This window comes from Ranitomeya variabilis, chromosome 4 (assembly GCF_051348905.1).
Source record: "Ranitomeya variabilis isolate aRanVar5 chromosome 4, aRanVar5.hap1, whole genome shotgun sequence".
Classification (NCBI taxonomy): domain Eukaryota; kingdom Metazoa; phylum Chordata; class Amphibia; order Anura; family Dendrobatidae; genus Ranitomeya; species Ranitomeya variabilis.
Genome location: NC_135235.1, coordinates 538145905 through 538206852, shown reverse-complemented (window position 1 = coordinate 538206852; position 60948 = coordinate 538145905). Strand labels below are relative to the sequence as shown.

General features: G+C 44.5%; 1 protein-coding gene across 1 annotated transcript; it reads left to right on the top strand.

Moving 5' to 3' along the window:
- The first annotated feature begins 10168 nt into the window (after positions 1-10168).
- P3H4 (prolyl 3-hydroxylase family member 4 (inactive)) lies at positions 10169-45497 on the top strand. Its single transcript, XM_077252474.1, has 7 exons — positions 10169-11063; positions 27372-27521; positions 29731-29902; positions 34808-34936; positions 35047-35192; positions 36443-36529; positions 44753-45497. The coding sequence occupies exons 1-7, from the start codon at positions 10596-10598 to the stop codon at positions 44900-44902; spliced, it is 1302 nt and encodes a 433-aa protein (XP_077108589.1). The 5' UTR covers positions 10169-10595; the 3' UTR covers positions 44903-45497.
- The last annotated feature ends 15451 nt before the right edge of the window (positions 45498-60948 follow it).

Genomic DNA, 60948 nt, shown 5'->3' with positions numbered 1-60948 from the left:
CTCGGTACCTAATGGCAGTCAGGCTACCTCTGGCGAGCACATGGAGGGCTGTGCGGCCCCCGAAAGAAATGCCACCCCACACCATTGCTGACCCACTGCCAAACCAAACCGGTCATGCTGAAGGATGTTGCAGGCAGCAGATCGCTCTCAACAGCATCTCCAGACTCATGTCTGTCACATGTGCTCAGTGTGAACCTGCACTCAGACCATCCTCATGGAGTGGGTTTCTAACAGTTTGTGCAGACACATGCACATTTGTGGCCTGCTGGAAGTCATTTTGCAGGGCTCTGGCAGTGCTTCTCCTGTTCCTCCTTGCACAAAGGCTGAGGTAGCGGTCCTGTTGCTGGGTTGTTGCCCTCCTACGGTCCCCTCCACGTCTCCTGGTGTACTGGCCTGTCTCCTGGTAGTGCCTCCAGTCTCTGGACACTTCGCTGACAAACACAGCAATCCTTCTTGCCACAGCTCGCATTGATGTGCCATCGTGGATGAGCTGCACTACCTGACCCACTTGTGTGGGTTGTAGAGTCCGTCTCATGCTACCACGAGTGTGAAAGCACAACCAACATTCAAAAGTGACCAAAACAGCAGCCAGAAAGCATTGGTTTTGAGATGTGGTCTGTGGTCCCCACCTGCAGAACCACTCCTTTATTGAGTGTGTCTTGATAATTGCCAACAATTTCCATCTGTTGACTATTCCATTTGCACAACAGCACGTTAAATTGATTGTCAAACAGTGTTGCTTCCTAAATGGACAGTTTGATTTCACAGTTTGATTTACTTGGAGTTATATTCTGTTGTTTAAGTGTTCCCTTTATTTTTTTGAGCAGTGTATATATATATATCTATATATATAATTGTCTAAGGGTTTTTCCGTCTGTCTGTCTGTCTGTCTGTCTGTCTGTCCTGGAAATCCCACGTCTCTGATTGGTCGAGGCCGCCAGGCCTCGACCAATCAGCAACGGGCACAGCATGGCGACGATGATGTCATAATGGAAATCCCGCGTCTGATTGGTCGAGGCCGCCAGGCCTCGACCAATCAGCGACGGGCACAGTATCAACGTAGATGTCATAATGGTTGCCATGGCGATGATGATGTCACAAAGGTTGCCTCGACCAATCAGCGACGGGCACAGTCTGCCGCGAATTCTGGAATCATCATTGTCCATATACTACGGGGACATGCATATTCTAGAATACCCGATGCATTACCCGAGGCCGCCAAGCCTCGACCAATCAGCAACGGGCACAGCATGGCGATGATGATGTCATAATGGAAATCCCGCGTCTCTGATTGGTCGAGGCTGCCAGGCCTCGACCAATCAGCGACGGGCACAGTATCGACGTAGATGTCATAATGGTTGACATGGCGACGATGATGTCAAAAAGGTTGCCTCGACCAATCAGCGACGGGCACAGTTGGAATCCTGTCCTTCTGTCTGTCACGGATATTCATTGGTCGCGGCCTCTGTTTGTCATGGAATCCAAGTCGCTGATTGGTCGTGGCAAAACGCCCACGAGCATTGCCACGACCAATCAGCGACGCGCACAGTCCAGAACAAAATGTCCGCTCCTTACTCTCTGCACTCACTGCCCGGCGCCCGCATACACCCCTCCGGTCACCGCTCTCACAGGGTTAATGCCGGCTATTAACCCTGTGTGACCAAGTTTTTTTCTATTGACGCAGCCTATGCAGCGTCAATAGTAAAAACATCTAATGTTAAAAATAATAAAAAAAATAAAAAATGATTATATACTCACCTACGCCGCCTTTCCCGCTCCTCGCGATGCAAGCGGCACGTTCCAGTGGCAAGGATGGTCTGGCATAAGGACCTGCCATGACGTCACGGTCATGTGACCGCGACGTCATCACAGGTCCTGCGCGACAAGTACCTGCCGTGACGTCACGGTCATGTGACCACGACATGGTCACATGACCGCGACGTCATCACACCCTGGGACCGGAAGCTGCCGCCTGCACCCCACACAGGCGACAGAGCTACAACACACCTGCGGAAGGTGAGTATATGTTTATTTTTTATTTTTTTAACCTGTGTCATACGTGGCTGGGCAATATACTACGTAGCTGGGCAATATACTACATGGGCTGTGCAATATACTACGTGGCTCTGTGCTGTATACTACGTCACTGGGCAATATACTACGTGGCTGGGCAATATACTACGTCACTGGGCAATATACTACGTCACTGGGCAATATACTACGTGGCTGGGCAATATACTATGTGGCTCTGTGCTGTATACTACGTCACTGGGCAATATACTGCGTCACTGGGCAATATACTACGTCACTGGGCAATATACTACGTCACTGGGCAATATACTACGTGGCTGGGCAATATACTACGTCACTGGGCAATATACTACGTGGCTGGGCAATATACTACGTCACTGGGCAATATACTACGTCACTGGGCAATATACTACATCACTGGGCAATATACTACGTGGCTGGGCAATATACTACGTCACTGGGCAATATACTACGTCACTGGGCAATATACTACGTGGCTGGGCAATATACTATGTGGCTCTGTGCTGTATACTACGTCACTGGGCAATATACTGCGTCACTGGGCGATATACTACGTCACTGGGCAATATACTACGTCACTGGGCAATATACTACGTGGCTGGGCAATATACTACGTGGCTCTGTGCTGTATACTACGTCACTGAGCAATATACTACGTCACTGGGCAATATACTACGTCGCTGGGCAATATACTACGTGGCTGGGCAATATACTACATGGACATACATATTCTAGAATACCCGATGCGTTAGAATCGGGCCACCATCTAGTATATATATATATATATATATATATATATACATATATATACACACACATACAGTGCCTACAAGTAGTATTCAACCCTCTGCAGATTTAGCAGGTTTACACATTTGGAATTAACTTGGCATTGTGACATTTGGACTGTAGATCAGCCTGGAAGTGTGAAATGCACTGCAGCAAAAAAGAATGTTATTTCTTTATTTTTTTTGAAAATTGTGAAAAGTCTTTTCAGAGGGTCATTTATTATTCAACCCCTCAACCCACCAGAATTCTGTTTGGTTCCCCTAAAGTATTAAGAAGTAGTTCAGGCACAAAGAACAATGAGCTTCACATGTTTGGATTAATTATCTCTTTTTCCAGCCTTTTCTGACTATTTAAGACCCTCCCCAAACTTGTGAACAGCACTCAAACATGGTCAACATGGGAAAGACAAAGGAGCATTCCAAGGCCATCAGAGACAAGATCGTGGAGGGTCACAAGGCTGGCAAGGGGTACAAAACCCTTTCCAAGGAGTTGGGCCTACCTGTCTCCACTGTTGGGAGCATCATCCGGAAGTGGAAGGCTTATGGAACTACTGTTAGCCTTCCACGGCCTGGACAGCCTTTGAAAGTTTCCTCCCGTGCCGAGGCCAGGCTTGTCCGAAGAGTCAAGGCTAACCCAAGGACAACAAGGAAGGAGCTCCGGGAAGATCTCATGGCAGTGGGGACATTGGTTTCAGTCAATACCATAAGTAACGTACTCCACCGCAATGGTCTCCGTTCCAGACGAGCCCGTAAGGTACCTTTACTTTCAAAGCGCCATGTCAAGGCTCGTCTACAGTTTGCTCATGATCACTTGGAGGACTCTGAGACTGACTGGTTCAAGGTTCTCTGGTCTGATCAGACCAAGATCGAGATCTTTGGTGCCAACCACACACGTGACGTTTGGAGACTGGATGGCACTGCATACGACCCCAAGAATCCCTACAGTCAAGCATGGTGGTGGCAGCATCATGCTGTGGGGCTGTTTCTCAGCCAAGGGGCCTGGCCATCTGGTCCGCATCCATGGGAAGATGGATAGCACGGCCTACCTGGAGATTTTGGCCAAGAACCTCTGCTCCTCCATCAAGGATCTTCAGATGGGTCGTCATTTCATCTTCCAACAAGACAACGACCCAAAGCACACAGCCAAGAAAACCAAGGCCTGGTTCAAGAGGCAAAAAATCAAGGTGTTGCAGTGGCCTAGTCATTCTCCTGATCTTAACACAATTGAAAACTTGTGCAAGGAGCTCAAGATTAAAGTCCACATGAGACACCCAAAGAACCTAGATAACTTGGAGAAGATCTGCATGGAGGAGTGGGCCAAGATAACTCCAGAGACCTGTGCCGGCCTGATCAGGTCTTAGAAAAGACAATTATTAGCTGTAATTGCAAACAAAGGTTATTCCACAAAATATTAAACCTAGGGGTTGAATAATAATTGACCCACACTTTTATGTTTAAAATTTATTAAAATTTAACTGAGCAACAAAACTTTTTGGTTTGTAAGATTTATGCATCTGTTAATAAATCCTGCTCTTGTTTGAAGTTTGAAGGCTCTAACTTATTTGCATCTTATTAAACCTGCTAAATCTGCAGGGGGTTGAATACTACTTTTAGGCACTGTATACTATGTGTATACATTTATTTTATCTATTCTATTTTAACCCGTCAGTGTGATTTTACATTACAGCGCCCTGAATTGCCAGATTTTCTAAAGAACTCTGGTACGTATTTCTTGCAAGTCACACGCATGGTCTGTGCGTAATCCGTTTTTTTCTCGCACCCATAGACTTGTATTGGCGAGTCTCGGGCGTAATACGGTGCAAATCGCAGCATGCTGCGATTTCTTTTGCACGTATAATACGGCCGAGAAAAAAATGGATGATGGGAGCTGCCCCATAGATTAACATTGGTCCGAGTGCTATGCGATTTTTTATCGCATAGCACTAGTCCGTATTCCTCTCTAGTGTGACTCCGGCCTTACAGGCACTTCCTAGACAGGATATGGTTGTAATGCGTTAATTTTACTATGTGCTTTACATTTACATCTTACTATCTTAGGCCCCAATTCATCATTGCCTTTGCGTCTGTTTTTTTGTCTAGTTTTGTACCTTTTTTTGGTTTACACCCTATTCATTATTCTATTTGCGCCTTTTTTACGTCTCTATTATATGTGATCGCCTGTTGTTTTGTTTTCTGCTTTGTTGCAGGAGTCTAGCTATTCCAGATGTTTTTGCCTAATTCATCAATTTCGACTTTATAAAAAGTCGCTAAATTTGGCACATCTCCACTCCTGTCTCCCCCTGTTGTATTTCTTAGTACAACAAAATTAGGTCCAATTTTTGTAACTTTTGGTGCAAAAAATGGCAAAAACAAATCAAAACAGGAAAAAAAGCCCAGTTGTGACTTTGCCCCAAATTTATGAATAGTGTGTGCCATTTTGATGAATTTGATGCCAAAAATACCAGTACCACAAGACAAAAGAAAAAATTGACTTAAAAAAAAACTGAAAATGATGAATCAGGGCCATAATATACACTATCCAGTGCACATAAGATACACATGGGGCTGTTCAAATATTTAATGGGATCTTCAGAGTATTTGCCACCATGAAGTTATTTGCACCCCAGGGGACATGGAAATGGCTTGTATCATGACTGAATAGTGAAGGAAAACACCTGGCACTGGAAGGGGTTACGTCTCGTCACATGTCCGTATTCTGGTAGCATATAAGGAAAAAAAAAGGTCAATTTCAACAGGGTGCAGTATCCAATTTTTATCCATTAGGGTATGTTTCCACGTTCAGGAAACGCTGCGTTTTTGACGCTGCGTTTTTCCGCAGCGTCAAAAACGCAGCGTCCAGATGTTACAGCATAGTGGAGGGGATTTCATGAAATCCAGACTCCACTATGCGTTAAAAAACGCATGCGTTTTTGCCGCGAAAACGCATGCATGGTGCGTTTTTTAAAAACGCAGCATGTTGCTACTATGAGCAAAACACGCAGGCACACCGCAGGTGACCTGCCAGTGACCTCAGGTGCAGTTTTGGTCAGGATTTTTTCCTGCATAAAATCCTGACCAAAGCCTGAAGCAAAACTGAACGTGGAAACATACCCTCAATGTTCACTTTTATCATGTGCAAAAAAAAAAAAATCAAAACTACTCCCACTAATTAAACAGTTAAAACCGATAGCACTTGGATGAGTCATGGATGGTATGGGAGTGCTGTCCATTTTTTTTAACAGACCCATTCATTTGTATGGCTAAGTTTATTCTGTCATTCGCATTAAAAAAATTATTTTTTTTGGAGGCGGGGGGGGGGGGGGGGGGGGGGGGTGTCGAGGGATTAGGGTTGGATGCAGACACTCATTCCCAAGAATAGGAAGGACATATGAACAGTCTCATAGGTTGTAAAAGGAAAATGTTCTATGCGTGAAAAACAGAAGTCTGAACGAGGCCTTATACGGATGGATGACCATCTGCACCAACATTCTCACTCCTCAATATTAAAATTGCAACACCGAGAAGGAGAAGTCGTGGAATTCTGGACATCACAGGATGCATAGACAAGTTAATGATATGCAAATGATGAAAAAACGGAAACAACATTTTCAAAAAATCTTGAATTAATTACAATTGAGTATGAGTGTCACACGCCTTGAACAAAATGGGTAATTCACAGTCGGTGGGCTGCGCTGCTGGAATGAAGGATCTTTGTCCAATGGATAAGCAAAGGTTCTTATTCAACACGTGTTTCAGCGCCGGACTGGTGCCTTTTTCAGGTCAAGAAACCAAGAATGCTATGGCGTATCATTATTATGTCTATCAACCATGTGATTTCCATAATTCAATGAATTTTCCTTCTTTATACTACAATTTCAGTGTTGAGCAGTGCAGTATTCAATAGTGTGAATTGTTTATGGTGGCCGTCTACGGTAGTGGTGCAGGCGAAGGCAAAGGGGAATTATAGAGGCCAGATATAGGGGTCAGATGGACCAAACACCCCAGGTTCTCAACCAATTAGAGCAGTGTTTCTTATCATTCTTAAGCCAAATATCTTAGTAAAAGGGGGTTGCCCGTTCTTCTGATGAAAGTCTGCAGACACCCCATGTGACTGCAGACTTCTGAATCTATACTGTATGCGCACCGTTCGCTGTCAGGATTCTTCAGTTTTGCTGGTGAGAGTAGGTGTTCCTTCTGGGTACATTCCGACTAGATGTGCTCACACAATTCACTTGTATTGAGTGGGGCCAAGCATGTCTAGTCGACACGTGACTGCATGTATGTACCGCTTCAAAAACACTTGGAAAATTCTTGCTATTCATTTCTATGGGAAATCCACTGTGCTGTTCATATGGAGTTTTTGGAGCATTTTCTTTTTTTCGGAAAAGGTTTTGAAAACAAAAAGCTGCATGTCACTTCTTTAAAGTAGCTTCTGATGCAGTCCACTCTAAAACAAGGCACTGTCCAATTAAACGGCTACGAAAAAAAGAAAACGCTTTGGGAGAAAGAAAAAAACTATTCCAGATATGAAAAATTTCTCAAAAAAACTCCCCAAAAAGGCGTTTCCAGATCTAGTTTCCACTTGAAAAACCTCATAATTTTTGACCCTCCTCAAAATATACCATTCAAAAATAACCTTAGAAGAAAATGATGGACTTGTCCATCACAGCTAATTAAAATCACAACTTCTGTGTTTCTACTAGAAAAACCAAAGCGGTCATCTGATGGTATGGGGGAACCTCTAGTTTGCTTCCAAAAGTTCTTATAAAAGCCGAGTAACCAGTGGTAGCCATATTCATTTTTACCTTTCCTAGAATTGAGGACTTACAGAATATTTTACAGCAAAGTCTCAAGGACTGGCATGGTCATTTTTGGAGGGTCATTTTCCTTACTTAGTTGCAAAAAAAGGAGTGGGTGGTCCTCGCATTTCACACTTTCCAGTGGAAATAGTATACAAGGATATCCTCAGGATCTCAAATCCACAGTTTTGTTCAGTCTATGGTTCGGTAATTTTTTGTAGCATATGCATAAGACAAGCAGAATAGCTGCCCACAGGCGGAAAGCAAATGAAATAATGAACCGTGATACATATTTATAAACCCATGAACCTCATAGTATTAGTTTAGTTTTCAACCAAACCATGTTCTCCTAATAGTTCCAGTTGGATGTTCAATATTCATGGAAATATATATGTTCTTCTGCACATCAGGATACGAAGTCCTCATTCCGTTATGAGCGCCCCGGCAGGCAGCGCTCACTCTGAAAAAATTGTTCTTGTGCTCTACACTAGCTTTCCGAGTGCAATGTTACATAACATCACGGATGTTGTACCATGCAAATCCCATTACCCTCTTAATTGTAGAACTGTTATTACATTTTTAGCCAGTAGCATACAACACATACACACTACATTTTTTCCCTTACATACATTTTTTTTAAATCACTCCCATTTTTTTGTAATTCTGCACTGTTGACGCTATCAAACTCTCAATGTTACCGGATTTTCTGAAAATGCATTCTGACTCCTTAGATAACAATTCTCCTATTATTTTATCATTCTGCAGCATATCAAAATGTTCTTTACTATGTTTTGAAATATTCCTGTCTGGGCAATAATTGGTATATGTAACCATGTGCCTGTTTAATGGTTATTGCCATAATTTTGAACAATATTATTTCTCAGCCAATGGTTTATTGAAATTTCTGTCATTTTAATTTTCGTTTCTTGTCATTTGATTGTATTGTACTCTTTATTTCAAAATATTGTAAGCAATAGCTCTGCTTTAGGTTCTTGTCTTAATGCAATTTTATTCATAGTTTTCTGAATTGGCTTTTGGAGATATTCAGTAGCCAATGTGGAAGATTACAGCTGGACATGGGTATAACACTTTTCCTATCATTGACTTTGTTGTATGAATAAATATATATGGTAATTAAATCCAGAAAATGTGTCTCTTTTTAATGAATATCAGTGTAAAAGGCAACTTTTTTTTATTATTTGTAATTAAAAGTAAAAAACTACCCTGAGAATTAGGTTTGAATGAAGTGCCACTGTGGAAAAAATGAACTGCTCTTCCCATTTTCTCAAATAAAAAATTGTGTAACTTGGTGCGCATCTGGTCCGTCCCCATAGAGGTACCCCGCAGCTGAATATAACAGTTGACCTCATAACTAAAATAATTTGGGGTTAAACTTAATGCAATACATTGCATTTGATTCCTGGATGATTGTCCCATCATTATTAAAGGGCTATTCTTAAGTTTGTAAGTTATTCCCAATCCACAGGATAGGGTATGGCGTTTCAATTGCTGGGGGTCTGACCACTAAGACACCGCCAACCTGGAGAACTGTGGCCCCTTTGTGAATGGAGCCGTTGTGGATCATACACACTGCTGCTCGACCCATTCTTGATGGTACTGCTGGAGATAGATAAACACAGAGCTCAGGTGGCTTTTGGTACGCCCATTAAGAATGAATGAAGTGGCTCCACTCAAAAGGAGTACTTCACAACCACAATTCTTTGAATCGGTGGAGGTCCTAGAGGTCAGATGTAGATATGGGATAGCTTCAAAACTTGATAAAACTCTTTTAAGTAAAAACACAGATGCTTAACATCCCTTGGTGATCTCAACAACTATATAAAGAGTTGTGACCCAAGGATCCTAAAATAAAATGGTCCTGTCACATTATATTGTTTAGCGTTTGTAAAATGTGTTTGCTACCCCTGTTTCTAAGTGCTGGTCGAGAGCTCCTCATAGAGGAGCGAGGACTTTTACACTTTAGATATCTTCTGGATCTGGAATATTGAGCGTCTAGCTGGAGTAATTAGTCGTACAAGGAAAAGTTGCATACTATCCTATAATAATACTATGAGGGTAGTGCACATGGTTGTATAAATACGTATTGCAGTGTATTAAGTAGTTTGAAGTCCACATATGGGCACGCTTGTCTAGTGTCTTGCTCCACATTATCTGAATCCGTGATGTAAAATTGTTGGATATAATAGTCTTAATAATAATCTTTATTTTTACATAGCGCTAACATATTCCGCAGCGCTTTACAGTTTGCACACATTATATGGGTAACAATCATTGATTTTTGTCACTTATGCAGAAACAGTACTTATCTATATTTTTATTCTGGTTTCTTGAGATGCTGGCACCGCAGAATGCATTTTTTTCTACAGTTTTTTTCTGCTACGTGGCAAAGTACCCTTAAGCGTAATGCTATTCTTCATTCATTCCGTTCTCTGTTTTGTACATTATGACTTGCTCTTTAAGACCCTGTGGATTCCAGTTTCCTCCTCCAGGAGGGCTGTAAGCATCTAGATCACATTACTCAGTGTGGACTCCTCTGTATTGCTACATTTGTTTCAGGAAGATGGTGGAAACTGTGAGTGGAGTAAAGGTTTTTAGAGATTTACTGAGGACTACTATGTGATCCACAAGATCCGATGCTGCCCAGTCAGATCCTGCAAGCAGCTCAGACTATCTGTATCCCTGTGCATGGCCTGGAAGGAGTTCCTCTGAGTGTCACAGCCAAGCTGGCAGTAAGCAGTCCTTGCAGCCCCCCTGCTAGCCTTCCCTTCTTCTGGCTGAGTCTTCCTTCACTTCTCTCATTCCTCTCATCCCCATCTTGTGGCTGGGCTCTGACTAAAGCTTGATGCTACATTCCAGGCTGTCTTCTAAACTTTTCTGAGAAGTTTACCTGTAGTTTCTAAACTTTTCATCCTCCCTGACCCTTCCTGCTGTTGCCGCCATGCAGCTGTTCCTCTTATGCACATTGGTCGTTTTGGTGTCCCCAAGTTATTCCCAGTATGAACAGTACAGTTTTCGAGGGTTTCCCCGTTCTGAGATTATGCCACTAAAGCCCACCTATGCCAAAGCCATGGAGCTGTATGAGGCGCAGTCCTGGAGGGAGGCTAGTCGTATGCTAGAGGCCAGCCTGAGGCTGCATAGACTTCTTCAGGACAGTGAAGCCTTCTGCGGTCAGAGCTGTAGTGAAGAATCCCAAATTCCTGGCCTGGAGGAACTGCAGGGAGAAGAGGAACATGGGGACTGGAAGCTAGAGCTGCAATTATTTGGAAGGGTCCTATCCCGAGCAGTGTGTCTGAGGAAATGTAAAGCCACCCTGCCAGTGTTCCAGCAGCCATATCCAGACAAGGAGACCCTGAAGGCCTTCCAGAGGCGAGACCCCTACCAGTACCTACATTATACCTACTTCAAGGTAAGACGTGAAAGCGATACCTTCACACTTTCTATTTTCCTGTATTTTTATAAGAATTGGCCTTGGGCATAAAGATTTTCATCCATTCGAACAAAACTCCCAATAATATTTCATTCAGGAGCACGAGAGAGATGGATGACATCTCTTTTGTGATCTGTAATATTTGTCATAGTCTCAAAATATTTTTGGCTACAGACGATATAAGTACGGACCAGCCAAAATGGATGAGACCGCCTCAGGCTATGTTCACAGAGTTTTTTTTGGAGCGGATTAATTCCAAAATTCTTCTAAAAAAACAACTTAAAACATGCTTGGAAAACTCTTCCTATTCATTTCTAATTGAAATAATAATAATCTTTATTTTTATATAGCGCTAACATATTCCACAGCGCTTTACAGTTTGTACACATTATCATCGCTGTCTAAATTCCCTATCAGTATGTCTTTGGAATGTGGGAGGAAATCCACGCAAACACGGGGAGAACATACAAACTCCTTGCAGATGTTGTCCTTGGTGGGGTTTGAACCCAGGACTCCAGCGCTGCAAGGCTGCAGTGCACTGCTAACCACTTTTTTCCCGAAAAGGTTTTGAAAAACACCTAGCAGAAAACTTTCTTGAAGCAGATACTGATATAATCCGCTCCAAAACAAGGTACTGTCCAGTCAAAAAGCTTAAAAAAATGCTTCAGGAAAAAACTTTTCCAAAATGCTTTAAAAACTACTTCGCAAAAATAAAAAAGTTTCCTGACGCGATTTATGCTTGAAAAACTCATCATTTTTGAACAGCTAAAGAAAAGGCGTTTAAAGGGAACCTGACAGCTCCCCAATTCCCTCCAAACCACCAGCTTTTCTTTATTCCTGTAGAAACACCCTGCCTAACAAGCCCTTTATAGTGTTTGACACATTAACAGATCTTTAGAAAAAATATTTCTACAATCCTTTTTTAATATGCAAATTAATCTTATGACTAGTCAATGGGAGCTTGTTTCGCCAGGCTAGTCGTCCCGCTCAGAAAACAAAAACAAAAACAAAAAAAGACCTAAAAAATACCTTTTATTAATATATTAAAAGTATCAAAGCCAAAACCAAAATTAACTATTATACTAAAAAACGGGAAAATTGAAAAGTTGGAGGGTCTAGGTAAATACCTATCAGTCACACACAAAATAGTAATCAATATACAAATAGGGTGTCAAAGGTTTTGAAACCCAAAAATTCAGCAAAAAAACAAAGAGAAAAGGACTAGGGAGGATAGATGGTGCCTTACCCTTAAACAAGTCCCTTCCTTGCAGCAGAGGTTGGCACCCTGGGAAGCGATATGGCGCCCCCGCTCAACATCGACTGACCCTTAATGACCCTCCAAAAGGTATCCCTATCAAAAAGCCACCACCAAACACCTATGAATATGAAGTGCTGTTAGTGCAAAACATTGATCCGTATGTGCTCTTTTTATGACCTATAGGGTCAGGATATAGCGGGGGGTCCACCTACAAGGATGTAAGGGAGTCAATCGGACGCTCTAATCAACAGTCGTCCCGCTCAGCATGTTATCACTAAGCTTCGCGGCTTCAGAGGTGCACGGCGTGTCCGGATGCAAAGACGCTTGATCTTCGTCTCCTCCATTGACGTTGGCCTTCTTTTCTGCCTCTGCACATGCGCAGTACACCTCTGAAGCCACGAAGCGTACACCCGGCTTCAGAAGCACAATAACCTGTGGGAAAGAAAGTTGCGTATAAGTGATTGATTTGCAGGGAGCTGGGGTTGACAATCATGTTATAATGCCCACAGGGGTGTGATAACATGCTGGGTGGGACGACTAGTCTGGAGAAATAAATGTCACATTGACTATTTATAAGATTAATTTACTAAAAATGGACTTTAGAACTACTTTTACTAAGGCTAGGTTCACATTGCGTTAAAGCAGCCCGTTCAACACATGGGTTAAACGGGCTGCGTTTACACAGGTGCCGAAATGCCATCGCACTAGCGCAGATAGAGCATCTGCTAGCTCTATCTGCGCCAGCGGTGACGGACCCGGAAAGAGATTATATTATATATATATATATATATATATATATATATATATATATATACACACACATATACATACACACACATTATATATATATACAGTATATATCTATATCTATCTATCTCTATTTCTATATATATCCATATACACTCACCGGCCACTTTATTAGGTACACCATGCTAGTAACGGGTTGGACCCCCTTTTGCCTTCAGAACTGCTTAAATTCTTCGTGGCATAGATTCAACAAGGTGCTGGAAGCATTCCTCAGAGATTTTGGTCCATATTGACATGATGGCATCACACAGTTGCCGCAGATTTGTCGGCTGCACATCCCAAAGATGCTCCATACAAGGCAGGATGGATCCATGCTTTCATGTTGTTTACGCCAAATTCTGACCCTACCATCCGAATGTCGCAGCAGAAATCGAGACTCATCAGACCAAGCAACGTTTTTCCAATCTTCTACTGTCCAATTTCGATGAGCTTGTACAAATTGTAGCCTCAGTTTCCTGTTCTTAGCTGAAAGGAGTGGTACCCGGTGTGGTCTTCTGCTGCTGTAGCCCATCTGCCTCAAAGTTCGACGCACTGTGCGTTCAGAGATGCTCTTAGGCCTACCTTGGTTGTAACGGGTGGCGATTTGAGTCACTGTTGCCTTTCTATCAGCTCGTACCAGTCTGCCCATTCTCCTCTGACCTCTGGCATCAACAAGGCATTTCCGCCCACAGAACTGCCGCTCACTGGATTTTTTTTCTTTTTCGGACCATTCTCTGTAAACCCTAGAGATGGTTGTGCGTGAAAATCCCAGTAGATCAGCAGTTTCTGAAATACTCAGACCAGCCCTTCTGGCACCAACAACCATGCCACGTTCAAAGGCACTCAAATCACCTTTCTTCCCCATACTGATGCTCGGTTTGAACTGCAGGAGATTGTCTTGACCATGTCTACATGCCTAAATGCACTGAGTTGCCGCCATGTGATTGGCTGATTAGAAATTAAGTGTTAACAAGAAGTTGGACAGGTGTACCTAATAAAGTGGCCAGTGAGTGTATATCTATCTCTATCTATCTATATGTACACATATATATGTACACATATACATATATATATATATATTATATATATACATACACACAGTATATAGCCACACACACACATGTATATATTACATAGTCTCCTTTATTATGTATATTGCCGTCCCTTATTATACAGTGCCCTCCTGTTATGTGCAGTACTGTCCCTTACATTTTGGATTTTATAGAGCCGTTTTTTATTACATACTGTCCTGTCTTGTTAGCTGTATAATGCAATGATGGCTGATAGAGCATGGGAAAGCTTCTTTTCTAAAGGAGCAGCTGATGGACTGGTTGTCTGGTCACCGGCTCCTCCATCAGTAGTCATTTTATATCTAACAAGAGAGGGGACTATGCAGTGGCGTAACTACAAAGTTATGGGCCCCGGTGCGAACTTCCAAATGGGGCCCCCCCCTACCCCCCCACAGTGGTATATACAGCAGAGCCCGCACAGTGGTATATACAGCAGAGCCCGCACAGTGGTATATACAGCACAGCCCGCACAGTGGTATATACAGCACAGCCCGCACAGTGGTATATACAGCAGAGCCCGCACAGTGGTATATACAGCACAGCCCGCAGTGGTATATCCAGCACAGCCCGCACAGTGGTATATCCAGCACAGCCCGCACAGTGGTATATCCAGCACAGCCCGCACAGTGGTATATACAGCAGAGCCCGCACAGTGGTATATACAGCAGAGCCCGCACAGTGGTATATACAGCACAGCCCGCACAGTGGTATATACAGCAGAGCCCGCACAGTAGTATATAGAGCACAGCCCACACAGTGGTATATACAACACAGCCCGCACAGTGGTATATACAGCACAGCCCGCACAGGGATATATACAGCAGAGCCCGCACAGGGGTATATACAGTAGAACCCGCACAGGGGTATATACAGCACAGCCCGCACAGGGATATATAGAGCACAGCCCACATCTCATCTCATCCCCCCCCCCCGATAATGGCCCCACAGTCCGGTTAAAAAGAAAAAAAAACTCTCCTCACCTTTCCTTTTGCCCGCGCTGCTCCCGGCGGCTGCAGTCTGCCCAGGACACTGCAGGTGCGCGATGATATGACGTCATCGCGCACCCGCAGTGTACTGTCAGAGGCAGAGCGGGGAATGATGGGAGAGGAAGCGTCAGGTGACGCTCTCTCCTCCCATCATTGCATTGAACTATACTGGTGTCATAGACGCCGGTATAGTTAAATGCGGCGGCGGCGCCATCGGCACTGGGGGGGGGTTCCTGGGGGAGGAACAGCGCAGCGGACCACTACTGGCATCGGCTCTTCTGGCATTTGCCAGAAGTGCCCGATGGCCAGCCCGGCCCTGCTCAGACCTGCCGGCCCGGGGCCCCTGACCTGCGGGGCCCGGTCGCAATGGCGACCGCTGCGACCGCGGTAGTTACGCCCCTGGGACTATGTAAAAAAAGAGGGCACTGTGAATAACAAAAATAGCAAGAATACACTATGTAAGAGACAGCACTGTACATAACAGCAGGGGAAGCTATATAATAAGGGAGGGCATCATATATAGCTAGAGAGGATGGTACATAATAAGGGACGATGTTATACATCACAAAAAAGGAAACTATAGTTAAGGATGGTGTTATACATAGTAAGTGAGTACACTGTACACTAAGGGACTGTGCTATACATAAGTGAGTACATTTTATACTAAGGGACTGTGTTAGACATAATAATCGATAATAACATCTTCCTCCACATCCCACTGCTCCTAAATCCATTATAAATCCCCCACACCCCTCATTGTCATTCTCCCCCCGCATCCCATTATTGCCCTTTCCCCCACCCCCATGATTGCCCTTTTCACCACCTCTATCATTGCTTTATCCCCACCACCTCATTATTGCAATCCCACCACCTCCATCATTGCCTCCTCCCCACCCCCCCATCATTGTCCTTTCCACTGCCACCATCATTGCCAGGTGGGGTCATCATTACCGATTCCACCACCTCCATAATTTAATTCCCCACCACCCCATCATTGTCCTTTCCACCGCCATCATCATTGTCTTTTCCCCCACCACCCCATCATTACCCATTCCACCATCCCCATCAATGCACTTTCCACCACCATCATTGCCTTCTCCCCCACCACCCCATCATTACTGATTCCACCACCTCCATCATTTCCTCCTCCCCCACCACCCCTATCATTGTCTTTTCCACCACCACCATCATTGTCTTTTCCCCACCACCCCATCATTGCCCATTACACTGCCTCCATCATATCCTCCTCCCCACCACCCCCATTATTGCCAATTCACCACCTCTATCATTAGCTGCTCCCCCACCACCACCCCCATTATTCCCCTTTCCACCACCCCATCATTGCTTTCTCCCCTACCACCCCTATCATTGCCCTCTCCGTCATCTAAATCATTGCCTTTTGCCCCATCACCCCCATCATTGCCCTCTCCGTCAGCCCAACCATTGCCTTCTGCCCCACCACCCCCATCATTGCCCTCTCCGTCAACCCAATCATTGCATGCTTTCTCCCCCACCACCCCATCATTGCCCTCCATCAACCCAATCATTGCCTTCCGCCCCATCACCCCCATCATTGCCCTCTCAGTCAACCCAATCATTGCCTTCTGCCCCATCATTGCCCTCTCCTCTACCTACGCATACACAGACACACACAGCACCATTCATCTCTCTGCATACACATACACACACACACACCTCACCTCTGTGCACGGTATCCTGAAGCCGCACCATCACCGGCAGTTTCCTGTCTTGCACAGCCGCGGTGCAGAATGATGATGTCAACACCGCTGCTGTGTGAGACAGGAAGAGCGGGCAGGAAGCAGGACAGAAAAGGATTGTTACCTGCCCGCCGCACATGAGGGCAATCTGGCCATGGGCCCCCGGAGCCTCGGGGCTGGATAAACTGGCTAGATTCCCCTAATTATTAGCTGCCCTGCAGGGGCTCTCTGGAGCCTCCAGCCCCGGTGCAGCCGCATCAGTTGAATAGGCGGTATGTCCACCCATGATTATTAGTGACTAGATGGAGGCCCGATGATATCGCATCAGAAGGGTGGTTTACCTCTTTATTGTGACCGGCTTCCTCGGCCTGTAGACACATCGAGCATCTGCCGCGGGATCAGCCAAATGATTCACTGCACCTGCGCGTAATTCATGCAGGTGCAGTAAATCAGACCGCTGCCATCTTTGTGCAGACAGATAGCAGCGGTCACATTAAAACTGCGCATGCGCTCCTCCTGTACAAAGATGGCGGCAGTCAGTGAATCATTCGGCTGGTCCTGGCGGCGGCGTGTTCGCAATGGTGTTCTGCTGGTGGTACCGCGCAAGAGACTGCGTACGGCGTATACAGCGCGTGTGTGTGTTGTAATGCTGCGGTAGCATCGTACGCAGTGAAAAGGCAGTGACCCACAAAGTTCCAATACAAAGTCTTTTTAATGTGTTTCCTCACAGAATTAAAGTCCAATTCACACACAAGTGCATATCATTTCAGTGCATATAACTTCAGTGTATATTATCAGCATTCAGTTCACACCAGTTCATAGCACTACATATCATATGGTTTTTAGTTTGCAGTCCCTAAACACGACAGACCTCTCCTTGTGCAGTATCTGTGGGGCAACTGCACACCATATTACAGTCTCCAAACACAGCTTCACATGTTGCAGACACTACACACGCCAGTCCTCTCTGACTAGTTCCCGTGGGTGTCCTGCATCGCTGTATCTCAGTCTCTCTACTCACACAGCAATACACAGCCCAGGATATCCTCCAGATAGCAGTGGGGCACCGTATCCACCTGCTTGCAATCGTTACACATGCCAGTCCTCTTTTGGGCACAGGACATCCACCTCCAGGGCACAGGATTGTCCACATCCGACTCCTTCGGGCACAGGACATCCACCTCCGGACACAGGCTGTCCACATCCGAGACCAGTACCATGGACGACTTGCATTGCTGTATACACTGTGGTTGCCAGGCTGTTCAGCTGCCCTGGGTGCTGGCTCCGCTGGCCTGGGCCTCCATGCTCTCAACCAGCGCTCTGCAGGCCTCTGCTCTGCACACCAGCACACACCAGACTGACACTGACATTGCACCTGACACCCCTTAATGCAGGGCTTTTAACAAACAAACCTGTGGCTTCCAGCCACATGGAAAATCCAGACCGGAAATCCGTGACTCCCATGCACACCTATGATCTTCATCCGTCTCCATGCATAACCTGTCGAGAACACACAGCGACCCCTACCTGTGACACAAGTCACTACATCACATTGCAATCACAGCTACACCTGCAACTGCCATGCACACCTATGGCCTTCATACGCCTCTGTGCACATTCTGGGGAGCACAAACAGTGCCCCCTAGCTGTAACAGGGGTCACTGCCTCACTGTGTGTGTGTTGTGTGTACGGCGTATACAGTGTGTGTGTGTGTGTGTGTGTGTGTGTGTGTGTGTGTGTGGTGCGTATGGCGTATACAGTGTGTGTGTGTGGTGCGACGGTGTTCTGCTGGTGGTACCGCGCAAGAGGCTGGTATCAGCAGCAGTTTCCATATCGAGACACCCATCACTTGGTTATCCCGATATGGAGGTCGGTGAACTTCCGCCGCTTGGAATTCTGGGATCCGGACACATCTGGATGGAACAGGACATTACAAGGTAAGTATATATTAAGATGTGCGAATATGCTCGGATAAAGTGTTATCCATACCTTTCAACCTTTGAAGAAGGCAAAGGGGGACAAAGGTTGCAGCGCGCCGCTGCAATTGTAGGCCACGCCCCTGACCACACCCATTTCACAACTAGTCACACCCATTTAGCACTACTGATCACACGGTTTCATAAACAATAATTATAAACAAAAAAATATGGCCACACAGTGCTCCATACTGTATAATGGCCACACATGATGCTGCGTACAGTATAATGGCCTCACATAATGCTCCGTACAGTATAATGGCCTCACATGATGCTGTGTACAGTATAATGGCCCTACATGATGCTGGATACAGTATAATGGCCCAACTTGATGCTGCGTACAGTATAATGGCACCACATGATGCTGGGTACAGTATAATGGCCCCACATGATGCTGCACACAGTATAATGGCCACACATAGTTACCCCACACCCATCATTGCCCTCACATCCCCATCATTGCCTTCTCCCCCACCCCATCATTGCCTTCTCCATCACCACACACACCTACAGACACACACACCTCTCACTGCGCACGGCGCTCCCTCGCAGCAGCCAGCAGTGTCCTCTCCCGCAGTGCTGAATGATGTCATCCAGCCACGCCGTGCCACTGACTGCTCACGTCACTGCAGCTCTGGTACGCCACTTATAAAGACTCCTCTCTGTGTCTCCTGTGCCAGTCAGTGTTGGAGCAAGGAGCAATATCTGCTCCGATCCTACACAGCTAGTGATCGCACTAGCAGTTTAAAGAAGTGGCGGTACATTTGGTCTGAGTCCATGTGGGAAAAGGATGATCCCGGCCGGGACAGTCCCGATTTTGGATCCGGGACACTTGGGAGTTATGGGGTTATCTGAGCATGCTTGGGTGCTAACCGAGTGTCTTCGGCATGCTCCAAAAATATGTCTGAGTCCCCTAACAAACAGGCACTCCCTGCATGTGTTGCGGCTGTTGAAAAGACATCTGCAGCTGCGGGGACGCAAACATAGTTTTCGAGCACGCCAAAGATACTCAGTTAGCATCCGAGCGCGTTCACCCATCACTAATAACCCATTTACTGTAGATCTGATGGGTCATACTGTTTCTACATGTCCGCCCAATTTCATACTGTGGCATATAGGAGTCCAGTAACCATATCACCCTGTAAAGCCTCTAAGGTGCCCTATTGTGGCACCGTACAAAACAGATGGCGCCTCTTCTATGACATCCATACACTTTAATAGGGCCTGTACAAAAGGTGTCATCCTGATGAAATAATTACTTGTGAAACTACAAGTACAATCATGCCCTAATGGGGCTTTTTCTATGAAATTCATGTAGAAATTCACTTTTTATCCAACAAATGTCTGGATGAAGGTAAATGCGGCAGACGTGCGAGTCTGATCTTGGAAGCATGTGCTCGTCATTGCCAGCAGCACATCTGATTTTGTGTTTTCGTGATCTCCCAGCTGAGGTCGGGGATTGCCACGTCTCCAGACATGCCCTGATTCTGTCTCAAGTCTTCACACTTCATATCCTAAAAGCCATGTGATTCCCAGATGATTACACCTGTGAGGTGCCACTTAGAAATCCATCTGGACAATATATCACTGATTAAAGAGACTTTTACCTGAATCATGCGATTTATTGTCCTCAGTTATCAGCCCTTTCAGGCTGGAAAAAGTATTTTACATCCAGAAAATAACTGTCCCCTCCCCCCCATCAGTATATATCAGGGCCCCTGTCCATCTTTAAGCTGTGTACTCAGGAAAGAAAGATTTAAAACAACATTTTAATAAAGTTAATGTGCCCAATATTAGTTGTACCTGTTGCTTTTAACTTCAGCCATAGTGTTATATTCTGTTACGTTGTGGCGGCCATTTTTATACAACAGGAAGTGAAGCCATATTGGTTGTTCACTTGGTCAGCTGTCACTTTGATAGCAAAACTATTTATTCCGCTTGGTCAGGAAAGCATATTGAAATGTGACAATCAGTATGGCAACACTTTCTGTTGTCACTTTTCCAAAAACAATTACTAAAAATTGGTGTCAGTACATAAAACAATCAGTAAATTTTGGCTTTCACTTTTGACTGAAAAGTCCTCCTACATGAAAGCAGGAGAGCTGTCCCCTTACAAGAAGGGTCAGGGGTGGGAACATGGGGGTATCTGTTGTGAATTTGGATTCTGGGCTCCCCCGGTGGCTACTGGTGGAATTGAACTGGTGTCTTCATCTTCTCTGTTCACCTGTTCCCATCAAGATGTGGGAGTCGCTATATAACCTTGCTGCTCTGTTAGTTGCTTGCCGGTCAACAATGTTATCAGAAGCCTCTCTGTGCTTGTTCCTGCTCCTAGACAACTACTAGATAAGTTGGACTCTTGTCCATGTTTGTTTTTGCATTTTGTTCCAGTTCACAGCTGTAGTTTCGTTACTGTGTCTGGAAAGCTCTTGTGAACGGGAATTGCCACTCTGGTGTTATGAGTTAATGCCAGAGTTTTAAAGTAATTTCTGGATGGTGTTTTTGATAGGGTTTTCAGCTGACCATGAAAGTGTCCTTTCTGTCTTCTGCTATGTAGTAAGTGGACCTCAAATTTGCTAAACCTATTTTCATACTACGTTTGTTATTTCATCTCAACTCACCGCCAATACATGTGGGGGGCCTCTGTCTCCTTTCGGGGTATTTCTCTAGAGGTGAGCTAGGACTAATATTTTCCTCTGCTAGCTTTATTTAGTCCTCCGGCTGGGCTGGGCATCTAGAATCAACGTAGGCATGCTACCCGGCCACTGCTAGTTGTGCGTTAGGTTTAGTTCATGGTCAGCTCAGTTCCCATCTTCCAAGAGCTAGTTCCTATATATGCTTATGCTATGTTCTCTTGCCATTGAGATCATGAGAGTTTGACCGGCCAACAAAGTGTTAATTGTTTGGGCTGAAGCAGGAGAAAAAGAAGTGTTGAAGGGAAATTTTTTTTTTTTTTTTTTTCCCCTCAGAGTTTTGCTGCCTAGCCCTTAATTGCTGTCTAGCTGCTTCTTACCTCCTCTTAACCCTTGAATGGCTCTGTGTCCACCTGTTTGTAATGGATCTTCAGAGTGTAACTGCAGGTTTGAATAATCTCGCCACGAAGGTACAAAATTTGCAAGATTTTGTTTGTCATGCACCTGTATCTGAGCCGAGAATTCCTTTGCCGGAATTTTTCTCGGGGAATAGATCCGGGTTTCAGAATTTTCGAAATAATTGCAAATTATTTTTGTCTCTGAAATCTCGCTCTGCCGGAGACCCTGCACAGCAGGTCAGGATTGTGATTTCCTTGCTCCGGGGCGACCCTCAAGACTGGGCTTTTTCATTGACACCAGGGGATCCTGCGTTGCTCAATGTGGATGCGTTTTTTCTGGCCTTGGGGTTGCTTTATGACGAACCTCATTTGGAGCTTCAGGCAGAAAAAACTTTGATGTCCCTATCTCAGGGGCAAGATGAAGCGGAAATTTACTGCCAAAGATTCCGTAAATGGTCTGTGCTTACTCAGTGGAATGAGTGCGCCCTGGCGGCGACTTTCAGAGAGGGTCTCTCTGATGCCATTAAGGATGTTATGGTGGGGTTCCCTGTGCCTGCGGGTCTGAATGAGTCCATGACAATGGCTATTCAGATCGATAGGCGTTTGCGGGAGCGCAAACCTGTGCACCATCTGGCGGTGTCCACTGAGAAGTCGCCAGAGAGTATGCAGTGTGATAGAATTCTGTCCCGAAGCGAGCGGCAGAATTTTAGACGGAAAAATGGGTTGTGTTTCTATTGTGGTGATTCTACTCATGTTATATCAGCATGCTCTAAGCGCACTAAAAAGCTTGGTAAATCTGTTTCCATTTGCACCTTACCGTCTAAATTTATTCTATCTGTGACCCTGATTTGCTCTTTGTCATCTATTACCACGGACGCCTATGTCGACTCTGGCGCCGCTTTGAGTCTTATGGATTGGTCCTTTGCCAAACGCTGTGGGTATGATTTAGAGCCTTTGGAGACTCCTATTCCTCTGAAGGGGATTGACTCCACCCCATTGGCTAATAATAAACCACAATACTGGACACAAGTAACTATGCGTATTAATCCGGATCACCAGGAGATTATTCGCTTTCTGGTGCTGTATAATCTACATGATGATTTGGTGCTAGGATTGCCTTGGCTGCAATCTCACAACCCAGTCCTCGACTGGAGAGCTATGTCTGTGTTGAGCTGGGGATGTAAGGGGGCTCATGGGGATGTACCTGTGGTTTCCATTTCATCATCCATTCTCTCTGAAATTCCTGAGTTCCTGTCTGACTATCGTGACGTCTTTGAAGAATCCAAGCTTGGTTCGTTACCTCCGCACCGAGAGTGCGATTGTGCCATAGATTTAATCCCGGGTAGTAAATACCCAAAGGGTCGTTTATTTAATCTGTCTGTGCCTGAACATGCTGCTATGCGAGAATATATAAAGGAGTCCTTGGAAAAGGGACATATTCGTCCATCGTCATCTCCCTTAGGAGCCGGTTTTTTCTTTGTGTCAAAAAAAGACGGCTCTTTGAGGCCGTGTATTGATTATCGGCTTTTGAATAAAATCACTGTTAAATATCAATACCCATTGCCGTTGCTGACTGATTTGTTTGCTCGCATAAAGGGGGCCAAGTGGTTCTCTAAGATTGACCTTCGTGGGGCGTATAATTTGGTGCGAATCAGGCAGGGGGATGAGTGGAAAACCGCATTTAATACGCCCGAGGGCCACTTTGAGTATTTAGTGATGCCTTTTGGTCTTTCTAATGCTCCGTCAGTTTTCCAATCCTTTATGCATGATATTTTTCGCGATTATTTGGATAAATTTATGATTGTGTATCTGGATGATATTTTGATTTTTTCGGATGACTGGGACTCTCATGTCCAGCAAGTCAGGAGGGTTTTTCAGGTTTTGCGGTCTAATTCTTTGTGTGTGAAGGGTTCTAAGTGTGTTTTTGGGGTACAGAGGATTTCCTTTTTGGGATATATTTTTTCCCCCTCTTCCATTGAAATGGATCCTGTCAAGGTTCAAGCTATTTGTGATTGGACGCAGCCCTCTTCTCTTAAGAGTCTTCAGAAATTTTTGGTCTTTGCTAACTTTTATCGTCGATTTATTGCTGGTTTTTCGGATATTGCTAAGCCATTGACCGATTTGACTAAGAAGGGTGCTGATGTTGCTGATTGGTCCCCTGATGCTGTGGAGGCCTTTCGGGAGCTTAAGCGCCGTTTTTCCTCTGCCCCTGTGTTGCGTCAGCCTGATGTTGCTCTACCTTTTCAGGTTGAGGTCGACGCTTCTGAGATCGGAGCTGGGGCAGTGTTGTCGCAGAAAAGTTCTGACTGCTCCGTGATGAGGCCTTGTGCCTTCTTTTCCCGTAAATTTTCGCCCGCTGAGCGGAATTATGATGTTGGGAATCGGGAGCTTTTGGCCATGAAGTGGGCTTTTGAGGAGTGGCGCCATTGGCTTGAGGGGGCCAGACATCAGGTGGTGGTATTGACTGACCACAAAAATTTGATTTATCTTGAGACCGCCAGGCGCCTGAATCCTAGACAGGCGCGCTGGTCATTATTTTTCTCTCGGTTTAATTTTGTGGTGTCATACCTACCGGGTTCTAAGAATGTTAAGGCGGATGCCCTTTCTAGGAGTTTTGAGCCTGACTCGCCTGGTAACTCTGAGCCCACAGGTATCCTTAAGGATGGAGTGGTATTGTCAGCCGTTTCTCCAGACCTGCGGCGGGCCTTGCAGGAGTTTCAGGCGGAGAGACCTGATCGTTGCCCACCTGATAAACTGTTTGTTCCTGATGATTGGACCAGTAGAGTCATCTCTGAGGTTCATTCTTCTGCGTTGGCAGGTCATCCTGGCATTTTTGGTACCAGGGATTTGGTGGCAAGGTCCTTCTGGTGGCCTTCCCTGTCACGAGATGTGCGAGGCTTTGTGCAGTCTTGTGACGTTTGTGCTCGGGCCAAGCCTTGTTGTTCTCGGGCTAGTGGATTATTGTTGCCCTTGCCTATTCCTAAGAGGCCTTGGACGCACATCTCGATGGATTTTATTTCAGATCTGCCTGTTTCTCAGAAGATGTCTGTCATCTGGGTGGTGTGTGACCGTTTTTCTAAGATGGTCCATTTGGTTCCTCTGCCCAAGTTACCTTCTTCTTCCGAGTTGGTTCCTCTGTTTTTTCAAAATGTTGTTCGTTTGCATGGTATTCCTGAGAATATCGTTTCTGACAGAGGGACCCAATTCGTGTCTAGATTTTGGCGGGCATTCTGTGCTAGGATGGGCATAGATTTATCTTTTTCGTCCGCTTTCCATCCTCAGACGAATGGCCAGACCGAGCGGATTAATCAGACCCTGGAGACATATCTGAGGTGTTTTGTGTCTGCTGACCAGGATGATTGGGTTGCTTTTTTGCCATTGGCGGAGTTCGCTCTCAATAATCGGGCCAGCTCTGCCACTTTGGTGTCCCCGTTTTTCTGTAATTCGGGGTTTCATCCTCGATTTTCCTCTGGTCAGGTGGAATCTTCGGATTGTCCTGGAGTGGATGCTGTGGTGGAGAGATTGCATCAGATCTGGGGGCAGGTGGTGGACAATTTGAGGTTGTCCCAGGAGAAGACTCAGCTTTTTGCCAACCGCCACCGTCGTGTTGGTCCTCGGCTTTCTGTTGGGGATTTGGTGTGGTTGTCTTCTCGTTTTGTCCCTATGAGGGTCTCTTCTCCTAAGTTTAAGCCTCGGTTTATCGGCCCGTATAAGATATTGGAGATTCTTAACCCTGTTTCCTTCCGTTTGGACCTCCCTGCATCCTTTTCTATTCATAACGTTTTTCATCGGTCATTATTGCGCAGGTATGAGGTACCGGTTGTGCCTTCCGTTGAGCCTCCTGCTCCGGTGTTGGTTGAGGGTGAGTTGGAGTACGTTGTGGAGAAAATCTTGGACTCTCGTGTTTCCAGACGGAGACTCCAGTATCTGGTCAAGTGGAAGGGATACGGCCAGGAGGATAATTCTTGGGTGAATGCATCTGATGTTCATGCCTCCGATCTGGTTCGTGCCTTTCATAGGGCCCATCCTGATCGCCCTGGTGGTTCTGGTGAGGGTTCGGTGCCCCCTCCTTGAGGGGGGGGTACTGTTGTGAATTTGGATTCTGGGCTCCCCCGGTGGCTACTGGTGGAATTGAACTGGTGTCTTCATCTTCTCTGTTCACCTGTTCCCATCAAGATGTGGGAGTCGCTATATAACCTTGCTGCTCTGTTAGTTGCTTGCCGGTCAACAATGTTATCAGAAGCCTCTCTGTGCTTGTTCCTGCTCCTAGACAACTACTAGATAAGTTGGACTCTTGTCCATGTTTGTTTTTGCATTTTGTTCCAGTTCACAGCTGTAGTTTCGTTACTGTGTCTGGAAAGCTCTTGTGAACGGGAATTGCCACTCTGGTGTTATGAGTTAATGCCAGAGTTTTAAAGTAATTTCTGGATGGTGTTTTTGATAGGGTTTTCAGCTGACCATGAAAGTGTCCTTTCTGTCTTCTGCTATGTAGTAAGTGGACCTCAAATTTGCTAAACCTATTTTCATACTACGTTTGTTATTTCATCTCAACTCACCGCCAATACATGTGGGGGGCCTCTGTCTCCTTTCGGGGTATTTCTCTAGAGGTGAGCTAGGACTAATATTTTCCTCTGCTAGCTTTATTTAGTCCTCCGGCTGGGCTGGGCATCTAGAATCAACGTAGGCATGCTACCCGGCCACTGCTAGTTGTGCGTTAGGTTTAGTTCATGGTCAGCTCAGTTCCCATCTTCCAAGAGCTAGTTCCTATATATGCTTATGCTATGTTCTCTTGCCATTGAGATCATGACAGGTATCATACTGCATATATGACGGACAGACAGGAAGGGAGAGCGGAGGACACACCAAGTAGGCCCGGTGCAAGGGAGATCGGAGGACACACCAGGTAGGTCCGATGCAAGAGAGAGTGGAGGACACACCAGGTAGGACTGGTGCAAGGGAGAGCGGATGACACACCCGGTAGTTCCGATGCAAGAGAGAGTGGAGGACACACCAGGTAGGTCCGGTGCAAGGGAGAGCGGATGACACCAGGTAGGTCCGGTGCAAAGGAGAGAAAAGGACACAGCAGGTAGGTCCGGTGCAAGGGAGAGCAAAGGACACAGCAGGTAGGTCCAGTGCAAGGGAGAGTAGAGGACACACCAGGTAGGTCCGGTGTAAGGGAGAGCGGAGGACACACCAGGTAGGTTTGGTGCATAGGTGCCTGCTGGAGGATCACAAGGTCACCAGTAGACCCAACTCTTCAGCCTTCAAAAATTGCCAAATATGGGACATTTTTTGTCCTAAATACCCATAAGGGTAATGGGTCAATTCTGTCATCATAGTATAAAAGCAGTGAAAGTTTTATGGAAGTTAAGACCATGTGTTACAAGGAAAGTTGCCCACCCCTCCCCCAACTTGCTATTTAGGACCTTCATAATAATGTATTTCATTCATAACATTTCTCCTAGATTAATGAACTGGAAAAAGCAGTATCCGCTGCCCACACCTTCCTACAGAAGAATCCCACTCATGAAATGACACTGAGATACATGAATTACTACAAGACCCTGCTGGAGGTTGAGGAGTTTCTTATAGATTTGGAGGCTGAGCCATATGAGGTAAGAGTTTCTCGAGACTCATCATTGATACGTTCCCATGATACACATCGTGGGGGACACATGCAGGGTTGACTATCTCCTAAACCAATGGAGTCTGTGAGCCTACCAATAAGGTTCCTAATTTAAAGAAGACCTATCACCAGGTCAAAACTGGACAGTTTTTGCTCTTATTTTTTTTCTTCTGCGAAGGAAAAATCTACTGACAGATTCTCACTTCTCTGTCTTTTCTGATCTCTTCGCAACTGATATATATTCACAGACCACATTAAAGTTGAGATGAACTTTGGTGTGACGATAAATTAGCTGAGAAGAGATCAGACACGGAAGATAAGTGTCATAAACTCTCCATCAAAATAAGCTCACTAAGAAATTCTCAGATAACTCGTTCTGTATCCATAGTAAGAAAAAAAGGGAACAGCACAACACTAGTACTTATCTTCGGGTGCAAGGCCCCAGGTAACCAGTCCAACGATTACACCAGATTCACATAGACTCAAAAAAGAGGCAGCACTCCATACTCAAAGTGAAAAATGTGGTAGGTTTAATCGACCCACATAGCCGGGCGACGTTTCAGCTCAATCTGAGCCTTTATCAAGCAGTGAGTAACCATACCTGTTACTTATTTATACATGCTTCAACAAGTGTTACATTGAATCCAATCATAATTTGCATTTCATAATTATCTATAAAATTTTCACATTATTCATTTTATATTGGTGTACAGTGCTTACTAGTAAAGTGCTTTGTGCTCTAGTGCTATAAGAATCAAAGTTCCAACAACTCTTCAGGTAGTCCAACTTATTTAAACGCTGTCATACTGATAATCGGTCCCTTATTGATAATTGTCTTTTATTAGTTTTTATTAATACCATCACAGTTATGCACTCACCCACAGCTGAAAGTAGGCTCATGGAGGACACTGTATTTGAAAGTCGGCGTTCCCCAATGCACACTGCGCATGTCTAAGGTGCATCATCATGCCAGGAAGTCACACAGACCAATAGAACGCTCCGTGTGGCAATTTTCACACGGCGCATGCGCAGTAGCGTCCGTGATCGCCATATTGGTTGTGGCTCCCTCTCTATTCACAGCGCTGTTTTCCAGCTCTGCGCAGTGATAAATATCAAGTTTTCCAAGTAATAGTGCGCTCCTTACGGCGATTAACACATGGCGCATGCGCAATAGCGCTTATAATCACCACATTAGTAATGGCTCTCTATCTATTAGTAGCCTTTTATTTTATTTCTCATATAGCAGCGCTACCAATAAAGAGGCTTCTTATTTATAACCTCATAGACCTTGCCGTGCGGCCACAAATAGTTTGATTTAACACTCTTCTATTGGTTATTTTAAAGTTAATAGATCGGATCTGTTACTAAATCCATGGGCAGGTATAAAATTATTTTACTAGTTTTTTTAGCGATTCATTTATGCTGAGAAAAATGATATTATAGTGTATCTTGGCCACACGGAAGACCATATTCGCCACTGCGCTACTGCGCATGCGCCGTGTGAAAATTGCCACACGGAGCGTTCTATTGGTCTGTGTGACTTCCTGGCATGATGATGCACCTTAGACATGCGCAGTGTGCATTGGGGAACGCCGACTTTCAAATACAGTGTCCTCCATGAGCCTACTTTCAGCTGTGGGTGAGTGCATAACTGTGATGGTATTAATAAAAACTAATAAAAGACAATTATCAATAAGGGACCGATTATCAGTATGACAGCGTTTAAATAAGTTGGACTACCTGAAGAGTTGTTGGAACTTTGATTCTTATAGCACTAGAGCACAAAGCACTTTACTAGTAAGCACTGTACACCAATATAAAATGAATAATGTGAAAATTTTATAGATAATTATGAAATGCAAATTATGATTGGATTCAATGTAACACTTGTTGAAGCATGTATAAATAAGTAACAGGTATGGTTACTCACTGCTTGATAAAGGCTCAGATAGAGCTGAAACGTCGCCCGGCTATGTGGGTCGATTAAACCTACCACATTTTTCACTTTGAGTATGGAGTGCTGCCTCTTTTTTGAGTCTATGTCGTTCTGTATCCAGCAATATGTAGGAAAAGAAAGAGACTGTAAAAGCAACTTTAAAAAAAAACAACGAATTACAATAATAATGTTTAGTAAAAAAAAAAAAAAAGTTGTCTGTTATGGTGTACTTATTTCCAATAGAACATCTCACTCTCCATAGGGAGTGTTTGTCAAGGCAGTAAAGTCCTACAATGCTGGAGACTTCCGACGCAGTATTGAGGACATGGAGCAGGCCTTGCCCTTGTACTACAAGGCGTACAACAGCTGTCTCACCGGTTGTGAGGGTGTCTATGAGATGAGGGAGTTCAAAGACTTCTACCCAGCTGTTGCAGGTAAGAAAGTGCCAATATTTTTTTTAAAAAAATTGTAAGTGATGGAGCTGTGAAATTTTTTTTAAAGTTGATTCACGCTGACAGATCAAAAATATAGCATCAGAGATCGGCCGGCTTCCTTATTGCAGCTGTGTATGTTTCACTCTAAAATTCTGGGGAAAATCCTACTTTGACCACTATAAAGATATATCAGCTCCTGTTTCAATTACTGTTCAGATAAAGGTAGTCCACTTTTGCACAAGGGCCCACCTGAGGATTCACCTGCTCCCCGGTGGGTCAGTACTAGCTTGCGGACAATCATTTATCTGTGTATCAGGGGCGGACATATCACTGGTCCAACTGCACCAGGGCCCGGAGGTGGAGTGGGGCCTATAGCGGAAGACCACACAGCCGCTATGGGGCCACTTCGTCAATGTTACAGGCGGGAGTGAGAGGGGCTCGGTGTCAAGCAGCATCGGGCCCCAATCACGCTTGCTTGTAATCATTGTGATACTGAGAGCAGGGGAGAGAGCGCTGCACACAATGCAGGAATTGAAAAGGGGGCGTGTCATGCAGTGTGTGCAGCCGCTGTCCAATGAACGCTTTCCCTGCCAGACTGGTGAGAGCGCTCACTGACTGCTGGCTCTGGCTTCCTGCATGGGGCGTCCACATGGTAAGTACTCATCTGTAGTCAGGGGGCCGGGCCGCACAGCACACTAGAGACAATAGTGGAAGAAGAGCAGGACTCTGCTCCCTCCACTGTTCTATAACCCAGAAGCATCTCCTCACAAAAAAAGAGGTCAGGGGAGGACGGCTCACAGCATGACAGCAGCACAGAGCTGGTTTCTGCAGCCCTCACCAGCTGATCTCTGAACTATTTGTCCGACCTCCTCCACGGCTCCTCTGAACACCTGATATCATATATTAATATGTGTGTCTATATTTATGTGTCTTTGTCTGTGTTTATGCATGTATGTTAGTGTGTGCGTATCGTGGAATAAATATTTGATACACTGCCGATTTTGCAAGTTTTCCCACCTACAAAGAGTGGAGAGGTCTGTAATTTCTATCGTATGTACACTTCAACTGTGAGAGAAAAAATCTAAAAATAAAAACCAGAAAGTCACATTGTATAATTTTTAAATAATTAAATAGCATTTTATTGCATGAAATAAGTGTTTGAATTCTGTCTCTCACAAATCTGCTAGTTTTTCTTTAAGAAACCCTCTTACTCTGCACTCATTACCTCAATTAATTGCACCTGTTTTAACTCGTTACCTGTATAAAAGACACCTGTCCACACATTAAATCAATCACACTCCAACTTCTCCACCATGGCCAATACCAAAGAGCTGTCTAAGGACACCAGGGACAAATTTGAAGATCTGCACAAAGCTGCGATGGGCTACAGGACAATAGGCAAGCCGCTTGGTGAGAAGGCAACAACTGTCGGCACAATTATTAGAAAATGGAAAAAACACAAGATAACTGTCAATTTTCCTCGGTCTGGGGCTTCATGCAAGGTCTCACCTCATAGGGCAAGGATGATTCTGAGAAATATCAGGAATCAGCCCAGAACAACACTGAAGGATCTTGTCAATGACCTGAAGAGAGCTGGGAGCACAATCTCAAACATTACTGTTAGTAACACACTACGCCATCATGGATTAAAATCCTGCATAGCACGCAATAACCACCTGGATGATCCAGAGGAGGCTTGGGAGAAGGTCATGTGGTTAGATGAGGCTAAAATAGAACTTTTTGGTATCATCTCCACTTGATGTGTTTGGATGAAGAAGATGTATGAGTACAACCCCAAGAACACTGTCTCAACCGTGAAGCATGGTGGGGGAAACATCATACTTTGGGGGTGATTTCCTGCAAAGGGGAAAGGGCAACTGCATTGTATTGAAGGGAGGACAGATGGGGTCATGTATCGTGAGATTTTGGCCAACAACATCCTTCCCTCAGTAAGAGCATTGAAGATGGGTCGTCGCTGGGTCTTCCAGCATGATAATGACCACACAAGTCAGTGCAACTAAGGAGTGGCTCCATAAGAAGCATTTCAAGGTTCTAGAAGAGCCTATCCAGTCTCCAGACTTAAACCCAAAAGAAAATCTTTGGAGGGAGCTGAAACTTACTGTTGCTCAGCGACAGCCCCGAAACCTGAAAGATCTGGAGAAGATTTGTATGGTGGACTGGGCCACAATCCCTTCTGCAGTGTGTGCAGACTTAGTCAAGAACTACAGGAAACGTCTGACCTCTGTAGTGGCAAACAAAACTTTCTGCACCAAATATTAAGTTCTGTTTTTCTATTGTATTAAATACTTAGTAAAAATCATACAATGATTTTCTGGTTTTTTTTTTTAGATTCTCTTAAAGTTAAAGTGTACCTATGATAATAATTACAGACCTCTCCATTCTTTGTAGGAGGGAAAATTTGCTAAATCGTCAGTGTATCAAGTAGTGTATTATTTTCCCCACTATATGTGTGTGTGTGTGTGTGTGTGTGTGTGTATCTATATGTGCATCTGTGTAGATACGTGTGTGTGTTTGTATGTACAGTATGTGTGTATGTATGGTATATGTGTATGTATATGTGTTTGTGTATGTATGTACGGTATATGTATATGTGTGTGAAAATATTTGTTTTGGTTCATGTAAGATACTGCTGTTGTAAAGAATTGTAGAATCAACCTGGCTCTTTAAAGGGTTATTCACCAAATAATCAAGTTATCCCTGATCGATCAGATCATGGATAGCTTGCTGATCACTCGGGATTTGACCACTGGGCCTCCCAGAGATTCCGAGAACAGGGGTCTGCAGTTTTGTCCTGAATGTAGCAGAGTTGTGCACATGGCCTCTGCTCTATTCATTATCTATAGAGCTGCTGAGAGCTGCGCGCGGCTATTTCCATCAGTTCCATAGACAGTGAATAAAGCAGATACCAGACACATAATGTAATATAATATACGTATACATGGTCGGGCTCTGCCGGTTCCAGCAGTTGTCACGGAGCCACAAGTATGCCTGCGGTGAAACCATCAGAACAGATTACTAATGGATATATATATACAGAGAGAGAGAGATTTCCATCTCTGTGAAACAATATATATATATATATATATACATATATATATATACATATATACCGTATATACTCGAGTATAAGCCGACCCGAGTATAAGCCGACCCCCCTAATTTTGCCACAAAAAACTGGGAAAACTTATTGACTCGAGTATAAGCCTAGGGGGAAAAATGCAGCAGGTACCGGTGAATTTCAAAATTAAAAATAGATGCTCCATACCGTTCATTATGGCCCCATAGATGCTCCACATAAAGCTGTGCCACATATAATGCTCTGCACCGTTCATTATGGCCCCATAGATGCTCCACATAAAGCTGTGCCATATATACAATGCTCTGCACCGTTGCCCCATAGCTGTGCCACATATATAATGCTCTGCACCATTGCCCCATAGCTGTGCCATATAGTGCTCTGCACCGTTGCCCCATAGCTGTGCCATATATATAATGCTCTGCACCATTGCCCCATAGCTGTGCCATATAGTGCTCTGCCCCATTGCTGTGCCATATAGTGCTCTGCCCCATAGCTGTGCCATATAGTGCTCTGCCCCATAGCTGTGCCATATAGTGCTCTGCCCCATAGCTGTGCCATATAGTGCTCTGCCCCATAGCTGTGCCATATAGTGCTCTGCCCCATAGCTGTGCCATATAGTGCTCTGCCCCATAGCTGTGCCATATAGTGCTCTGCCCCATAGCTGTGCCATATAGTGCTCTGCCCCATAGCTGTGCCATATAGTGCTCTGCCCCATAGCTGTGCCATATAGTGCTCTGCCCCATAGCTGTGCCATATAGTGCTCTGCCCCATAGCTGTGCCATATAGTGCTCTGCCCCATAGCTGTACCATACAGTGCTCTGCCCCATAGCTGTACCATACAGTGCTCTGCACCGTCCATTATTGCCCCATAGCTGTGCTGCTGCTGCAATAAAAAAAAATAAAACACATACTCACCTGTCTTGCAGCTCCTCGGCGCCATCTTCCCGGCGTCTCCCTGCACTGACTGATCAGGCAGAGGGCGGCGCGCACACTATATGCGTCATCGCGCCCTCTGCCTGAACAGTCAGAGCGGAGAGAGAGACGCCGGGAAGATGGCGCGACGCCCGGCGTGTGGAACGCGGACAGGTGAATATGCGATACTTACCTGCTCCCGGCGTCCCGCTCCTTCCCCCTGCCTGTCTTCGGTGCCGCAGCCTCTTCCTCTGTCAGCGGTCACCGGCACCGCTGATTAGAGAAATGAATTATGCGGCTCCGCCCCTATGGGGGGTGGAGCAGCCTATTCATTTCTCTAATGAGCGGTCCCACGTGACCGCTCAGGGGAAGAGGCTGCTGCACCCGGAGACCGTGTAACAGGCAGGGGGAGCGCCAGGATCGCCGGGACTAGGTAAGTATATGACAGTGCTCACCCGCCGACCCCACCACCGATCATGACTCGAGTATAAGCCGAGGGGGCACTTTCAGCCCAAAAATTTGGGCTGAAAATCTCGGCTTATACTCGAGTATATACGGTATATATATATATATATATATATATATATATATATATATATATATATATATATAAAACAATTTTTTAGATGTGTGGGGGTCTCAATTACAACTTTTGCTGTGGTGCCCTGTGAACTCTATGCCTGCCCTTGCATGCAGGGTGGTGATAATGAGGGCAGTCTGGCCTGTTGCTCATAGCCCGAGGCTCTGGGGGTCCCATTGCAGACTGTCCCCATCATAATCAGCATGTCGGGCAGGGAGGGGGGGCCCAGTCACATTTCTTGCACAGGGGCCCCAAGCTGTCAGTGTCCGCCCTTGCTGTGTATACATAATCCTCTATGTTTCTCTCCTTTCAGATCATCTCGCCGATGTCCTAGAGTGTAAGGTGGATTGCGAGACTAACCTGACTCCTAACGTCGGGGGCTACTTTGTTCATAAGTTTGTTGCGACCATGTATCATTATCTGCAGTTTGCATACTACAAACGTAAGTCTTTAATTTTCATATCACAATTGTATTGGATATGTATCATATATAATATCAATACAAAATATATTATTAATGAAAAAAAACAACATCTAACATTTGTGATCCAGTGAATGATGTGAAGAACGCGGTTCAGTGTGTGTCCAGCTATATGCTCTTTGACCCATCGGATACGGTGATGCAGCAGAACCTGGCTTACTACAAGTTTTACAAGGAGAAGTGGGACCTTGAGGTCCCAGATTTCAACCCTAGAGAGGTAATGTTAAACTACAAAACTAACCTTAGCCTTCTTGAAGGCCCCCTATACTTACTCTTGAAGAGCATTTCTCACTAGGTGAACAGTGGGCATTTTTGTTCTTATTTTATTCCCACGGTATGGAGTGGGCTGATGAGATAAGCCTGTACCATTCCCCACAGATGGAGGCTGTGTTATAGAGCCGTCATCTGCCTCTAACAGCCGCAGTTGGAACAAAGCTCTGCCTGCTGCTATCAACCTGTTAATCGGCATTTGTGGCACAAGGGCGCTCTGTACCATGTGCCCATTGGCCCACCTGTGACACAACCACAGGGTCCTGATGGGTTGCCATAGCAGCCAGGTGTCTGCTGAAGACCTCCATGCCTGTCAAGTTGGTGCTCCTATGAAGATGAGCCTTTGACTGGCGTTCATAGGGGACTGCAATTTATACTACATAGTGAAAGTATAATATAGTATAAGAGATCGGCCGATCGCAAGTTCAAGCCCCCTCAGAGGACAAGATACAGTACAGCACATTCATAAAATGCCGATATATCAAAATATAAAGTCAATTAACTCAGTTGGTACAAACCATAAATGGAAAAAAAAACTGCTCTGTAGAATTGCATTTTTCATTCATTACACCTCCGCAAAACTTGCAATAAAGAGTTCTGTACCACTTTTCAGTAAATATTCTACATGATGCTGATGCCATTTATTAAAGAGGTAATTTGAAGTACTATAGTTTTTTGAGGGGGCAGGTAGAGTTCACTATATTTGGGTTTATCCAGGAAAATTATTTTTTTTTTTTTTTACTATGGGCAAAAAAGACTCCTCCTGCCAACGATTCAGCTGCTCCACATCAACAGAGCAGTTTTTTCTCTTCCGAATTACTCTGTTGACAATTGGCTCCCTACAGTCAGGCAGCGGGGAGCCGGCTGTCAAACAGCATGACAACAGCAGTCACATGCTGCCTACAGAGCAGAGGAAAGAGAAGCTGCTGCTCTGTCGACATGACATCAGCAGAGGCTGCAGAGTCACCAGCATGAGCGGTCTGTTACTGCTTTGTGCCAACAGGCAGGAAGGTAGAAACTATATGCCTGTTAGTACCCATAGTAAAAATAAAATAGAAAAGATAGTCACGGATAACCCCTTTTAGGGGGCACTTTGAATGTTATTATAGGGATGTAGTCTATACTGGTTAGTGGGGTCAAATTAAGTACTATATATACGCCCATCTGACTTACTTTTCTTCTATTGTCTCATTTCAGGAAGCTCTGAGGTATCATAACCAGACCACCCGACACAAGGAGCTGTTACAGTTTGCCCGAGATTTCCTGCACCGAGATGACGATGAGGTAAAAATGAAGTAACCTTACAGCCCATAGTTACTAATGAGCTTCTGTATACACTTATTGTAGGGAATGGTCTTATCAAGACATTTAAAGGGAAGCAGTCCATGTAAAGAATATGACCAGGGTCCTGCAAAGGGGAAAATACTCTTACAGATTGCACTATGTTTTGTTTTTTAAAAGGGGAGTCCCAATAAGGAGACATCCACTATCTATCATCCCCAACATGGACAGGAGGTGCCTCTATTCTGCCCAGCTTCTTCTCTAGTACACCCTTTGTTAGTACTGACAGCAGGATCATACAGGATTTTGGTGGTCATCTAAAATAAAAAATAAAAACTATTAAAAAGTACTTGCTTTGTGCTCAGTAAATCCAATAACAGGCAGTAGTACAGTTTTAAAGGGTACAGATGTTGTCGTCCCAATGGGTACGCCGATACCCAAGAGGCCTAAAGGTTACTGTACTGCATCATAGCTTAGTAGTCATAAAATAATGTGTGCGAACTGAGGAGCCCTGAAATGTTTATTGTGTTTCTCTTGTCAGAAGTTTTGATTGCTCGGGGTGCTGATGTTGAGACTCCCACTAAGGCCACGTTCACACGTTCAGTATTTGGTCAGTTTTTTTGGGCCAAATCCAGGAGTGGGAGATAAATACAGATGTGGTGACGTGTTTCTATTATACTTTTCCTCGGATTGTTCCACTTCTGGTTGTGGCTTACAGATACTGAGGTAAAATACTGACTGAACATGTGAACATGGCATTTCCCTCTCTCTGGGCTGAGGGGGGAAAACCTGTTTAGTGCCACAAGGCATCTTGATAAGTATCATAAATGCTGCATTTTTTCTCAATTAGTTTTTTTGCTTATACAGAAAATCTGCGATTAACAGTTCAAATAAAATGGATGTGATTTCATTAAAATGTGTGTCTACTGTGCATTTTAAGACGGTACTTTTTCCCACTTGGTTTTTATGGGGAGCCTGAGAAAATGCATGTGGGTTTTTTAAGAGCAGAATCCCAGCTTATCTGAACTAAAAAAAATAAAACTCATTAAAATCTGCACCAAAAATGTATAATAAAAAGTAGTAAAACACACATTTATTAGGACACATTGCTATTGTGTACAGTAGAAAAAAAATGCAGCGGAAGAAAAAAAAAAAAAAAAAAGGCAACTGTTTTGCATGTGGGAATATGACCTTAAACGTTTTGCACAGCATCTCCAGAACTTCGATCTCTACCATAAAAATAGGCAGGGTTGAATCTTTATAAATTACAGAGGGATGAACATATGAATGAGGCGCTGAGCTCTTCACAGGTACAATATCCACAGATGGCAGATAATATTCTGTTGGGCCCAACTCTTCTGGTATCTGAGGAAATACTGCAGTTGCCCCCATGAACCGGACTTTGATTGCTCCTTATTGTTATGATCTAGAAGTAAGCCATTGATTGCCACAGTGACTGGTATTTATTGTGATGAGTCATGGGCAGATATGAAAAAAGCCACCTCCTGTAGTACCAGACCCAAACAGTATGAACCCGTGAAGTACTGAGCCACTTTGCACACCAATGACTTTTTTTTTTTTTTTTTTTTAAAGTCTGACTGCTGTTAGTTTATGAGGTAATAACTCTGGAACACTTCAACGGATCCCACGGATTCTGTGTGTTAGGGGTCAAGTTCACGCCTCTGCACAGGGGGAATCTCAGGCCATCTCCTCTGCGGTCTCCCAATCCTCTCCAGCCACAGTGGAGCCTGCTCAGCGGAGACGTCGGTCCCAGCGTCTGGCTCAGCCTGATACTGTGCGGATGGTTTCTGCTGCCTTCCCAGGCTCAGCCATTGTAGCCAGTACTGGTCAGCGGCGAGCAGACGTCTCTGGGACGAAGTCCTGCTTTTTCCCTTCAGAGCATGCCCAGGGTAAGACCTCTCATTGGAGGTCAGGGGTCACATGCTCAGGTACTGCTGCAGCTCCCATTGGTCCTCTAGGAAGGTCCTGAAGTTGCTCTGGTATTGTAGCAGCTTCCATTGGTCCTCTAGGAAGGTCCTGAAGCTGCTGCAGCTATAAAAGGTTTGCATGGCCGCACAACCATGCGCTAGTATCACTTCATGTTATGAGCTTGTTAATTGTGGTCGCGCCTGTATTATTGTATTCAGGGACCCGGCTAAAATAAGCCCCTAGAATACCGGCACCTCCGGTGAGGAGTTTTTGTGTGCTTCTCTGTGTGCGTGACCACTGACTGCCATCAGCTCAGCAGTTAGCTGTGTTCCCCTGTAACGCTAACAGGGCACAGTGTGTTCTTTTCTGTGTGACTCAGTGAAGTAACTGAGTTCGCTTATACTGTCATATAGTGCCGTCATTTTCTAGCAGCAGGTAGTCTCCTGCACGGTGGACCCCAGGCTGCGAACGCACCAATTATAACATCCATATTAACTCGGTGCGTTCCGCCAGTCCTCACACTGTGATTTTTTTTTTTTCATGACAATGGTAGCACTTCTTTGATATGACTTGCATTTATTTGTGAAAATGTCGGAAATTTGGAGAAAATGTCACAATTTTCAAACTATTAATTCTTATGCCCTTAAATCACAGAGATATGTCACACAAAATAGTTAATAAATAATATTTCCCACATGTCTACTTTAGATCAGCACAATTTTTGAGACACAATTTTTTTTTAGGAAGTTAGAAGTGTTAACAGTTGACCAGAAATTTCTCATTTTTCCAACGAAATGTACAAAACCATTTTTATTTTTATTTTTTTAACCCTTTCGCGACATGCGCCGTACATGTACTGCGCATGTCGGGTCCCCTGCTTTGATGTGCGCTCCGGCGGTGAGCGCACATCAAAGTCGCGACATGTCAGCTGTTTTGTACAGCTGACATGTGCGCGCAATAGCGGCGGGTGAAATCGCTATTCACCCGCCGCTATTAATCTGTTAAATGCCGCTGTCAAATGCAGACAGCGGCATTTAACTACCGCATCCGGCCGGGCGGCCGGAAATGACGTCATCGCCGACCCCCGTCACATGATCGGGGGTCGGCGATGCTTCAGGAAGGTAACCATAGAGGTCCTTGAGACCTCTATGGTTACTGATCGCCGGTAGCTGTGAGCGCCCCCCTGTGGTCGGCGCTCACAGCACACCTGCATTTCAGCTACATAACAGCGATCTGATGATCGCTGTTATGTAGCAGAGCCGATCGGGCTGTGCCTGCTTCTAGCCTCCCTTGGAGGCTATTGAAGCATGGCAAAAGTGAAAAAAAAAAGTTTTTAAAAATGTGAAAAAAAATATTAAAAATATAAAAGTTTAAATCACCCCCCTTTCGCCCCATCCTAAATAAAACAATTAAAAAAACCCCAAACCTACACATATTTGGTATCGCCGCGTTCAGAATCGCCCGATCTATCAATTAAAAAAAAGCATTAACCTGATCGCTAAACAGCGTAGCGAGAAAAAAATCCGAAACGCCAGAATTACGTTTTTTTGGTCGCCGCGACATTGCGTTAAAATGCAATAACGGGCGATCAAAAGAACGTATCTGCACCGAAATGGTATCATTAAAAACATCAGCTCGGCACGCAAAAAATAAGCCCTCACCCGACCCCAGATCACGAAAATTGGAGACGCTACGGGTATGGGAAAATTGCACTTTTTTTTTTTTTTTTTTTTTAAGCAAAGTTTGGAATTTTTTTTCACCACTTGGATAAAAAATAACCTAGACATGTTAGGTGTCTATGAACTCGTAATGACCTAGAGAATCATAATGGCAGGTCAGTTTTAGCATTTAGTGAACCTAGCAAAAAAGCCAAACAAAAAACAAGTGTGGGATTGCACTTTTTTTGCAATTTCACCGCACTTGGAATTTTTTTCCCGTTTTCTAGTACATGACATGGTAAAACCAATGATGTCGTTCAAAAGTACAACTCGTCCCGCAAAAAATAAGCCCTCACATGGCCATATTGACGGAAAAATAAAAAAGTTATGGCTCTGGGAAGGAGGGGAGCGAAAAACGAAAACACAAAAACGAAAAAGGGCCGCGACTTGAAGGGGTTAAGGACCACATTATATTTGAAGTGATGTTGGGGGGCCTACATGACAGAAAATACCCAAAATTAACACCATTCTAAATACTGCACCCCTCAAAGTCCTCCACATTAAATAAATTTATTAACCCTTCAGGTGCTTCACAGGAATTAATGCAATGTGGAAGGGAAAAATTAACATTTTACCTGTTTTTAACAAAAATTTTAATTTAGCCCCAATTTTTTTATTTTCACAAGGGTAACAAGAGAAACTGAACCTCCAAATTTGTAGTGCAATTTCTCCGGAGTACGCTAATACTACATATGTGGGGGAAAACTACTGTTTAGGCGCACGGCAAAGCTTGGAAGGGAAGCAACATCATTTGACTTTTTGAACCCAAAATTGCCTGGATCGAGAGCGTTCTGAGATCCCCTGTTAATGCCTAAACCGTGAAAAAAAAAAACACAATTACCCCATTTTGGAAACTAGACCCCTTAAGTAATTTATTTAGATGTGTGGTGAGCACTTTGAACCCCCAGGTGCTTAACAGAACTTTAGAACGTAGAGCCATGCAAATAATATTAAAAAAAGACACACATTTTCCCCACAAATGTTCTTTTAACCCCAGTTTTTTTTATTTTCACAAGGACAACAGGAAAAAATACGTCAACCATTTTTTTGAGGTACAGTGCAAATCTCAGATGGGAAGAGGCGCCATATTGGAGTCTAGATTTTGCTGTAATGGATGTGCCAGGACAGCAGAACCCCCCATAAGTGACCCCATTTTACATTCTACACCTCTCGATGAATTCATCTAGGGATACAGTGATCGTATTGACACCATGGGTGTGTCACATAATTTTATACCATTGGACAGTGAGGAAAAAATAATTACATCTTTACCACAAAAAAAATTATTTTAGCCCCAGATTTTACATTTTCACACAGGGAAATGAGTAAAAGTGGCCCGAAAATTTGTCCTGCAATTTCTGGTGAATGTGGAAATACCTCATATGTGGCTGTACAGTACTACTTAGCCATACGGTGAGACTTGGAAGGGACGGAGCACGATTTGCTTCCTGGAGCGCAGATTTTCCTAGAACAGTTTGCAGAATCCATATACAGAGCCCCAAAGTGCTAAAAGTGCATAAAACCTCCATCAAGTGACTCCATTTTGGAAATTATACACATGCCAAACATGTGGACGCTAAATGTGGTTTAGGCACACTGTGGGGCTCAGAAGGGAGGGGGTATTTGGATTTGGGAGCGCAGAATTCGCTGTATTTCTTTTGGGGCGAGGAACCATAGCACCTTTCCAGAGTCTTTGTACTACCAGTAACGTGGAAGTGCCCTATATTTCCATTGACAGATGACGGACCTGAGTGGGGACTTCCTTTTTTTTGTGGACTGAGTTGAAGCTTTTGTTGCGAATATTTTAAATAACATTTTGGATCACATTTATCCTGCCCTCCATGCCGAGTATATACATTGAGGTTTACATCTATATCTTCATATGACGTGATTCAGATGAAACCTCCAGGGAGGCACTTACTACAATGAGGCAGCAGAGTTACTCTGGACTCTGTCTGGCCTCTGTTTAGCGTTGTCCTTTTCAGAAGTGCACAAAACTGTGGCTGACCACACTTTTATGCTCTCCTAAAAAGACAGACACCGCTGGATCATAAACCTGACGGTGTCCACAGTGCCTCCATCTGCCTCATTATAGGGAATTTTCCTCAGGGGGCTCCATCTGAATCCCGTATTTCAGAGGTTTAAACAGAAACCCTGGTGTAAGCGCTCAGCGCAGAGCACAGGATAAATGTGAGCTGAGCCTTAATGCAATGCTTGTGAGACAAAATGAAAAAATTAACAGCAGGTGAGGAATTGGTTCTATTTGTCTTTTTTTCGCCATTGCATGTGAAATATAAGTAATTAGACAACTGCATTCTTCAGGTCGGTGCGATTACAGCGATACCAGATTTATATAGTTTTTTCTGTTTGGCTGCTGTCACACACTAAAAAACGCTTTGTTTTTGATAGCTATGAGGGCTTATTTTTTGTGGGACGAGTTGACATTCTTATTAGCACCATTTTTGGGCACATGACATTTTTTTAATGCTTTCTATTCCGATTTTTTGGTGGTAGAATGGACAAAACACAGCAATCCTGCAGTTTTTTTTTCTGGCGGGGGTGGGGTCTTCGGGTCAGTACCACATTTATGTTTTGGCGCTTTTACACAATAAAAACTTTTATAGAAAAAAATTATTATTTTTGCATCGCTTTATTCTGAGAGCTATAACTTTCTTATTTTCTGTGGATGGAGCTGTATGGTGGCTTGTTTTTTGCGGGACAATATGTCGATTTCAGCGGTACATGTTTATTTACATTCGTCTTTTTTATCACATTTTTATTTCACTTTTTTTCCAGCAGTATGATGAAGAACCATAGTTTGCCACTTTTTTTTTTTATGGCGTTCAGTTAATGTTTTAACTAGTGTGACAGTTTTATAGATTGGGTCCTTCTGGATGCAGCAATACCAAATATGTGTACATTTATTTTTTTTACATAATATGTATTTATTGGTGTAATTTTTTTTATTTTATAATTTTTTTTACTTTTTTTTTTTTTTTAAACTTTTTTATTTAGTCTCTCTATGGGACTTTTGCCTTTTTTCACTTTGATCACAAGTAAAATGCATTGCAATGCACTAGCATTCCAAAATAGGAGGACATGCGGAGCAAATTGGTTAAAACACAAATTTTATTGATGGACCTGCATTGTAATGCATTATACCTGTACAGAAAGCTTCTTAGACCATGCTATGAGTATGGTCTAAGCAGCTTTCAGCTCCTTGGTGACCCGAGGGTCGTCATGTCAACCCTGGGTCACCATAGAAATTATCTGGGCTGATGATGTCGCGGGGGGCGCTGATCTGAAGGCAGAGGGTGGAGCTGCTTCCTAAATGTTGTGATCGTGCTCTGTATTAAACAGCCAGGGGCGGTGCTGGCACAATCCCTGGCTGTTAGTGCAGGAGCTCGGCCACTAGCGGCGCCAAGCTCCTGCTTTGATCAGGTGGGAGGTGATGATATTTCAGAACCTCTTGCACTATCATGCTGTGATCGGTCAGTCAGAGTGACTGACCGTTCAGAGTGATCTCAGTGTGGGGGAAAGACGGAATGGGCCTCTGCACCTCTTCCTGTGCCACTCAGCTGTCATGAAACAGCCAATCACATTCCATAAAAAGTGTGCCAAAAACAGCTGGATAAAACTGGAAATAACCTGCTCTTGACTCCACAGCTTACTAAATGACCTGTTTATCTTGGCTTGGAAACAAGGAAATCATTACAAGGTATAAAAAACAACAACAACCCCAAAATGTCACATTGATTAAATAGGGTCTGTGTTGCCATGAGACCTCCCCTACTTTTATTTTCAGGGGTAGGGTGCTACCAATAACTAACATTAAAACCAAAATGCCCACCCAGAGATAAACACCGCAGCAAACACATTAACAAGAATTAAAGGAGTGGGACGATGCTCCTCTTCGCTGAGCCCGCCAAATTCCCCACAGCCAATGAGGATCTTGTTAACAGGCAGATTTTCTTTCACATGACCCTGTAAAGAAACCTAAAACAGAATCATATTAAACCATATAACCCCTTAAAGGGAGAGTAAAAAGAGGGGGAGGGGAAAGAGGGAGCTGAATACCACACAGAACAGAGGGACAGAAACCACTGGAATAACAAAAAAAAGGGGAGGGCAGCACATCATTCATTTAATGGATCAAGGTCGTTCACAGCTTAAAACGTTTTATTTTTTATTGTTTTGAATTTTTTTTTATCTAAGGCAGCCGCTCAGCAATGGAAACTCGTGCCATGACCCAGGAAGTGAACCCCTCCCCACTAAGTAATGACACCCAATTCTTTGCCAACAACAGATAATGCAGTTCTATATCTTCTTACTTACCTGTTTAATAGCACAAGTTTTAGATCACTATGTTATGTTTTATTACACCTTACTGTCTATAACTATAATCTCCTTCCCATAAATTGTTAAAAAAAAATCCCCCCAAAAGGAATATTGTTGATAATGCAGTTCCTACCCTTTGGTTCCTTTCCTCAGGAAACAAGGGCTGTGTGGGCAAATGCCACGTTGGCCACCCCATAGACAGGCCATATTGCTGCATTATTGTGTCTATGTTTAATTGCAGGTTGAAATTGGAACATTGCAAGACACAGAACCGCCCCCTTCCGATGCAGAATTTGAAGGAGAAGGGGATTATGAAGAAGGGATTTATGCCGAGTGGTGGACACAGCCGAAATCTAAAGGGGACCTGGCAGACAAACAAGAGGAGATGTAGGCAACGATCAATAGTGGATCATGAGAGGGATCGTATAAGGTTAGAAAAACTTTGCTACTGTCTTCTAGAGACTGTCATTCTTTTGGGAAGAAATTCAATACCAGACACCTCCAGTGCACAAGAGTGGCGCTATTTCTAGAAGTCAGTAGCTATGTCTACCTCTCTTATAATTCATTGATGGACCACCACACCGTACAATTTGGGACCAGTGCTAATAAAAAAAATTGGACTATTGCCAAATATAGGAAGATTCCATTCCAGTCATTATATGAGTCAGTCTAAGTCGATGACAAGATTATATTCATCATGCCCAGGACCTGGCTGCACATGTCGGCATTTCCACATAATGCCAGATATGGATACATCCGACAGCACTGTGTGACAATGAAAGGTCTTCAAGTATTAAATGAATATGGAAAAGGAAACGGAAACCAGCTGGAATGTGACTGGTTTGTGCCCCGATGTCTGTAAGGGGATGGATTTGTATGGAGACCTCTTACCCTGTGCTTTCATCAAGATTTAAAGGGGTCCTACAGTGTTATTTAAATAAGGCTTTATCATTGTACAATAAAATTGTCTGCAACTTTCTAATGTACTTTCGACCTCATTCTTTATTGCATTTTCACCTTTCTTTTGTTTGGTTTTGGTATTTTCATTTACGCCTCATTCTTTTAATTTGTGCCTTTTTGAAAAGCCATTTTATTTTCGCTAAAAAAAGTGTTTTTTGCAGTGTGAGCGCAGACGCTGGCTGATGAGACCACTTCTCCCATCAGCAGCTCCTGCCATCACTGTTATCAGTGACAGCAGACATAGCCTGATGGGAAGAGTAGTCTCATCAGCCCACGCCTGCTGACTCGCAGTAAGCATTTTACCATAGGTATCAGCTGCAGGTCACAGCTGCAGGGTCATGCTGACATCTGACAGCATGACCCCGCAGCGCTTTAACCGACAGTCTTACCGGCAGTAACGTTACCGCCGATAAGAACCACTGCACCGGTGTTTCCCATGCTGCCACACATATGACAGAGTGGGAAACACCATAGAAAGCCAGTAAAACCGCAAAAAAAAACTCAGCAAATCTGCAAACATTTTTATACCTGAGTTTTTGCGGTGGATTTGAATGACTCAGTTGAAGTTAATGGGTGAAAAATGCTACAAATCCGCACAAAGAATTGACAGTGCAGATAAAAATGCAATGCAAATGCTCAAGGAAAACAACTGATCATGTGCACAACCCTTCAGGATTGTCATTGAATTAGCTTGCATAAGGATTCCATAGCATTTTTGGTCCATTTCTGAGTGGAAAAACCGCCACAAAAACGCATTAAAAATGCACCGTGTGCACACAGTACCATCCTATGCATGCACCGGTGTGATGATAGAGCATTGGTCTGCCCGAGCCTCGGTCTGCCCGAGCCTCGCTGGATGAGTTATCAGGATCCTGGATTGGGTGAATATAGGAGTTGTTTTTTTTTTTTGTTTTTTTCTTCTTTCATATGAAAACTTTGAAAACTTGTGGGGACAACATAAACAATGAGGAATCCATACATTATAGGGACTACTGAGGGGGCCTTCATAAAATGTGCAACCCATTATAGAGTTTGGGGGCTAATTTGGAGTCCATTATACAGTGTAGGAGCTACTGTGGGAAAGTATGCAGTTTTGGGGCAAATGCAGTGGCCATTATACAGTCATGGCCAAAAGTTTTGAGAATGACACCAAAATTATATTTTCACATGGTCTGCTGCCCTCTGGTTTTTATTAGTTTATTAGTGTTTGTCTGATGTTTATATCACATACAGAAATATAATTGCAATCATATTATGAGTACCAATAGGTTATATTGACAGTTAGAATGAGTTAATGCAGCAAGTCAATATTTGCAGTGTTGACCCTTCTTCTTCAAGACCTCTGCAATTCTCCCTGGCATGCTCTCAATCAACTTCTGGAATAAATCCTGACTGATAGCAGTCCATTCTTGCATAATCAATGCTTGCATTTTGCCAGAATTTGTTGGTTTTTGTTTGTCCACCCATCTCTTGATGATTGACCACAAGTTCTCATTGGGATTAAGATCTGGGGAGTTTCCAGGCCATGGACCCAAAATCTCTATGTTTTGTTCCATGAGCCATTTAGTTATCACCTTTGCTTTATGGCAAGGTGCTCCATCATGCTGGAAAAGGCATTGTTGGGCGCCAAACTGCTCTTGGACGGTTGGGAGAAGTTGCTCTTGGAGGACATTCTGGTACCATTCTTTATTCATGGCTGTGTTTTTAGGCAAGACTGTGAGTGAGCCGATTCCCTTGGCTGAGAAGCAACCCCACACATGAATGGTTTCAGGATGCTTTGCAGTTGGCATGAGACAAGACTGGTGGTAGCGCTCACCTCTTCTTCTCCGAATAAGCTGTTTTCCAGATGTTCCAAACAATCGAAAAGGGGATTCATCAGAGAAAATGACTTTGCCCCAGTCCTCAGCAGTCCACTCGCTGTACCTTTTGCAGAATATCAGTCGGTCCCTGATGTTTTTTTCTGGAGAGAAGTGGCTTCTTTGCTGCCCTCCTTGAAACCAGGCTTTGCTCAAAGTGTCTCCGCCTCACAGTGCGTGCAGAAGCACTCACACCAGCCTGCTGCCATTCCTGAGCAAGCTCGGCACTGCTGGTAGTCCGATCCCGCAGCTGAAACAGTTCTAAGATACCGTCCTGGCGCTTGCTGGTCTTTCTTGGGCGCCCTGGAGCCTTTTTGACAACAATGGAAGCTCTCTCCTTGAAGTTCTTGATGATGCGATAGATTGTTGACTGAGGTGCAATCTTTGTAGCTGCGATACTCTTCCCTGTTAGGCCATTTTTGTGCAGTGCAATGATGGCTGCACGTGTTTCTTTAGAGATAACCATGGTTAACTGAAGAGAAACAATGATACCAAGCACCAGCCTCCTTTTAAAGTGTCCAGTGATGTCATTCTTACTTAATCATGACTGATTGATCGCCAGCCCTGTCCTCATCAACACCCACACCTGTGTTAATGGATCAATCACTAAAATGATGTTAGCTGCTCCTTTTAAGGCAGGACTGCAATGATGTTGAAATGTGTTTTGGGGGTTAAAGTTCATTTTCTGGGCAAATACTGACTTTGCAAGTACAGTAATTGCTGTTAAGCTGATCACTCTGACATTCAGGAGTATATGCAAATTGCCATTAGAAAAAATGAAGCAGTAGACTTTGGAAAAATTAATATTTGTCTCATTCTCAAAATTTTTGTCCATGACTGTACAGTGTGAGGGCTAATAATGAGACTACAACTAGGGTCTAGCGTCCTCCCAGATAGTAGATGAATACCGCATAATCAAGCGGTGGAGTACTCCAAACATAACACTGATCAAGGAAAAATGGAGTAGCCACAAACCACCAATAAATTAAAAACCATTTATTATTAACAATACACAAAACATTAATACCATCAGTATATAAATATGTCAAGATAAGGAGGAATAATGATGGAGAGCAAAGGATAGATCCAGAAAATAGAGTATCTATATAGTGAAGTTCAAAGTATCATGTGTACTAGAGGGTACATTGGCCATAAGTGTAAAGTGGAACATGAAAAATAGGTCACGTATAATATTGTTTACCCCTGATGAGGGAGGATCAACACTAGCCCACCACAGCCCTGACGTGCATTTCGTGTCTCGTTTTTTAATGGCTTCCTATAAATGTCGGATAGGACGTGCTGGTGGCTATTATACAGTGTGAGGGTTTCTGTGGGGATCATTATACTGTGTTCTAGGGGAGCAGTGGGGACATCATGCCATGTATAGAGGATCTGTTGGGGTATCATACTGTGTATGGTGGAGCTGTGAGGACATGGTATCGTATAGGGTAGCTATGAGCCCACCATACTGGGTATAGGGGAGTTGTACATTGGGGACTCAGTGGACATTTTTAAATGTTAAATGGGCACTTATGATGCATTATTGTTATAAAGGCACTCAAGAGTATTGTGGCCATCAAAGGGGCAAGAAGATGGTTTTCTAGGATATTTGCACAGGGCATTAATATTTTCTTGGAGGCAATTTTACAATTTAGAGAGAACAAAGGAAGCATTATTACTATTTAAAGGCGCACAGTGATGGGCAGTATTATGTAGGGCATTAAAGAGGAGCACTGTTATTTTGCCAAACAGCAGGTGCAGTAATATGGACACATACGGCAGCAGCGGCTCAGTATTGGGGTATCAGGTGCAGTAATAGGGACACATAGGGCAGCAGCGGCTCAATATTGGGGTATCAGGGGCAGTAATAGGGACACATACGGCAGCAGCGGCTCAGTATTGGGGTATCAGGGGCAGCAATAGGGACACATACGGCAGCAGCGGCTCAGTATTGGGGTATCAGGGGCAGTAATAGGGACACATACGGCAGCAGTGGCTCAGTATTGGGGTATCAGGGGCAGTAATAGGGACACATACAGCAGCAGCGGCTCAGTATTGGGTATCGGGCAGTAATAGGGACACATACGGCAGCAGCGGCTCAGTATTGGGGTATCAGCGGCAGTAATAGGGACACATACGGCAGCAGCGGCTCAGTATTGGGTATCAGGGGCAGTAATAGGGACACATACTGCAGCAGCGGCTCAGTGTTGGGGTATCAGGGGCAGTAATAGGGACACATACAGCAGCAGCGGCTCAGTATTGGGTATCAGGTGCAGTAATAGGGACACATACAGCAGCAGCGGCTCAGTATTGGGTATCAGGGGCAGTAATAGGGACACATACTGCAGCAGCGGCTTAGTATTGGGGTATCAGGTGCAGTAATAGGGACACATACGGCAGCAGCGGCTCAGTATTGGGGTATCAGGGGCAGTAATAGGGACACATACTGCAGCAGTGGCTCAGTATTGGGGTATCAGGGGCAGTAATAGGGACACATACTGCAGCAGCGGCTCAGTATTGGGTATCAGGGGCAGTAATAGGGACACATACGGAAGCAGTGGCTCAGTATTGGGGTATCAGGGGCAGTAATAGGGACACATACGGTAGCAGCGGCTCAGTATTGGGGTATCAGGTGCAGTAATAGGGACACATACTGCAGCAGCGGCTCAGTATTGGGTATCAGGGGCAGTAATAGGGACACATACGGCAGCAGCGGCTCAGTATTGGGGTATCAGGTGCAGTAATAGGGACACATACGGCAGCAGCGGCTCAGTATTGGGATATCAGCGGCAGTAATAGGGACACATACGGCAGCAGCGGCTCAGTATTGGGGTATCAGCGGCAGTAATAGGGACACATATGGCAGCAGCGGCTCAGTATTGGGGTATCAGGTGCAGTAATAGGGTCACATACGGCAGCCGAGGCTCAGTATTGGGGTATCAGGTGCAGTAATAGGGACACATACGGCAGTAGCGGCTCAGTATTGGGGTATCAGCAGGATGAGGAGTTTGTGCAGGTTGGGAATAGATGGTGATGGGGCTGGAAATGTAAGAAGTGAAATGTGTCTTTGTTGTATTCTCTGCAGACGAGTCCTGGCTGGAAGAAGTCGTCATGTCGTCTGGGCCAGATGGAAAAGACGGGTGAACGATTCCATCAGAAAGAACGTCAGCGGTAAGTCACTAAGTAATTGTGCTGTAATCAGTTTACGTTTTGCAGCACTGATCTCTACCACTGTATGTCACCATATAGCGGTAATATCAGAGTTACCGGTCAGGGGCCCACTCAGATGTTCCCCCCCACCCCCACCCCCCCCCCCTAGCTGAACCCCTAGCTACGCCTCTGATGGAACTCGTTCCTGTCACAGATATTTCGGCAACAACCTTACCTTTAAGAACCTTATGTGATACAGACTTTTGGAGCACATATTCGTGTTCAGCATATCAAAATCTATAAAATACAATAACATTTTCCCAGGAGACAAGAACTTCCCTGAAATTTGTTGCGCAGTGTACGGTTTCAGAAAAAGTCCATAAATGAGTTTTTAGAATTATAACAGAATATTATAATGTTTCGTATCATTCCTCAAAAACTTTACGTGGTAGATATTTTCATGCTGATGTCAGAAATGACTTCAGATTTTTCCTATCAGGAACACAAAACTGTCCGAGGGACAAAGCCTTTGTAACGCAGTGTTACCATTGATAGACTGCAGGGAGGACTTTTAACAATTAAATTGCAAAGTTGCTTGTTTTTATAAACTCTCTACAATTTTAAACCATTTATCACGTTCAACTAACCCCATTGAAGGAACAATAACGTGTATGGGGGAATTAAAATCTATGGTGAATATTAGACTAATGACAACAGAAGACACCGACATGGATAGGTTCAGCCAGCAGTGTGTATGGGGGAGCCAGCCGACTGGTGGTGTGTATGGGAGAGTCAGGATAGATGGCGGTCCACCAAACGATTGGCTGAAGCAGCATTCCGCCGACAGCGGTCTAATGTGTATGACCAGCTTTAAAGGCAAATTCCTGTCTTATTTGTGGCATATCCTGTAATGTCTGATGATGAGGGTCCCACCACTAGGACTCTTGTTCATGGTGATAACCAGGTTTCTCCATGTATAGTGAGGACGGAGTGATGGCCATGCTGCGACACTCACCAAGCATTCTGTAATAGACACAGAGGACGCATGATTCGCCATATACACAGGACCATGTGCTGTCGAGAACAATGATTTTTGTGTAGCAAAACAGCTGAATTCACCCAATGAACACGAGTTTTGCTCGTACGTCGGGAGATCAGTCTGTTTACACCCAAAGATTATCGTGAAAAGAGCGCTTTCAAGAGTGTTCATTCATGATAATTTTTCATTGTAAATGCTCATTAACCCTCCAAGTAAACCTCCCCTTTTTTATCATCATATTCTTAAGTTCAACATTCTGTGTTGGTAAATGCCTTAAAGTGGCCCCTTTCAGACAATGTTCTGCCCCAGCTACAGTTTGATACAAAATAAACCGCGCTTTACTCACCTTCCTCAGGTCCATCGATGAATTGTCACTGCTGCTACTGGTGTCTGGCATTGTCTTTCACAACCAATCAGTGAGCTCAGTAGCTCTGCCCATGTAAACAGAATGCCCCCTTTAGAGCTGCTAATCTCACTGATTTGCTGGCGTACTGTGGACTTGATATCAACACCGCAGCCAATGGCAGACCCCTGAAGTAGAAGTGGAGACTCGCCAGTGGACTCGAGAAAGGCAAGTACAGCTGATTAGCTGTTCCCGGTGTTGGGCGTGGCTGGAACTGACCAGTTATGGAGCTGCACTGCTCCTTCAACTGTATAGTGGCCGAAGTCGGGTACTGCACATCCGCCCCATGTTCCAATCAATAGAGGGCAGATGTGCAGTATCCAGAAGCAGCCACTATTCTGTCAAGGGAGCAGATCAGCAGGGGTCCTGGGTGTCGCACCCCCACCATTCAGACATTGATAAAATATACTAAAGGATAGGCCATCAATGTTAAAGTCCGCGCACAACCCCTTTAAAACCAATGTGCTTAGTAGTGTGCGTTCTGCATTTCCCATACAGCTCCTCCAATTTCGCCAGAATTTTATTGAGATCGATGTTGGCAATTTGGAGAAAACTGGATCTTTAATACACGTTAACCCTCGCCCCTACAACGCGAGGCCACACTGCTCTTTGTGACCCACAAACTGGGTTTTAAGGAAGAAATAAACCTGTATAAAACTAGAGGGGACAATTTACAACGTTGGCCCCTTTACCCACCAAGGTCTACTCCACAATAAACGAGCCCCATTTTCCCGGCCCTCGACGAGCTTGTGAGACTATAACAATAACTGTGCCGCAGGATAGTCTCCGCGTCTAATGATCTTATCGCAGCTCATGAATATTCATGTGCCGCTGTTACTGCAGGTAAGAGCTTCAGGTATTTTTATTTTAGATCAGGAAATGGCCGCAATCAATGATCATGGAGCAAAATGAATGATCTCATGTAAGTGTTGTAAGTAAATGCATTTAATCCCGAGTGTAAGTGGTTGGAGGGTCCCAAATACTGGCAGCATAAAGCGGAAAGATCCCATGGGCTCTTCGGAACGATGCCATAAATACAACATTTTATCTGGGGTGAAGGAGCTGATCTCCTGGATCTGGTATTGGACTTCTTTCGTTCCAGAGATATGGCCCCCTATTCTCTATATATAAATCTAGTCTTGGTAGCCAAGTGGGAGTGGTCCTCAACTCTTGCCCAATTGGCTAACTAAAGTAGATTTATATACAGAGAATAGACAGCCGTATCTCGGTAATAGGCAGGTGCAAGAACAAAAGAAAAAAAACCTTAGTAAAAAAAAAAATATATACATATTTATGGCAAGTGATAAGTCCTCTTTAAGAAGATACAGTGTGTTATTTGGACACAATATGATTTATTGTATATCGGTATTAGCCTGGCACTACATGTAGGCTGAAATAACAAAAATAAATAAAAATGTTCAAAGTGAACAACAGGGTGGGTGATGTCAGGTACAGAAGGGGCTTCTTATTCTACTGGGCTCCATTATCTCAGCTCCAGAGATAGATTAGCCGACTACGGCAGCAGAGATTTTCTGGTTATCAGTAGTCTAAGCCAAGTCAGACTTTCACCAGCCTAAAATGGCTGAGTTCAGGGAACAGCTGCATAGTAGTGATGAGCGAGCGTGCTCTGAAAAGATGTTATCTGAGCATGCTCGGGTGCTAACCGAGTGTCTTCGGTGTGCTCGAATAGTATGTTCAAGTCCCCCGCAGCTGCATGTCGACCTGTTTGTTAGGAAATCCCTGCATGTGTTGCAGCTGTCAAACAGCCACAAAACATGCAGCCGCGGGGATTCCAACATATTTTTCGAGCACGCCGAAAACTCTCGGTTAGCACCCGAGCATGCCGAGATAACGCCATATCCCAACACGCTCGCTCATCACTACTGCACAGTTAATGTAGATAACAGACTGAGATTAGCGTATAAAGGCTCCACTTAGATTAATGTTTTATTATATACTGTATATTATACAAATTCCAAATTGTCAACCCTGGTACCCTTGTATGATATATGGAGGCCAATGAGCAACACAATGCTTGGGAGCCCCGTTTATATATTGATTTGGTTTTTTTAAAGACGTGAATGTACAAAAGCTCAGGAAAAATAGAAATGTATATTGCAAAATAACACCTCAAGAATATGCACCATTTACAGGTGCTTCTCACAAAATTAGAATATCATCAAAAAGTTAATTTATTTCAGTTCTTCAATACAAAAAGTGAAACTCATTATATAGAATCATTACACACAGAGTGATCTGTTTCAAGTGTTTCTGTTAATGTTGACGATTATGGCTTACAGCCAATGAAAACACAAAAGTCATTATCTCAGTAAATTAGAATACCGTATATACTCGAGTATAAGCCGAGATTTTCAGCCCAAATTTTTGGGCTGAAAGTGCCCCTCTCGGCTTATACTCGAGTCACAGTCGGCGGTGGAGTCGGCGGGTGAGGGGGAGAGAGCGTGTCGCATACTCACCTAGTCCCGGCGCTCCTGGCGCTCCCCCTGCCCGTCCCACGGTCTTCGGTGCCGCAGCTCGTCCCCTGTTCAGCGGTCACATGGTACCGCTCATTAGAGAAATGAATATGGACTCCACTCCCATAGGGGTGGAGCCGCAAATTCATTCCTCTAATCAGCGGTAACGGTGACCGCTGACAGAGGAAGAGGCTGCGGCACCCGGAGACCAGCTGTCCGGGGGAAGGAGCGGGACGCCGGGAGCAGGTAAGTATTACATATTCACCTGTCCGCGTTCCACACGCCGAGCGCCGCTCTGTCTTCGCGTCCTCTAGCTCTGACTGTTCAGGTCAGAGGGCGTGATGACGACTAGTGTGCGCGCCGCCCTCTGCCTGATCAGTCAGTGCAGAGAGATGCCGGGACGGGACGCTGAGGAGCTGCAAGCAAGAAAGGTGAGTATGTGTTTTTTTTTTTATTGCAGCAGCAGCAGCATTGTATATTGCACAGATTTATGTGGAGTATTTATGGGGCAACGGTGCAGAGCATTATATAAATGGCACAGCTTTATGTGGAGCATCTATGGGGCCATAATCAAAGGTGCAGGGCATTATATATGACACAGCTATCTATGGGGCCATAATCAAAGGTGCAGGGCATTATATATGGCACAGCTATCTATGGGGCCATAATCAAAGGTGCAGGGCATTATATATGGCAGAGCTATCTATGGGGCCATAATCAAAGGTGCAGGGCATTGTATATGGCACAGCTATCTATGGGGCCATAATCAAAGGTGCAGAGCATTGTATATAGCACAGCTATCTATGGGGCCATAATCAAAGGTGCAGAGCATTGTATATGGCACAGCTATCTATGGGGCCATAATCAAAGGTGCAGAGCATTGTATATGGCACAGCTATCTATGGGGCCATAATCAAAGGTGCAGAGCATTGTATATGGCACAGCTTTCTATGGGGCCATAATTAAAGGTGCAGAGCATTGTATATGGCACAGCTATCTATGGGGCCATAATCAAAGGTGCAGAGCATTGTATATGGCACAGCTATCTATGGGGCCATAATCAAAGGTGCAGGGCATTATATATGGCACAGCTATCTATGGGGCCATAATCAAAGGTGCAGAGCATTATATATGGCAGAGCGATCTATGGGGCCATAATCAAAGGTGCAGAGCATTGTATATGGCACAGCTATCTATGGGGCCATAATCAAAGGTGCAGAGCATCGTATATGGCACAGCTATCTATGGGGCCATAATCAAAGGTGCAGAGCATTGTATATGGCACAGCTTTCTATGGAGCATCTATGGGGCCATAATCAAAGGTGCAGGGCATTATATATGGCACAGCTATCTATGGGGCCATAATCAAAGGTGCAGAACATTGTATATGGCACAGCTATCTATGGGGCCATAATCAAAGGTGCAGAGCATTATATATGGCACAGCTATCTATGGGGCCATAATCAAAGGTGCAGAGCATTATATATGGCAGAGCTATCTATGGGGCCATAATCAAAGGTGCAGGGCATTGTATATGGCACAGCTATCTATGGGGCCATAATCAAAGGTGCAGAGCATTGTATATGGCACAGCTATCTTTGGGACCATAATCAAAGGTGCAGAGCATTGTATATGGCACAGCTATCTATGGGGCCATAATCAAAGGTGCAGGGCATTATATATGGCACAGCTATCTATGGGGCCATAATCAAAGGTGCAGAGCATTATATATGGCAGAGCGATCTATGGGGCCATAATCAAAGGTGCAGAGCATTGTATATGGCACAGCTATCTATGGGGCCATAATCAAAGGTGCAGAGCATTGTATATGGCACAGCTTTCTATGGAGCATCTATGGGGCCATAATCAAAGGTGCAGAGCATTGTATATGGCACAGCTATCTATGGGGCCATAATCAAAGGTGCAGAGCATTGTATATGGCACAGCTATCTATGGGGCCATAATCAAAGGTGCAGAGCATTGTATATGGCACAGCTTTCTATGGGGCCATAATCAAAGGTGCAGAGCATTTTATATGGCACAGCTTTCTATGGAGCATCTATGGGGCCATAATCAAAGGTGCAGAGCATTATATATGGCACAGCTTTCTATGGAGCATCTATGGGGCCATAATGAACGGTGCAGAGCATTATATATGGGGCAGCTTTATGTGGAGCATCTATGGGGCTATACTGAACGGTGCAGAGCATTATATATGGGGCAGCTTTATGTGGAGCATCTATGGGGCCATAATGAACAGTGCAGAGCATTATATGTAGCACAGCTTTATGTGGAGCATCTATGGGGCTATACTGAACGGTGCAGAGCATTATATATGGGGCAGCTTTATGTGGAGCATCTATGGGGCCATAATGAACGGTGCAGAGCATTATATATGGGGCAGCTTTATGTGGAGCATCTATGGGGCTATACTGAACGGTGCAGAGCATTATATATGGCACAGCTTTATGTGGAGCATCTATGGGGCCATAATGAACAGTGCAGAGCATTATATGTGGCACAGCTTTATGTGGAGCATCTATGGGGCCATAATGAACAGTATGGAGCATCTATTTTTAATTTTGAAATTCACCGGTAGCTGCTGCATTTTCCACCCTAGGCTTATACTCGAGTCAATACGTTTTCCCAGTTTTTTGTGGCAAAATTAGGGGGGTCGGCTTATACTCGGGTCGGCTTATACTCGAGTATATATGGTACTTTATAACACCAGCTTGAAAAATGATTTTAAAATGCGAAATGTTGGCCTACTGAAATGTATGGTCAGTAAATGCACTCAATAATTGGTCGGGGCTCCTTTTGCAGCAATTACTGCATCAATGCGGCGTGGCATGGAGGCGATCAGCCTGTGGCACTGCTGAGGTGTTATGGAAGCCCAGGTTGCTTTGATAGCAGCCCTCAGCTCATCTGCATTGTTGGGTCTGGTGTCTCATCTTCCTCTTGACAATAACCCATAGATCTCTGTGGGGTTAAGGTCAGATGAGTTTGCTAGCCAATCAAGCACAGTGATACTGTTGTTTTTTAACCAGGTATTGGTACTTTTGGCAGTGTGGACAGGTGCCAAGTCCTGCTGGAGAATGAAATGTCCATCCCCAAAAAGCTTGTCGGCAGAGAGAAGCTTGGCTGTGCTGACTTTAGTCTTGATAAAACACAGTGGACCTACACCAGCAGATGACATGGCTCCCCAAACCATCACTGATTGTAGATACTTCACACTAGACCTCAAGCAGCTTGGATTGTGGCCTCTCCACTCTTCCTCCAGACTCTGGGACCTTGATTTCCAAATGAAATGCAAAATTTACTTTCATCTGTAAACAACACCTTGGACCACTGAGCAATAGTCCAGTTCTTTTTCTCCTTGGCCCAGGTAAGACGCTTCTGGCGTTGTCTATTGGTCATGAGTGGCTTGACACAAGGAATATGACACTTGTAGCCCATGTCCTGGATGTGTCTGTGTGTGGTGGCTCTTGTAGCAATGACTCCAGCAGCAGTTCATTCCTTGTGAATCTTCTCCAAATTTTTGAATGGCCTTTTCATAACAATCCTTTCAAGGCAGCAGATATCCCGGTTGCTTGTGTACCTTTTTCTACCACAATTTTTCCTTCCACTCAACTTTCCATTAAAATGTTGGATACAGCACTCTGTGAACAGCCAGCTTCTTTAGCAATGACCTTTTGTGGCTTACCCTCCTTGTGGAGTGTGTCAATGACTGTCTTCTGGACATCTGTCAAATCAGCAGTCTTCCCCATGATTGTGGAGCCTACTGAAACAGACTATGGGACCTTTTTAAATGCTTAGGAAGCCTTTGCAGGTCTTTTTTGTTAATTATTCTAATTTACTGAGAGAATGACTTTTGGGTTTTCATTGGCTGTAAGCCATAATCATCAACATTAACAGAAATAAACACTTGAAATAGATCACTCTGTTTGTAATGACTCTCTATAACATATGAGTTTCACTTTTTGTATTGAAAAACTGAAAAATTAACTTTTTGATGATATTCGAATTTACTAAGAAGCACTTGTAGTTCTTAAATGGTAACTCCTCTTTAGCTAAGCACAGGAATAGTTGGCATTAGGGACCCTGTCAAAACATTGGGAAGGCATGGTTACTGAAAAACTATTTTTGCCCATCAAAATAATGTCTTTACCGTGCGTAAAAGTAATATGATGCAATTTGATAAAGTAGCCACTAGGTGGCAGTGGTGCACATCCCATAATTCCCACTGTTCCAGTACAAATCCTTCCAGCCGCATAGATTCTAGAATGCAAATAGGAACAGGAACCTGAGATCCAACAACAAATACAACTAAATCTGCAGTAAATATTGTGTGCCGCTTAAGCCATTGCATATTGATGGCTGCTCAGCCGATTAGCACCAGCGGGGCCCTCCCAGAGCTGCTTATCTCACCCTCTCAGGGTTACTAGATTCAAAATGGCTAAACCAAATTAGCTAAATTGTCACTGAAGTATAAATTATAAAAGCTTGTTAGGGTCATAGATAAGTGAAACTAAGTTTCCAGTCCCTAGAACAGCACTAAAGGAGTTTATATGTTGTGCCGCCATATCGTGCCACTATATTAAAGGCATTTTTCTCTTTTCAGTGCCATTACCTTTTTAAGAGAGCATCAGATGAAACAATATTTTGTTTTCAGTCCAAAAACGTCTCAGGGTGTAGTATTACATCATTACCACATAAAAAAGGGATCACGCAGCAGCATTGATACAAATGCCCTCCGGAGCTGTAGCTCACCCCATTAAACGCATAGGAGTTTCCTAGTTTCCCGTGTTGTCGTCATGTTGTTGTCCTCGCAGAGGAGGTTTATGTTATGACTTCAGGATTTTCCAGTGAAACTTGACGGATGGTGAATGATGTCCTTATCTACTGATCCAAGCGAGTCAGTGCTAGGTGTAGATGTGTAGGAGGCCAATGAATGCCATGACTTGGGCTGAGAGTGATTATTAGCGTGTACTCATATGACTCACTCAATCTTAGTGAGAGACAGTCCTAAACAGTGAGACAAGAAAATACTCTTAAAGTGGATCGGTAGTTTCAGGGACTTTTGAGAATAAGCTGTTATGTATACATGAGAAATGACACCATTGCTGGCCACTAGATGACTCGTTTACTGGATTTTTATTAGTTTTCCACTTTGTTGGGTCTCTAGTATAAGTTATCTCTGAGCTAGGAGGTGGAGACTAGCCGCTATCATGTCCCTTAGAGACCGGAGGTCAGAACTCACTCATATCTGCCAGTACCCTGTCCAAGTAGCCCATGTTCAGGAGCAGCCTCATCCTGAAGGAACTTATACTACAGCACTGAGCAGTGTTGCTGTGAATTCAGTTCTGGGGAAAGATGAACAACAGAAACCAACAACACTGTGTGCGACTCTCTGTCTCTATATTACTTTACTCTCCCCAGACTTAAAGGGAATGTCATGACCGATAACAGTATTAACCTGCAGATATAGCCTTCATCTGCAGCAGTGGCAGATAGAGAAAAGGGCGCCTGTGCAAGAACAGTATATGTGCCCCTCTTTCTCTAAGTCAGTGGTCCCCAACCTTTCTGACCTTGAGAGCCACATTCAGCTTAGAGAGAGGGTCGCGAGCCACATTCAGCTCCCACCGCCTTCAAAGTAGCGTCAACGAAAGCCCCCATATTACAGGTATAATGATAACCAAAGTTTTTCCACAGAAATCACTCCAGAGCAGTAATCTGAGATCAAGGGGGGTCTCCCACAATACCCCCATTCAGTATTCTCTCAACACACTGTCACATCCAGCTTTGAGCACCTCCTCTAACAGGTAGTACAAACCTCCAGCGTACCTAAAACATCTCTAAACCCCTAAGACCTGTAAATGTGCATCCATATCTGCAATTCTGTGTGTGGCTACTCACAGAATTCACCATTTTGAGATGTGGTCTTCATACTTGTTTGATAGACTTGGAGCTAATTCATCAAGCTGGCAGACAGTCGCGAGCCACAATTCATGGGACCGCGAGCCACATGTGGCTCCCGAGCTACAGGTTGGGGAGCCCTGCTCTAAGTGATAAAAGTGGTTTCCTGCTTTGGAGGGGAGAATGGCCCCCTTACCCTTGGGCCCCTGTTGCATAAGTGATATGTACACACCTGAACCTGAACCTTAGGCTAGGTTCCCATTGCGTTAATGGGATAGCGCTAACGGACAGCGTTGCATGGCGAAATTAACGCCTGTGCACCGCGTCCGTTAGCGCTCCCATTGCCGGCAATGTTAGAGCGCATTGCTAGCGCGTGTCATTTTCGGCACGCGCTAGCGATGTGCCGGTCTTTTGTAGCGCGGCTCGGACGCTGCTTGCAGCGTCCGCGGCGCGCCAGAGGTCCGTTCCCCGCTCTCGCAGATCGGGGATCTGCGAGAGCGGGGACGTTAACGCGACCCCTGAACGCGGCCCCGAAAAAGACATTGCGTTAGGTTATCAGTGTTATGTTGGTGCCCGGCCACTGTACTGAAAGTGCGGCACCTGGGAGCAAATGAACGTTATCACCGGGAGCCGCCGGAT

Coding starts and splice junctions, on each gene's coding strand:
- P3H4 (XM_077252474.1), top strand. CDS start 10,596: ATGCAGCTGTTCCTCTTATGCACATTGGTCGTTTTGGTGTCCCCAAGT. Junction 27,522..29,730: donor TGGAGGCTGAGCCATATGAG/GTAAGAGTTTCT, acceptor CACTCTCCATAG/GGAGTGTTTGTCAAGGCAGT. Junction 34,937..35,046: donor GCAGTTTGCATACTACAAAC/GTAAGTCTTTAA, acceptor TTTGTGATCCAG/TGAATGATGTGAAGAACGCG.